This window comes from Centroberyx gerrardi, chromosome 13, assembly GCF_048128805.1.
Source record: "Centroberyx gerrardi isolate f3 chromosome 13, fCenGer3.hap1.cur.20231027, whole genome shotgun sequence".
NCBI lineage: Eukaryota > Metazoa > Chordata > Actinopteri > Beryciformes > Berycidae > Centroberyx > Centroberyx gerrardi.
The window spans coordinates 17,715,788-17,776,735 of record NC_136009.1 but is presented as its reverse complement, the minus strand read 5'-3'; the positions used below and the strand labels follow the sequence as shown (position 1 = coordinate 17,776,735).

Sequence of the window (60,948 nt, the reverse complement as noted above, 5' to 3'; positions counted from 1 at the left end):
CAGCTTTCACCCGACACAGCAAAATGTTACAGACAATGACAGGTTTATTATGCCCATTGGTATCTCACCACAACCCACGGATAAACATAAGGATGTCAACATCATGTCCCAAACACTGAGCGGGGGCCAATGTTTTCCCAGCGTTGATGTATAGTTTGCCAGGGGTTCACTCAGTATAACAGTTAGGTCAACAAAGGCCTGGCTTGCTCAACCATTTTCCCAGGCTCACCAAGTTCATTGGAATCTTCTTGCTTGGGACACAGGGATCAACCAACTGAGTCGCTGTTGTAGAGAGTAAGCCGCCATGCAATTCATTGTGCATGTGTTGTGAATTTGTGCTCAAGTATAAATCTGCATGTATGAAAACAATTGTACTGTAATGAAAAAAATGGCTTGTGTAGCTTATATTGGAGGTGAACAGGGCAGGAGCTGGTGCAACCACATATGTTTAGTAGAGCAGAAGAAACTATGAGACCGAGTAGAATTTGATGACATAAAACCAGAGAAATAAAAGGCCCAGAATACAATGGCAACTTTTAAAAAAGAAATGGTGCCTGTTTTTATTTCCTCAAAATAAAATAAAATAAAATAAATCAATATTTGGAATTGGCATCTACTGTAGCAAAAAAAGTAATTGGAATAATACAGTGTGCTTTATTAGAAAATATATATATGATATATATATATATATGAATATATATAATGATAGATATATGATGATATATAATGGCATGTTGGCATGTTGTATCATGGCAATAGTGTTTCCATAGAGCCTGGTGAATGAGGAGTGAAAAGACTTCAGTGCCATGTATGATGAGACCATACCTTGTGTACAAAAAGGCTTTAAAATATAAAGAAAAATGCTAAAATATGCTGTAGAAGACATTTTAAAAGAGAATTCAAAAAGGCCTTTACTGATTTACTGATTCAACAACACACTTGGCTTATATCCTTCCAAGGCTGAGCTAATCAACTAATTAGCGACACCTGCATGACTTTCCTCACGCTCTCAGTAGCACTGCATTATGGTGACATTTAAACCACAGAACACACAGAATTCAACAGAGCTTGTTCAATTAATAATTTTCAAATACAACCAAAAGTCGGTGTTTCTTGAAGGAGCGTCTGCTTCACGGAGAAAACAAACGAGCAGCCGTTGTTATCATGGTCAAGTCCTCTGAGTCCAAGCCAAGGTTGACATGAAGCAATGAAGGATATCCAAGGTAAACGATGGTGTGATGAACTTCACAAACAACACTCCCCCCCGGTGTCATCAAAGCTAAAAGGGGTCAAGCCTGCCTGAGCAAACTGGGTCGTGACATTCATAAATACTTACATCTGTACTACAGTAGACTTCAGTCAAGAAAACAAGAGAAATTCATTAGATTTGTGTGGATTTTTAAATTGATATTTGATTTTATAGATTTTTGGTCAGTTTAGATGTTTGTTTTATGTTTATTTTCCAGTCCATGTGACAAAATTGTGTATTTACAACACACACTTTCACTCACAACCCCAAATGACTTCCATACCTCTTATCTGTCCTCTATAGTCCCTGCACAGCTGATCTGAGTTACTACTTAATTAAGACAAAAGGCCTGTTGTGCAACTTGGCAGCATTCAAACAAGTATTTTTCAGTTTCTTTATTGGTCACAAAGGCAGCAATAAATAACCTGTCATCCAACTAAATGGACAATCAGCAGCAATATGTACGTTTTATTATCTAATGCTTTTAGTAATTTATGACTTTTTACTGTATACTGTACATTTAAGTAATTTACTGTTAAGTGGGTATGTCATGTTGTCTCTGATTCACATTTACACATGTAATGAATGGAAATGATGGAATAGAGGAAACAGCTGGAGACCATCCAGGAGGAGGAGGAGGAGACGGAGCTGCAAGATGACATGGAAGGAAACGAAAATGGAGAAGGAGAAGAGGAGGATTTCCAAATTGAAGTAGAAGCGGAGACAGAGGAGGCAGTGGGAGAAGATGAGGGTGAAGAAAAGTTGAGGGTGCTGAGACCCAGGCGCCTCTCTCGTTCCTTTGACCAGGGCGGCTCTTCTCAGCTGCAGTCTTCCTTCACCGACCAGGAAGAAATGGAGGAGAATCTCTCTGTGTCAGATCCAAGCTTCCACACAGCGGATCTAAGTGATGAAGCCTCCCCACCGGGTCAAACCCCTCCTGGGCAACTGAGGCTAGAGAATGGAGAGAGCCGCAGTAAGAGGCACCTGGGAATAAAGGTAAGTATTTTGTCTCGCGTTAACACTCATGACTCTTCACAATAGAAGGAAATGAGATATCCAGATTCCAAGTTCTTCCAGACCAGAGGAGGAAAACACAAGCAACTTCAACGACCGGTGCAGAAGAGGAGAAGCAAGGAACGGCAGAGGAAGGTGCCTCCGGCTGTGAGTGTCAATTAAAACGTATCGTCACTGTCGGGTGAAAACCTTGTATCTCCAAAATGTCAACTTTTCAGTAAATAAGGAATGCAGTCTTGTTTTTAAGCTTGATGACAATGCATTTTTTACATTATCCAATGGGTTTTGAGAGGGTTTCATAAGGCCAAGAATTCAGGGAATTTCCTCAATCCAGAAGAACCAAGTAACCCTTCAATTGAGTGAAAACGTGAAAATCTACAAAATTACAGCGATCTGTTTTAGCTTTAAGAAATATTGAATATACTGTAGTGTATGCCTTTTTGATTTTTCCTTCTCACCAATGTCACCAATATATTTCCAAGCAGGAGCCTCTCCCCCAGTGGTTGGTGGAGCTGATGTTCAACATTGAAGAGGCGACAACGCACGAGCTGGTGATTGAGTAAAACCCTACAGAGGCCTCGCAAAATGGCTGTGGAAACATGTTGGACTTACTAAGCATTGACCTAGTTGGTGTATACTGAATGTAGTGCAACCTCCTCACGACTCACTTGCCATGTTAATGATTGGCACTGGCAGAAAGTAAAGTACATAAAGAAAATCTGCAAGTCAGTGTTTATTTTATGTTTGCCATAAGTGAATAAACCTAGAAAAAAATAGCAGACATACGTTTTTGTATTATCTTCAATAAGTTGTATTTGTTCTTTCATTATCTACAGTACATCCTATACTTTCTACATGGGCATCATAACAAGTTTGATCTAATTTATGGTCACAGAGACTCAAATTCACACAAATATGTCCAGAAACATAGATGATAAAGCCACTGATGAAAGAAACCAGCTTGGCAATATCTGCAACTTCAAGCGCAATCAAATGTTATCAATATTGATTGTGATGGTGATGAAAGTATTGCTGCTGGTGATGGTAGTTTGGAAATGGGAGATGTGGGTGATGATAGATAAATATTCCTCTTCCTCATCCTTGTTCTCTGTTCTGCCCCATTTTCCCTATTTCCTCTCCTCTTCCTTCAGATCCACCTCCTAGTCTTGTATCCTACTCCTTTCTACTCCTCCTCCATCTTCTATTCAAATGTCTTACTCTTCCTTTTACAGTAAATCTTCCTTCTTTTCCATCCTCCTTTTCCTCACCCTGTCCCCCCACCCCTTCCCCATCCACTTATCCCCTCTCTCCTCTGTCCTTCTCCACCCCATCCTCCTTTTCTTCCTCTTCTTCTTCTCTATATTCATTAATATTACTAGGCTAACGCGAGCTTTAACCAACACTGACCTGTGGCTGCTCTTGTCAGCCTCAGCCTCAACCCTTTTCTTTTTCCCAGTCAGGGTTACAGTATGCGAATGCCAGTGTAAAATGGTATTTGAGGGGCCAAAGCAGTCTCTCTAATGATGTAAGGTCCCCTAAGCACATACACACACACACGGTGGCTAGTTAAGGGCAGAGGTGATCTTTGCTGGGAGTAACTTTTCTGCATCATTCTGTATGTTGGTGAACAGTCAAATTTATGATTGACTGTGCTTTATTGAAAGAGGATTCATTTTCATATTGTTTCAGTAACAAGGCTCCAGTCACATTTAGTTCCATATGTTGCACTTAGTCAATAATTGCTCTCTAATATATCTGTACCTATTGAACGATGGCCCAGAATGCCTTTTAGAGGCAGAGGGCTGAACTCAGACTCTCGTTCCCTGATGTAATCCCAAAGGCCAACAGTTTGAACATCAGACAAGTGTGACCTCGCAACAGGATGCAGTCATACCATGAATGTTGCTCTTGGCTGAATCCAAACAAGTGTTTTTTCAGCATGGTCACCTGGGGATACACAAGAGGTTAACAAAGGTTATATTATCAACAGAGGGTGCAATTTCACAAGTTTTTCATGACCTCTTCTGTAAATCGGACAAGTAAAATCTTTTTACATCTAGTGACAGGAGTGTGATGATTTCTATTTTCTTTGAAACTTCAAATACCACCCATAAGTCAATCACATATGCAAAGAGCACTCTGATAGTGAATCCACTCTGCACACTAAATATCTTACTGTATATCTTAATTATATATCAAATGCTTTCAGCTAAATTTCTACAATTACCTCACTTTGATTGAATTGAGCTTTGTATGGAACTCAGACAAAACAAAATCACAAATAAACATCAAAATCAGTCATATTTTCCAAACATTGCATTACATTCCCCAATACCTTGTTGGTATACATGCAAAATCCCAAAAGTCCCACATCATTTCTTATAAATAATACAGTATCATAATTTGTTTAATGAATACTGCATCCCTCTTGTGTAAGTGAGTGTGTGCATGAATGTGTATGTGATATCTGACAATGCAGGGCCTGGATAAAACTGTAGAGTAAAATCCTTTGGAATTTGGATCAATTGTGGTGTGGAAAATGACCAACCCAAACAATATTCACAGTTTACCTATGAAATAGACAGCGTTGGCACCAAAAGCCCATCTAAAGAGTAGGCATAAACTAATTATTCCACACATTAAGAACTGAGCTGACATGTTTATTCATAAAATACATACAAAACATAAAAATGGATGATATACACCTTCATGACTTTCAAATAAAATACTACATATCGAACATGGAGTCTGTAATACAGATACGCTGTATCAATTCCTCAAATGAGGAATGTGAGAAGAGAGCACACTTTGCTATTCTATTCAAGAATACTTCTTCATTCAAAAATGCCAATAAAGTTTTCCCAATTCATTCCGCCATGGTGAACGTACCTGCACTTTCACCATTCTCATTCACATTAACCACCTCTGCTTTTCTTGATTATTCTCATCATTCTCACATTTCTCATCATATAGAAAAGAGAGCACAAAGCTATCTATAATAAGTTATTATATAGGTACTTCTACTCTTCAATTTGAAAGGGTACAGTGTTAGTGGACATCGTACCTTTTGTGCTAAAAAAAACAACAACAAAAAAAAACAGTACAGTAAGGACCATCAAAGGTACATTTATACCATTTGTACCTTTAACCCTCCTATTATGTTTGGGGTCAATTTGACCCCATTCAACATTTAACGTCTCTAAAAACATGATTAACATAATTCTTTCAGCTTGATACTCGATGACTTTTCCTAATTTCAAGGGGAAAACTGGTAAACATAAAGTGTAACAAGATCATATGTTTTCAAGGTCCTGTACACATTTTGTATACAACAGTGTTGTTTGGGGTCATTTTGACCCCAAACACAAAAGCCTTATAAAACCAGCAGTTTTACAAAGCTCTTTGAAAGACTATTTTGGTGTTTTTTCCATTATTGACTAACTGCTATGTGTTACTTGCTGATGTTCTGAAGTGTAAACTTGGGTAACACTTTCAATTACAATAATTTTTTGTAGGTTTAAATTGTTGGGGTCAATTTGACCCCAAACATAAAAGATGTCTGTTTATTTTAACATAATAGGAGGGTTAAGATACTAAAATGTACCTGTAAGCCCTTACAGAAAAACCACATGAATTTCCCATGTTTTCCACATGTGATCACATGTGATTTTGCACATGTGAAATTCATGTGGTTTTTCTGTAAGGGAGGTGCCAATTTTACTGGTGGGATGAGTTGCTTGGGGTCACACAGAGGACAAAAGCATGAGTGGGGTTGGTGTGTGTAGTGCATATACGTGTGTAGAGGTATCTGGCATCTGCCAGAGATAGCTATGACAAATACTACACCAAGGAAACAACCAATTACTACAGGCTTTCTTCAGACAAACATGTTGTGATTCCAGTACGGGAATACATAATGTTAGGGTTATGCAACGCTGAAGGGGAATGATCTTGTTTGCTTGTTTGGCTGATAAGATGGACCTTCAACAAAGAGAGGGACAAATACGTTTTTACTGTCAAAATAGTGTCAAAGAATAGTCCATCAACATTACTTAATAGGTATATGGCTACAACAATCACATCACAGTTCATATAATCATCAGCCATTATCTTGTAGCCTTTAACTCCTTGAATTATCTTGTATTGCTTATAATAAATGTTATTCATTATTCATGACTTCGATATATTTCATACAGCAGGAGTATTTACGGGAATGTTTTCATAACCTCAAAGGATACAGTCATAGATTAGTCATTGAGTTGGCCAAAAACACTCCTAGTCAAGGCTTGTTGTTTTGATGTATCAAATCACTTCATGTTCCAGAGTCAATATTGACAGCGGTCCTTGTGAACCTGGATCTACGTACTTCAAGCAGGGTCATCCACCGATTACAGCAACTTGGTCAAAAATATTTAATATCTGTAGTCACTGTGTCAAACATTAACCCCTCTGGAGGCCAGACCGCTGTATAAATACAGCCGGTTCGGAGAAATCAGTTTAGAAGGAAAACTACAGTCATACCTATAGTTTGCAAGACTCAGTCCAAGAAGAAGCTGAAAAAGAACATCTTTACCTGAAGACTGGAGATGTCTGGATTATATGAGAAGCTGATGCTGGTGGCAGTAGTGGTGTCTCTGGCTGTCCTGGCTGGAGTGAGGTCTTCCCCAGTGGTGGGACCGGAGCCTATCCGCTGCGCCCCCTGCACACAGGAGAAACTGAACGAGTGTCCGGCCGTCCCGGCCGACTGCCAGCAGGTGCTGAGGGAGCCCGGCTGCGGCTGCTGCATGGCCTGCGCTCTGGAGAGGGGGGCGTCCTGTGGGGTGCACACGGCCCACTGCGCCGAGGGCCTCCGCTGCACCCCCAGGCCCGGAGAGGCCAGACCCCTCCACGCCCTGACCAGAGGACAGGGGGTCTGCACCGAGGACCAGGGCCAAGGTAGACCCATTGTTCCAAGGCTTTCCCTCTCCTCTGTCTTTTACCACTTGGTGTGGTGTCATCTCAGCTCATCTTTCTATTCTTCTATTGATCTTAGAATGTTTCACATAGAAGAGCAACAACATTGTAAATCTATAAGTGAAAAAACAAAACTTTTTTATTTTATGAACCATTTCTTCCACCTGTACAGAGGAAGCAGATGGAGTGCCTGACCACAGCTCCCTGCACTACCTCTTGGGGCTCAACTCCCCCTCCGAACCCCGAGACACTGCCGAGGCCCAGGAGAGTATCAAGGCCAAGGTCAACGCCATCCGCAACAAACTGGTAGAGCAGGAGCAGGTGAGGAAAAACATCAACCGGACTAAGTAATTTACCTCCCTTCCACAAGAGGGAGCACTTGGTTTTTAGGAAGAGCTGTTGAATTCTTAGGGCGATAACTGGGCTTAACCTGTCATTTATGAGTCTAATTTGGCATTATATTATATTGCAGAGTATATGGTGTATTCATTTATCTGTGGGTGTCCTTCTCACTGTTTGTCTTCCTTTCGCTTAGGGCCCCTGTCACACTGAACTGCATGAATCACTGGACAAGATCGCCAGCTCTCAGCAGAAACTAGGAGAGAAGTTCACCACCTTCTACCTCCCCAACTGTAATAAGAATGGCTTCTACAAGTCCAAGCAGGTGGGACACATTCTTCAAGGCTTTCACAATTGACACGGTCATTCATTTCACCTGCCGGGAGTTTTATACAAAGTCACCGGCTGATGTATTCATGCGGCTTCCTTTTTTTCTTCTTGCTTGTTTCCCCTCCAGTGTGAGTCATCTCTGGTTGGACCGCCCGCTCGCTGCTGGTGTGTCTCTCCCTGGAATGGGAAGAAGATCCCGGGTTCGAATGACCTCCCCGGGGACTCAGAGTGCCATCAGGAGCTTACTCACTGAAGGATGGACACTGTTATCACTCATAAACAAACACACACCCACACACACACAAACATACACAAACACACCAAAGCATAAAGACACAAACGAATAAGTAAATACATAATGCGTTGCTCACATTTAACCTAAACTTCAGGTAAATGTATATGCAAACCGACATGCATTCACCACATGAATTGACTTCCTTTTACAAACACACACAAGCACACACTCATTCACATAAACACACAACATAAAATATTATTTCAGAGGCGAAAATTTGCTCTCAATTTATTTACATGATGTATGTATCAAGACTTATTTATTCTAAACTTGTATATGCTTACTGGTATGAACCATTTGTAATTTTTAGATTCTTTATATGTTTGCCTATTTTTTTTATTGTAAATAGGGCAACACTGTATACATTTGTGTTTCTGACTAAATAACTCCATTGCTCAAGACCACAGGTCCGCAGCTCTGCCAAGCCCATTTCAGAGTCTTCAGGATCAGTTTTTTTTTTTTTTTTTTTTTTTTATTCATTCAAAACTGGAGCTGTGCACTGCACGAAACAACACAGCCGCTCATTCATTCAACATGTTGACATTGTCGGAATGTATCTCCATTGACGTTTCCTCAATGGGTATTGGGGGAAATACTTAAAGTGCCGCAAGTATGTGCACGGTGGCCAAGCACAAACATATCAGCGCTCATCCAAGCCGCTGTGAGGTTTGGGACGGGTTGCTCTGCATTTGTCTACCTCTACTGGTCTCTGCAGGTCCACAGGTTTAGCAGAGGAGCGCTGGGGCTCGTCTCCAGCTCTCCTCAGCTACACCTTCCTCACATTAGGGCTTTTTATTTGTCTAGAGGGGCTCTTGAGGTCTTTTTTTGGCCTACCCTACCAGAATGTCTGTATTTATTAGGATTCAGTGTTGTGTGTTCATGCTTTTATTTTATTTTTTTTGTTTTTTTTGTTGAGGTCATGTACAATGTGCCTACTTGTTTGTGACTGCTATTTGCCAAGAATGCTGCTATTTAATTATTGGTTTTGTTGAAACAATGTACATATTACTCTTCTAATTCTGTAGATGTGCTTTCAATAAAAATGTGATAACCTGATGATGGGATTGTGTTTAAATATGTGTCTCTCCACCAATAAATGCTCTCTCTCTCTCTCTCTCTCTCTCTCTCCCACACACTCACACACACACACAGAGCAAGAGAGAGTGAGATAGAGCGAGAGAAAATGAATACTTGGATCAGTTTATACTGCCTTTATTAATTAAAAATAGACCTCTGAGGGTTGCATTGTACATGCAAACAGCATATTTACCTAAACCAAGGCAAGTGTTGAAAATTATCACTGAAAACACCATAACCACTAAAAAGGTACACAGAGATCAGAGATAAGGGTTTGTGGCCTTTATCCCAGTAATCCAGCTTATGCAAACTGACAGAAAAACAACAATGACCACAGTATTGATTAAAGGCAATGTCCCTCTCTCTGTGGCTTGAGATCCAGCATAACAAGTTTATATGCACTGTAGTGTATGAGCTGCATTGAGTCATGTCCAACTCCTGAGGAGGTTCCTGAGGAGCACGAAGTAACTGGAATAAATGGTTGCTTAATTAATCCGCTTGTGTAGGATAAGAATTCACTGTAAGGCAACCAGGAAGGCACTGAACTGTACCATAGGGGCTCAACAGCCCTCATATGCTTACTCTGAAAGACATATTTACACATACATTTTATGTCTGTCTTACTAAAACTCATGACCACACACACAAATACATATTTTTTTATAACAAATGCATTCAGAATCACAAGCATACAAATATGATTACACATCACAAGCATGCACACGTGTGTAGTGCCACTTAATTGTGCGTAAATGAGCCCTCTCATCAACGTTTGTGACAAGTATAAAAGTCTCTGTACTCAAGTGTATAATAATCAGGGCAGGGCCTCCGAGATAAACTGTATCCTCTGCTCAGAGGCTGGCCAGGTTGGCCAGACATATAAAGCATATGAGGAATCCATCCAGGCGCTGTAAGGAAGAGAATGTGTCTGGGACAAGGAGACTTTTTCCTGGTAATCTCCCTCCGTTCCCCTTGCCTTGCCTCAGAAAAGGTCCCATGGGCAACAGATAGAAATAGCAGACATCCGTATATCAGCTGAGCCATCTCTTGACCTCTGTCCCAAAAATCCTCAATGTCTCCATTTGTTTACAATTCTTCTTGCTCTCACTCCCACCCTCCCTCCCTCCATCCTGCTCTGGTCCTATTGGCTCTCAGAGTTGTAGTACTGGGCGTCTCCTCGCTCCTTCCCATCAAAACCTGGCAAGGGCTGCCCGTATTTGTCCACACACCAGCAGAACCCTCGCTTTCTGCCTTTGGATGGACGGCACTGTAAAGGAAGGAAGGGACAAGGTGAAGAGAGAGAACAGAAAATGAGACAATGCAGCTAAATGCATGAGCCCCAGCTGAATATCCGGCATTACGGGCAACAGCCTACTTTACTCAATGAAGTAGAACAGTAATAGTTAAGAGGCATTAATGGTCAGATTGTGCTGAGTCGACGCAGCCTTGGCTATCCAACACGCTGTGGTATTTTGAGCTGCTTTTATGGTCTACCTCCTGTTACACACACATATAGAGACCTTAAAGGTAAACAGAAACCTGGTAAAATATTTGCTTAGTCCCGTTTGTGAACAACTGAGAACCAAGATCTATTTTCAGAAGCTGGTGGCCAGTACGAATCATCTGTTGCTGATTATACCCCACAGCTCCAAATTATGGGTACTACAAATGACTTACAGAGTCTGTGGAGCTACCCAAGGGCTGTTATTTTACTGCCAATTTTACTAAAGGTCAACCTCCACTCTAGTAAAACATGCAGCCATTCATTTGAAGGGCAAAAGCAACTGTGCTGCTGCTCCACAGAGGAGTCAGAGTTGATCAGGATGGAAGTCACCACTATTTAGTCCAATATCACAGGGGGTTTGACTGAGAGTCTGATCTGAGCTGCAGTAAGATTCTCTTGCCATTAGACCATAGTGGCTTAGGTGGTCTGGGACTTCATTTGAGGGGGGAATGACATTGTTTTTGCATAGAGTATTCAAAATGTATATACATTGAATTTTGTCCTTTTTACAGTATCTTACATCTTCATTGCATTTTATGAGGACAAAAAAACAACATGGGGTTTTTAAATTGCAGCTGCATGACAAAAACATCACAACTTGAAGTGTAGGGAAAAAAAACTAGTGCAGTAATTACATTTAAAAACTATTTAAAGCACAACTCAACTTGCTGAGAGAAATGAATCCCTTTGCAGTTCCCATCATGAATTCTGTACTGGCCACTGTATATTCTATATAGACATTTACTGTTAATAAGAAATGTTTTCACTCAAAATCATGCGAACCTCCAAAGTAAACTGACAGACATGAAACGTCTGCCACTCCCTCAGCGCCTGAGGGCTCCGCTCGGTACACTAGGTCCATTCTACATAAACAAAGACAATGAGCCTGGCGTTGAGACGCTGGTTATGAGATGATTGCAGGTCAAGGAGAACACTTCCATTAGGCAGGAGAGACTGCTATGTAATAAGAAAAGCTGCCTCGGTGATGCAGTGGCGCGGGAGCCCTAAGTGCCTCCATATGAATGCGTCAGAACCACTCATTTATTACAAACCGATCGTGGGTGGACCATGCGAGCGTGGGGACGGCTGCAGCTCTATTTCTGTGCCTGCTTCTCAAAAGTCCGGCAATTATGGGGCGAGCGCGTCGGGTGCCGGTGGCCACCTTGACGTCTGTCTCCCTGGGAGGGTTCCCGTTAAACGGCCATCGTCCCAGCCGTCAACCCCACTGGGGTTTGGCCCCTGTGGTTCCTGTCTCCAGAGCCAGCGGCTGGGGTCTACCTCACTGGTGTGGTGGTGCAATGATGAGGCTCTAATAACTACCAGTGGAGTACAGGAGGACAGCTACAAATCTGTAATTGGGCTGCTGGAGATCTAAATCTACACTGTTTGAGTCACTCTTCCTCAACATTGAATCTTCATTAATGTAGACTGTAAAAAGGAAGCACATCCAAAATAAATGGCGTTTTAGTGTTTTCTAAGTTGTAAACAAGTTACAAGTTTTTATATAGTAGGTTATTGCCATAATGTGTTTTCTGATACAGAGATCTGGATTATATCAACCAGCCTATCTCAAGTGACATTCCTCTGCAAGTGCAATATATTATTTTTCTGTTTTTTTACCTGCTTTTTCTTATAGAAGCCCTTTTTGTCACAGTTTGGTATGCGGAAACCTCTGGGGTTGAGAATGTCTGTGATCTTGAGGCTGCTGAGAATGCTCTCCATCTCTCTCCGACAGGGACCCTACAGATGAGGGAACACATACAAAGCGGTTATGTTCTCCAGCTCCAACTTCACAGCTCAAGAAATCCTAACACATCTGCTGCCATTAATACAACCCAGTGAATGTAGCGGTATAATTCGACATGAATTCTCTGTGGTCATTCATAATGATGCTAACTAAGCTGACTCAAGCTGCACCACACTGCTCTTCTGTAATACCTAAACAATGGTGGCTGCAATATGAAAGAGGTGACGAATGAGAAATGAATTCATCTGACCAACTTGTAGAGACTTATGAGTTTGCCAAAGCTGCTTAGGACTCTTAACACTTCACATAAAGGATGGGGGATATAGTGCATTCAAAGAGCTCCAAGAGAGAGCCAAAAGGCTTGTCCTCAAGTCCAAGTACTCCAGTCACTAATCAAAGCGGCCAGTCAAAGCCCATTACTAGTGTGCACTCACTTCTCTGGCCAAAGAGAAGATCAAAATAGCAGCAGGGCTTCCCAACAGGCACTCGCATAGGCCAATCCATCATTCGCTGGCTCTCAGTATACCCGGCACGCGGACGCCTTGTGGCCAAACAACCGCCTGACCCAGGTCAGCCGCAGGGCCACCGTACCCACTCGCTGCCATGCCATTCTATTGCTCGCGATGCCTGCCAGCCGTCAGCACCGCTACCCCAAACATTTCATCACCCGCAGGGGGAGAAAAACACCAAAACACAGAGGGAGAGGAGAAAAACATTCCCCAGTATGCTCTGAAGAGAGAAAAATATTGGTTGTGGTACTTACATACTCAGGCTCCTGTTTGGTCTCCAGAGAGAAGTTCTGTTGGTCTGTGATGAGTGGTCCCGGCAGCTCCTCCATTTTGAAGCTCTGGGCTCTCTTCTGCTGCTCCCGTCTCAGGACTTCTGCCTTGGCAGAGTGGAAAAAGGGATGAAGTGGGAGTCTCAGGGGTCCGGTGGGTCTGCGAGTGCTGTACGAGGCTTGAAGGCCCGGGCCGGTGGAATTTCGCTCCTCTTCCTGATTCTCAACATTCTCTGATAAAGTTTGAGGACAACATTTGTTTATTCGCAAAACAGTATGTTAAAATATATCTTCCATCAAGGGCGTGCTTTTATCTGCTGATTCGAATGTATCAGCATTTTATCAGGAAGCTGGAGGTCAGTTTGAGGGCCACACAGATTCCATTAAGAAGGCATTCCTGAGATGATGGGGAAATTATACCATACTAGCTATCTAGCATCATTTCAGCAGAAAAGTAATAGAATCTGTGAGGTGATTATCACTTAGAACATTTGATCCCAATTGTGTTTTAACCCTAAATCTTGAAATCCTGTAGCACTTTTCCTCTGCAGGCACAAGCTAAAGAGTTCTGAAGCTATAGATTCAATATCCTCCTAACCTGAAAATGAACATTTGGAGACTTTCAATATAGCATTTGCCAAATGCACTCAGGGAGGATCGGGACTATACATTGAGTGCACAAAAGGAAAAACACCTTTCTAATATTGAGTTGCACCCCCAATCCCCAACCCCCACCGCCAGCCCAGCCCCCACTCCTTTTGCACAATCCAGGTCTCATTTATCTCATAACTCCTTCTTTAACATGTCTTCCTCTGTTTATCTACACGTCTTACATCTTCTCCCTTCATGACTGAAGTGGGTTTAATGGGTGAAAGTGATTAAAGCTTTCACCTGGATTTATATGGTCAGTGAATTTTATGAAAATAAAATCAGGTGTTGCTAACATTTTGCACACTCTGAATGTACAACATATTAGTGACATCTTCCTGATATTGAGTTGCTCTTACACAATCCACATCTGAATTGTCTCAAAGCTTAAAAAATCCCTCTCTAACTTGTCTGCTTCTCTTGATCTAGGCTACATCCTTTGTGATTTGCATAGCTTTAATTAGGGAAATCAGTAATGACTTTTACCTGAATTCACCTCATCAGGGTAGACTACTTCGTGAAAAGTGTCCCTAATATGTTGCATATTCAATCTGCGTTAACGTGCTTATCCGCTTTAAGAGCCATAACAACCATAACAACATTCATTAAAAACTGCGATAGCCTGCTTTGCGCACAGGGCGCGCGGATTCAAGGTGCGTGCACAACGAAATTACCTGGTAGTTCATTGACTGGGGGTGTTGGTCCGGTAGTTAGTCTTTTGTTAGTAGCGTTTGCACAAATCCCACGTCCCTCCAGCAGCGCCTGCAGAGGTTTAGTTTCACCGGGCTGATGCTGACAGGTCAGTCCGGAGCCACATCTCCCCGTGTACACTCCGCACGGCTGGCCAAAGCTGAGCGCGCAAGTCATGCAGCAGCCGCAGCCCGGTTCGCGGACTCTCTCGGCGCAGTCCTTGGGTAAAGGTTTGCACAGAAGCCGCGCTCCTGCATCACATGGTTCGCATCTTATAACCGGCCCGACCGCACCTGATCTCCGCGTAAACGATGCCAGGACAAAAGTCATGCAAAGTGTGCGAAAACAGGCATCCATTATGGCATCTGCGAGCTTATGGTCTGGGAGTAAGTACACTGTCCTACTCTGGTGACTTTTCAGTAGGCAGCTTGTCTCATTCACATAAAGCCACCGAACAAAACATCTCAATATATAGACCCAGTGACTGTAGTCACACCCCCGAATAGCCTGTGGTCTACTGATGAATTGCCTAGACTCCGTTATTCCTTTAAAACCATTAGAATAACATGCTGCTCTTTCGTATAGATTTTTAAAAACTAATATTGCCTACTAGGAAAATAACACTGGAATAACATCGATATAGATATCTGCTCTGTAAGATTCATTTTCAAAATAAAAATTAATAAATAAATAAAAAATAATAATATTTTTTTGTATAGCCTAATATCTTTAGGGTGATAATTTGAAAAAAGTAGAAGTGATGGCGTTCAGTTGAGGTCTGGTTTGTTTCTGAACACATTTCATTTCATATGCAGCTGTTCTAGCCTATCAGACACAGTTTTAAGGAAATCATCATGCTACCCCGAGAGCCAGAAATATACATGGCGCAAAATCCACAGCAGAAATGGTTTAAATGTTTATCCCCTCTCAGTCTGAAAAGCCCACAAACAGGGCCGGGTCCAAGCATTGGCCATATAGGCGGCGCCATGAGCGAATCCATTCATAGGGGGCGCCAATAGTGTGTGTGTGTGTGTGTGTGTGTGTGTGTGTGTGTGTGTGTGTGTGTGAGAGAGAGAGAGAGAGAGAGAGAGAGAGAGAGTGTCAGGTATCTACAGCTTTCTTCAAGTTGGTGCAGCTTAAATGTAATTTTTCAATGATTCAGTGTTACCTGCAGTGTACTTAAGAGGCTTAAGTGTGCCTCATGTGCTACACAATGTGTGTTTTGTGTTTGTGTGTGTATGTGCTCGTGCATGTTATGTGTGTGTTTGTGTGTTTCGTTGCGTGTTCACGTATGTGTGTGCGTCTACTGATCTCTGGCCAAAGAAGCTGCATATGACCCTACATGACCTCTATATCGTATAAGCTCATAATCTTAGACCTCCAAGCCATACATAAGACGATTATTTCAAGCCTTGATACAATATAAGTAATGTAAGTGCACCCTTACAACAGATGAAATATTATTAAAAAAAATTGACAAATCCTAAAAATACAAACCTATACCTATACACCTCACTGACTATCATGACCTTACTTTCCTTTAGAAGATTGCACATGTTCCGCAGTCAGAAGGCAGCTTACATGCTGTACATCTCTTATCTCTTTCTGTACGTCTTATCTCCTCTTACTGCATGTGACCGTGACAACAACTTACTGTAGACACTTTATCTCCTCAGCTTCAAAAGGCTCTACAGGGTCAATATGAATCATTCACCTGACTCGCCGATATAATTTCGCTTCGCACTTCACATCACCTCATACTCACATGTCCCACTGCCTGAATGGACGGGTCTGTCCTCGCTTGCAGGGCTTGATAACGTGGTCTGACAGTTTAATGGAGGACACTGGAGGAAGGGCTGGGTTTTGTAAAATAGAGCAAAGGTGATCAAAGGGATGAGATTCTTATAAGCAGCCAGGTGAAATGACTTGGTAGACATTTTGAAACAAATTTAGATCATCATCATTTAGAACATCAATCTCATACCTAACTTGGAGTAAATCTGTTGGCCTACATACATCATTCAAAGTGGCCTACCCATATGGTGTTCAGCATGTTTGAGTCATGCGGAGAATGCACCTCATGCACCTCTGCCTCACACATACAGTAAAGCAGCGGTCTCTGAACTTGTTGTTAGGACGTGTGACATTGTTGGGCCTGTTCTGGTCGTTTGTTGTTACTGCTACAAAGCAGCCCTTAAAATAAGGACACATACCACACATGCAAGTGGGAAATTCCTAAGTAATTGCATCTATAGTGCTTTTAGGTCCACTATTAATTGGTTACAGATGAGAGAGGGAATACACCAGCACAAAATGTCCAAAATACCTCAAAAGAATAACAGCAGGAGAGGCGAGGTGTACAGTTCCTCTTTTGCGTTTGAAATTTCTTGGAAGCCAGTGTCAAATCAGTTGCCAACAAGCCCTGGCGTCCTGCCGCCTGTTAACAGACAGGTCTACAGCAGAGCAGTGCTCAGTGGAATGCCAAACATTTGTTTCATATGCTGAAAAAAGCCTGCTGATTTTCCTCCCTCTCCTCCGGTCGGAGCTCTTTGGAAGGGGGTCTCTCAGCCACCTGTGCATATTCGGCATAGCAGAGGAGAGCGTCGGGCACAGGGAGTAATGTACTGGAGGACTGGCTGCTGGAATGTTGTCCCGCAGCGCAGCCACTCAATAAAGAGGGAGTGTGAAGAATGTGCTTTTTCACACACAGGATATTACTGTACATGTGTTTAACATAACCTGCTGTCAAAGGCAACGCCGGCCAACCGCAACTGCTTGTCAAATCCTAATCCACGGCAATTTTCCACTGTTTAAAGACGATTTGGACGAACCAGACTGTAGCTTATTGTAGCCTGTTGCACTGAAGCTCTTAGCTAAATATAAACCCGCTACTGAATGACTCTGTCTCTGGAAGTCAGACATATTCTCAATTTCATCCTCAGTCTTGTTAAATTAGCCCAAAGAATCTTGTGCTGGGTAGTTCTGAGCAACATCGAGGGTAGCATTTATTCTAAATATTTCTTCAGCTCTCTTTTTTTAACTGGCTAGCATCGTTGCACTTAATTTTTTCAAGCAAATTACTTTAATACAGTAGTTGTATTTGTATCTCTATCCTTATATTCCTACTTTTACAATGCAGCTATGTCAACCTCAACTGTTAACCATATTTATGCTGATGTGATGTTAATGTTCCTACTTTTTTTTTCATTTTGGAAATGGAAATGCATACATCACGTTAAGTAAATCAAGTGGAAAGAGAAAACCATTTTATTTAAATGTGTCCTATACATTACTGAACTGATGGATGACCAACATGGCTCATTTGCAAGTCATTTGAGTGTGTTTGTTATGATAACTTAAATCCAACATAACTATCATAACACATTGCTCTCATTAGAAAGTAATTGTAGAATAATGTATTGCTCTGATTTATGCAATATGTAATAATGGTTCTTTCAGTATAGCTTCCCCAGCTCCGGCTGTGAGTGGGAGTGTGTGTGGGTGCAGTGTGGAGATGGAGGGGTATGGTGTTACTGTAGTGACAGTGAAAGGCACAAGAATCTGCAGCGAGGGCCAAAGCTCACAGATAGGAAAGCACATAGTTTAATCAGCTGGAGGTCCGACGAACGTGTCTGGGTTTACCCAGGAAAGGGAGGTGTGTGTGTGTGTGTGTGTGTGTGTGTGTGTGTGTGTGTGTGCTCATGCTTGTGTGTATGCCCCTCACTCTCAAACACCAACCATCCAACCTTCCATCGTACTTGGAATTTGGGATGATGGTGGGGGTGTAGTGTGTGTGTGTGTGTGTGTGGAGAGTGAATGTGGATACATGTGTAGGTGTGTATGGAGCAAGAGAGGAGGGGGTGGGACTGTCTAGGAGTGAGGCTGCCGAAGATCACATGGCAAGTCTGGTACGGTCACTGTTATTCTTTTTTCCCCCTTAGTCTCATGACTGTCTCTTTCATAATTGCCCCTGTCTGAGAGCTTTTCAAGCAGACCCTCATCACAGATGAATTGGATGCAAAGGTCTCTATTATGATTAATATGATCATCTTTTCCCTTTGATTCCGCTCTCACTGGCACTCGTACAGAGCTTCAACAATTATCCGATTATTAGACGCGGTTTGAATGGTGAACAAAATAAAGAGCCGAAAAGGGCAAAGGCCACCTTTCATCTAATTCCAGGGTCGGTTAATTCTTTTTTTGGAGTGGTCTGTTCGTGGAGCTGTCATGGTCCCCATTCCTGGAGGCTTGGCCCCCGGAGCAGTCCAAGGCTCTAATTAGGCCGGAGCGAAGTGGAAGACCGAGAGAGAGGAGCTCTCAGCACTCAGCCTGACGGATTGCAGAGTGCTCGGAAGTGGGCTGAGAGTGGCGCCGCTCACTTTGGGCACAGAATCCCCCCCAGACACTATTGCTTCCTACGTCTGTCTGTCTCTGTCTCACATGTAGGATTTGCATTAAGCATGTATTCAAACATGTATGCACATTCACACATGCAAAACACATTGATTCTCTCAACCTTTCTCTCTCTCTTTTCCTCTATCACTCTTTCATTGAGCTTTGTTATTCAAGAAATATACTAACTTAATCATATGGAAAGCTTGATTAAATATATGCAGTTAAAACAGCTTATAATTAGGGAGTACACATTTTTCACATCTGTTTTTTTTTTTTTTAGCTTTTTTCAATGCTTTAGACCTACGGAAATATTGTGTAAAAGGACTCATATATGCACCAGACAACAATACATGTAATTCATTCTCACACAATCATATATAATTTTCTCACTGACACCGACACATCATTACTCATGGTAAACAATGACAAAATTATAGCTGGTGGAGGAGGGAATAACCCTTGGCAGACACAGACCCTGCAATGCTCCATTTATTTTGGAAGTGATGGTGGTCTGCGGTTGCAAGATGCGGTTTGATGCCGATGTGGAGAGAAAAGGCAGAGAGTTATCACTGTTGGAAGTCCAGCAATCAATATAGAAAGTTATAATTGTCTCTGACAGGTTCCCCCAGCTTTGAAGATCAACTAACACAGCTGACTTTCTATAGCATCAGTATTATTAAGTGTTTGTGGAATTTGACATACAGGTAACTGCCAAAGGAGAGGAAACACTTGAGTAAATGAGGGCTACAAAGTACAGTGTGTGTCCATAAATAGATCCATGAGTTGCAGTAATTTGGCAATGGGGCAGTAAAGTCATCCAACTAGAGAGAGAGAGCCATTGTGAAAGCCATTCATTGAGGTGAATCAATGTTGTCAGGGATTTTCCTCTGTTACTGTTGAAAAGGCAGAGTAAATGGTTTTGACCACTGACAAGTTCCACTCAGGATACCAGTGAGTATACAAATGCATCTGTGCTTCTTTCTTCCTTACTCTCTCTCTCTCTCTCTCTCTCTCTCTCTCTCCCCAGCGTACTCTGTCTTTACACCTTCGCTCAAAGTCTCTTACAATGTTAACACATTCACATCACAAAGGCAGCACTTGACCTTGCTGCAGTTCTTTCCAGCTCAGCGGCCTGTTGAGGCTCTTCCAGAGCCACGGTCCGTGACGCTATCTGGGGCTGAAGAGAGTAATTGGGAGCCTGTGCGCTCTGTAACTTGCTACCCTCCGGTTAAAATGGGTCACCTTTACTTTTAGCACAGTCAAGTGTTACAGTTCAGCCAGGATGACTATACCGCCTCACTCTCACATGACAGCAATACATCAGAAACAGTTTGGGTTTCTCTGTTTATAGTATAGAAATATGCATGCATTTTGCCAAAGAGCTGGAAAGACTCTGTTTTTCTGATTCTGACTTTTATTGTTTCCTAACATTCAAGACATAAACATCCGTTGTAGTTATTTATTCATTAATGACAAATTTTCATCATGTCCCCTCATCTTCTTGACCTGAACTGAACTATCATCTTTGTTATAGCCAGTGGTACCCCAATATGAAAGTCCTCTGTTAATCCCACAATGCATTTTGAGGTTTCGGCGTCTGCTGAAAACCAAACAGGGGCCTCAAATTGTGCAGCCATCCCAAACTGAACTTTCTATTTTTGCTCTCCAACCTTTGTTCTGCCTCTAAGGAGAGATGGCCCTGCCCCTCTAATTAAGTGGCCGTAAATGTGGCAGAGCCGGGATGGTCAGAGAATTGAAAATGAGTTTTGTCTTTGATAAACAGAGCCTTTCACCTCAGCATTATCCCCGACACTTCACTGGAGACTGCTGCGGAGTGAAACTTGAATGGTTTCGCCAGGCAACTGCCAGAAGTGACTGCTGTAAACCTGTGAATTTTATTGGCAGGCTTGTGTTTGTTGAAACGACATACTCTATGTGACAGGCTTAATCAGTGTCCGTTACGGGTCCCTGCTTGGGTCAGGAATGTCAACACAATGGCAGTTATTATATCCCAGAAGCTCATCAGTGGCTGCCATGTTTATATTTAGATTTGGAAGACAGGCCTAGTTCTGCACATGCTTTGAGGCACATGCTCCTGTCATTAATCAGCTATACGTAATAGTAAATACTAAAGTATATCAAACAAGCTTGATGGGAAATTATTTCAGTATCCAGTTACATAGCTCTCTCTCTCTCTGTCTCACACACTGTTATTACCTGTGTGAAATATTGTCCCTCTTGACAGATTCCTCTGTAGTCTAATGCTGCTGCTTGCTTCTCTGGACTTTCCCCAGCCTCTTTTATTTCTAGGCCACTCCACAGTAAATAACAGAGGAAGATGGGCTGTGGGCTCTCTGCAGTCGCCACACCTGGGCCTTCGCTTCCTTCCTGCCCTCCCCGGGAATTCTTCACTTTCACCACCTGCAGAGGGACAGTAGTGGGGAGGAGGGACCGGTCTACCCCATTACCCCCCTCCTCCCCCTTTCCCCTCTGCAATTTTATTCCCTCTCAACACCATTGGCCCAGTCAAAGACCGACCTGTCCGGGCCTGCGTCAAGGTAAGAGCCTCTTTTTTTACTGCACTTCAAAAATTAGACAGTGGACACGTGTGTGTGTGTGTGTGGTATCTGTGCATATATGTGTGTGTAAGAGAGAGGGAGAGAGAAAGACACACAGAGAGAAAGAGAGAGAGAGAGAGAGAGAGAGAGAGAGACAGAGAGAGAGAGAGAGCTTGTGTGTCAGTGCTAGCTATTCTGTCATACAGGCTCACACAAGTAGTACACCTTTATAAACTATGCGGTGGTGGGCCACTTAAGTCCATTACCATCACTTTTCCACTCTTTAGCTATTGCTACCAAAGTTAATTTAGACTGGGGAAACAGCCACGTCACAAAACCGCTCCACTTGACTCCAGACTCCAGGTTGCAGGAGTTCAGGAGTTTGCTGAAGTTTTGTGTTGCTAGTGTCCTCTGCTGGCTGAAAGTTGAACTGAAACTATTACATTCTCCATGGTGGAGATGTTTCAAAACAGGGTGACTCTTCATAGAACCCCAAGGAAGTAGTGTCATGATTTTCTTACCCCTCTCAAATCATTTTTTGTTTTGTAAGCTTAGTTAATATTGGCAGACATTGACGGTAGAAACCTGTCTGTAACAACCAAACTACATGATACTGGGTGAAGTGTAATCTCGCCTTTCAAGTCTTATCTTCTAAGTGTTGTGGCTGATCTTCACGGACCTGTGCATAGTGTTTATATGTTTCAGTAATGTGCTTAATAAATTGACAGGTGAAGTAACTTTTCCCTTTTGTTTATTTACAGAACACATCAAACATTGCATTCCAATATACAAATGAACTGTTCATGTAGCGTGTTATAGACAGAGGCACAATATAATGTATTACTCTTATAAGTATAAGATAGTATATAGGTGTGAGGTACAGATAGTAGGTCATGAAAATGATAACAACATAACAAATGTGTACATAATCAATGTAAGCATATCAACAAAGCTTTATTGTGGTTGGTCCCTCTCTAGGTAACATAGTTGCCCGACACAAAGTTAAAGCACAAGGGAATGAATATTTTCATGGTCATCATCTCATACACAATGTTTGCAAGTTGACAACTGGGGGAAATAAACCACTATCTTTGTCCCAGAGCAAGTGTATTGTATATGTCATTGACAGATGACTTACTGGGTCCGAAATTTATTAGCGCAATTCAAAACTGAGCGCTTTTCTTTCTTGTAAGAACTTGTAAAGAACTACTGCATTTACAGCATTTGTTCTATCAACATAGAGGCCTCTATCGTTTTTTTTTTAAAATGCAAATTAAATGTACAAAATGATGTATAGTGATATATTTTTGACACTGAGACATTGCAATGCAGTTAGTGGCAATACGCTCCCACAAGGAGGACAATACAAAACACTAATTTGGCAGCGGTGAGAGGAATGCCACTCGCATTGTTTTCTACACAAAGTACTGATGCGTTTTTAACCAACTCATGTCAACTCAATATATATTAGGGTTTACTTAAAAATATTTTTTCTATGGTTTTATTCATTTCAACACACTCACACATTTCATGATAGCTTTCAAAGTGGTCATATTCACATACATCATAACAGAATAGAAGAAAATTATTTAACATAAATGGGTCATGGAGACACATGGGTTCAGAGAGGCCAAATACATAATGCACATGTATGCGATGGATTAAAAAAATAAAATTTTACATTGCATAGATAAAGTAAGGATAATCCTGCAGCATGTATACTTACAGATGTAGCCATTCCAGAAGTCCCACCTTTTACATGTGGGCTGCTTTCGCGCTTTTGTTTAAACTTCACAAGAAATTGTCTCAATCCTGCTCCACTAATGTAGGATAGATGCAGCATTGAGGAGCTTCTACAATGGTTACCACTTTACACAATGTTAATAGCTTGAATAGAGTTTGTTTTGGTTAAATATTACAAAAGACACAGTCTTACATGCAACACTACTGGGTTTTCTTAATTTATCCACAAATAGCTGCGTGGATTAGAAAACCAGCCATTGTACTATGGATACAAGATATGTTGAGAAGGAATATTTTAAACTGTAGTAACATAAGACACTACAGTTGTAAAACAGTAGCAAAAGATTACATGTCTCTCTTTATGATTTTGTTAGTTGGCTTCCTTACAGTTCATTTAGAGGAAAAGGTTTCTTCACTCAGAATGGGAGTTCATCCTGTTGAAAGATGTCACTGAATGTCCTGGAGCTGGTCAGTGTAGTGTCATCATTACAAACATACTTAAACTTTTGAAGAACTCCATTGTTCCTCTCCAGTCCTTGAGTCTGCTTAACTCCTGTTTCAGTCAGTTCAGTCCAAGGCAGGCCTACTTACTCTTCTGAGAGCCAATCATCACCTTGGAGACAAAGTTGACAATGGCACTAGCTGGCTGCTCAGGGTCGTGCTCGGCGAACAGGTGACATACATTGTCCATGGCACTGCCGGTTTTCCTTGCCACAAAGCCAAAGATCCTGCAAAGGTGGAGGAAACTACTTAACGACACTGTCATCCATCTCAAACAGACCAAATATGTGCTTTATGTAATAACCATCAAATAAATAAAGCTATTGCTGTTCTGGTTGTACCTATGTAAGAATAACTTACTTTGCCGAGGGGCAGCCATCTTTTCTCCACCTATGATGGGAGGAAAAGGAGCATAAAACAATGTTACTAGTTTGTTAGAGCTTGTCGATTACTTACTTTGTACCTGAATATTTACAATCAATACTGAGGAAGTTGATTTTCTTGTGGATTGAGCAATCATGGGCAAGTTTGTTGATATTCCTTGCTTGTGTTTCCTGCCATTGTTTGAATCAAGTTATCTATGAAACATTTTGTCATACCACACTCTCTTGGAGTGTAATAGGCTGGGCTAACTATAGCCATGACCTGCAGCCTGAAAATCCTTAAATGGCATGTGTCAAAATGTTAAATCTGTATTACTCACTTTCTATCTTGAGGGTCCAATGCACAGTATATGACTGTGTTGACAGCGTAATGCCTCCTGAAGAAGAGTCTAAAAAAAGAGAAGGGGGAGGGTTGGTTATTGTGTTAAGTGGGTCTTTGTATGTGTGTGCACACGTGTACAGTGCATGTGTGTGTGGTACTCACTTCCTCTGGTTGTCGGTGAGGGTGATTCCCTGGGAGGAGACCTTGAAGTGGACCACCGTGGAGGTGGGACGGGGCTCGGAGCTCAGAGTCATGCTGGTGGCTTTCTGCACCGCCTGGATGCCTGTGAGAGACTCCATCTCCACCGAGCCCAGGTACCACACATTACAGGCTGCCGGAGCAGACGGAGACTCAAATTAAACTTCAAATTAAACTCCAATTAAACTCAGACTCACTTTAATCACTAGGTGCAATAACTGTACAGCAATTTGTCTTGGTGACTTTGAGCAGAGACATATTGAAAATTTCCAGAGTTTCATAGTACAGCACATGGAACAAGGACAACAGGACCTTATGAACACACGAAAGAAAGTAGACTATATACCGTGTCACTATACATGTATACATCCTGAATACAATATATAACAACATAGACATTCAACATTAAATATTCAAAGGATGATCATCTCAGAATTGTGTGTGCTCTTCTATTTTAGTACATATCAGTTATTAGATTTTGAGGCCCTTCAACCATCACCAAAGGTATAATCAAATTCCACCCATGGAGTGTGTCCTTGTTTGCCTACAGTGCAATCATTGCTCAGTCTTCATGGCTATTCATAGCGAGTGATCTTAGATGTCTGATTACCTGCTCCCTGTTTGAGGAGCTCAGCAGCAGAGTTGGTGACTGATTGCGAGGTATTCTCCACAACATCCTCAAGGGGATCTGAGAACATGGAAAACAAAAAATACATCGGCAAGATTCTTCAGTGAACAGCGTCACTGCTACATTAAGAAATACAATGACTTCATAGACAGACAGACAAACAGATAGACAGATAGATAGATAGATAATATTTGTGACCATCATTCATTTTTTCCTTATCATTCTGGTTTCTTTATGATTTGACTTTAAGCCTTTGACTAAACAGCCTCGTAAACCTAAATAATGATCAGTCTCTTATCTGACCACAAGTTTCCCCAAGTGCTACCTTCTCTTAAATTAGTGTCATTTTACCATTTCTGTGTGTGTGTGTGTGTGTGTGTGTGTGTGTGTGTGTGAGAACTCTCACCTCTGTCAGGTATAATAAGTTTGCATGGAAGGGCCAAGGGGGTGATTGAATGCTGGCAGACCAATGCAGTTAAGCTTCCTGTAAACCAAACACACATCAAACCAGTTCCAGTTAATCTGTCATGTCATGCTGCAGATGAAGTTACTGAACAGCAGCCACTTGCACAATGCACCAGTGACCAGGAGAGGGCAGTATTGTGCACGGCCTCTTGATCTGTGGTGTAGGGCAGCCTTATAACCAGAGGGTGTCACTGTTGTAAACCAACGGTACAGCAGAGTGGACACTCACCGAAGTAGGGCTCATTGGGGCAACCCTTCAACCGCACTCCTTTCTGTGTACACTCGATCAGGAAGTGGCGTACTAATTCATTGGATAGATCTCCTCCTGTCAGAAACAAAGAGAATAAAAGGAAAATAGATATGAGAGGTCATTTATTCCTCACAATAGCACCAGTCTGCTTTCTGTCCGAGCAAATGTGTCCTCTATCTGACACCCCTTATTTAGTCTGACCTAAATAGCAGTTCCAAGCATACGCCTCAGTCTAACAAGTAATTTCCCAGCCTCCAAGAGTTACATAAAACATATTAAATCGCCACATACAATCGCTCCAGAGATTAATGGGATTATGATTCAACAGAAGCGCCTCCGAGGGGGCAGGAGCAGAGTCTATGTGAGGAATGTCTTGACACAAAGGCTCAGAGAGAGGCCCTCTCCTTAAGGTGGGTTGGGTTTCACACTGTTAAGGAGCCACAATGCCCTAAGCTGAGAGTGTGGAGAAGGACCGTGTCATGATGTCACCACAGGTGCCACTGGACTGCAAAGGGGTGAAGGCAGACAAAAGGACAGGTGTGAGGGGGAAACTGGAAGGGTTGTGCGCTGCGGTGGACTGGCGCTGGGGAAGGGTACGAGGGCAGAGGTAGCCCTTACCACGTGTTGTTTTTGGTGAGAAATGTATCTTAACTTGTTTCTAATATACAGTATGTTGAGAAGGATTTAATGTCCTTGGGCCCTTTTCTGAAGTAGAGAAATTGATGTGAGAAACTTCAATCAGTGAGTCTTTGTTTTCACATTGAAACAAGGCCAGAGAATGCTGGCTGGGAGCATTTGGCCAGTTCCTCTTGAAGTCCCTCGCACTTTGTTTTGGTTCCAAGAAGAGCTCCCCCGTATTTCATAATGAACACGCTAAACAAACAAACCAGGAAATAAATTAACGTAGCAGCATGATTTTGACTCCCTTTGATATAGCATCTACATCAGGCGAAGTTATGTGGGGCAGGGACCTTCCCTGGAGAAGGCCCAGGGATCAATGCAGGCTTATAGACCCAGCACATCCATTGTTAAGAGGTGAAACATTAGCTGCACATCTAAGACTACCTGGCAATAGGGGTCTGTTTGGCTATATCATGGTAGTGCCCAGGAGAGAGACCCAGAGCAAGGAGCTCTCACACACAAACAGAGGCAGAACTCTCAGGTTCCAGCCATGGAGGTGAGTACAGAGGACTGTAACTGTAGAGGGCTTTGTGTGTGGTTGTGTGATGTGTGATTCACAGGATGTCCCTTCAGTTGGTCCAATCCCTAATATTTCCACTATCATACAGAGCTCTTGGGAACAAGGCATAATTCACACAGGAACAATTTCCTAGCTCTAAGATATGCAGACAGTCAGGCTCCTTTCTCTTTCTTTCTCTTTCATTTATTGCAATGCAGACCCAATAAGTATATCATGTCAATTAAAATTTCAGCTTGGAAGAAGTTCTACTTTTCGTGCACATCTACTGTACCTTTCTTAGTCTGCTGGAGGACCGAGGGTGGCGGCGTTGCCACCTTCATGGCCAGCCCATAGGCCCCTCTAAAGGAGTGGCTGTCCCGCACGATGAAGCAGCCAGGCTCCTTGTCCTTCAGGACTGAAATGGCTGAGTGAAGAGAAACACAATGACATAATGAGTGTGAGGTTGCCATATAGTTTGGCAAACAGTTTCAGTTATTTTATTACATTGAAACAAAAGACAGTAATTGGAAGCCTACCTTGATCCCTTGAGATATCTGGCTTGTACCAGAATTTTGATGTGTCTTGCACAAATTTTACAGTCACCTGTTTGCTGACCAGTACATCTGGAAAACACATATAATGATTAGTCAGTGTACCAAGCACCACTGTAGCAGTATTCATTCATGTGTGGTAAATCAAGCCATGTGATACTCATGAGGCCATTAGCTGCAGAATACACAGGATGGATTGATAGCTGACTCAGGACTGCTAGCTTACCTGGTAATGGCGAGGCTGTGCCTGGCATCTGAGCTGAGAGGTCAGGCAAGACGTTGGGGAAGGGAATACTGAGGGAGCTCCCGCTGTGGGGGCTTGAGAAGCCACTGAGGGCTGGAGAGGCTGTTCCCAGGGAATGCTCCCCATCTGACGCCCTCTTCTTCTCGGGCAGGAGTGGGGGCAGGAGTGGGGGCTGCACCTGGAGCGGCTGTGACTGACTCTGTCCATCCATGGAGGTCAGAAGATCCCTGTCCATGTTTCCATTTCCCAGGAGAGAGGAGGTGGAGGGTGCGCAGTCTGTGCCATAGCCCAGGCCTGAGTCCTCTTGCTCATCAAAGCTCTGAGCAGGACTGTGGCTGAGAGCGTAGCGGGCCACGTGGCTTCGCTGGCTGCTTCGGGGAGAGCTGTGGGCGTTGGGGGCAGGGTGAGGGTGGGGATGGGCCAGGGGCGGAGAGTGGTGGCCATAGTCCAGTGACATGGTGTGTTGGGCTGGTTGTCTGGCAGTGGGGTAGCTGCTCAGGGAGGTGTGGCGGCTCAGGATGGCATGCTCTGGCCAGGGCTGGCCCATCAGTGGTCTTGAGGTGAGAGGAAAAACAAAGGTGAAGGATTATAAAAGTATGATAAATATGCAGCAAAACTGCATCAACTAGCAATTAGCCAATAAGCCGTCATGTGTAAAAGTGTACAAATATCTTCAAAGGGACACAGAAAGACTTTTCACTGGATGGACCTCTACCTATCTGTCCGCTGGAGGGTCCCACCGATGGAGGTGGAGCGTGTGGCGCTTAGCAACCTGTGGCAGCTGAGGGAAGAGTCTGGCAAGCCATCATCTGGTAGTCCAACATGACCAATCATCTCTGAGTATCCCTGGGGCTCTGCGTGAGAGCAAGAGAGTAAATAAGACATGATGCCTCAAACATAATCACATCCACAATCAGGGTGGAAGATTCTGTTCCTCGTCAAGGTAGAGCTATTTTTTTTTATTTCATATAAATAAGAAACTAAATATGGGTATAGGAAAAATATGGGTATAGGAGAATTAAAGAGAGAAATGAACTTCTAAAAGCTAAACTAAGCAAAACTAAACTCTGTAAGACCTAAGATGACATGATATGAAAGAATGGTCACAAGGTATGGAGAAATCCCCTCAGGGAAGAGCACTGGATTTTTTCCAGTAACACATCAATCAACATTGGAATTAAAATGAAAATCGCGTCTGCTGCCTCGACCTCAGCCATTGATCTGTAAGAAGCAGATCACCACATTACCCCTGCCATAAACCACCGAGTCAACAAATCAGACTCAACTGCAGCTAGAAATTAAAAGCCCTCTGACATAATTATCTAAAAGCTTTTCTTTAATCAATCATAGCCTGGAGCCATTGACAGCAAGCTGCCCCCAACTTGAAAGCACATGTTTCCATATAGGTCTACTGCCAGATTTTCTATGGGTTACTTTTATGGGAATGAGAGGTGCAAAGCTGACAAGAACTGGTTTCTTTTTGTCCCCATTTCCCCTCTGTGTACACAGAGACACTTTCATGGAGGAAGAAAAGTGTTTTTGTGCCATGCTTCCTGACCCACGGTAACCATGGAGATGTGGCAGCAGTGAATGAAGTGATTCTTGCCTGGGTGTCTGAACTGGTGAGCACAGTAGGGGCACAGATCAACTCCGAGGCGCTGCCACTCTTACACCGCTTAGACATAGATCGCTATAGAAACAGGCCAATGAGGGGTCAGATTGACATCAAGGTCAGATCTGTAATGAGATCGTCCCTCTGTATGTGGGTAACCTCTGACATTGGCACTCCAGTGCCTCTCCAGTGACCCTCAGTCACAACAGTGCTCAGAAACCATGCCAACTACAACAGAGCAAACATTATTAAGGCTCTGGGTCTCCATTCAAGGGGGGGGACAGGCTCTAAACTGATTTAATTATCTAGTAGATAGTTCTTTGATAAAGAGCGAGTAAACAATGAATACTTAAAAGTTTTGACATGAAAGTCCACAAATGGCAGTGCTACAAAGTGCTGTAAAAACACAACTCTCCCCATCGCTGAGAACAATGCCGTACCCAGGGTGTGTTCCACCGCAGAGAAACACCACAGCAAAAGCATCCACACAAAAAGAAACAAAAACTGCTCAGTTTTAATCCGAAGAACATCACTATTATGTCTAAAAAAGTTTTCTTTTCGGGATGTAAACCACGCAGACATTCTCCAAAAACCAAACATGGGAAGCCGAGACTGGTTAGGAATCTCCCTGCGCAGGCATTCATGAGGCGTCTTTGTTTCCTGCCTCTTCCTCAAAACCGCTAAAATTCCACAAACAACAATGTAAGCTCTATTAGTTAAAGCAAGGGGGACCTGAAATAACTCTATACTGGTGAGATAGCGAATCCTAACACGCAGACATTGGCAAGTTGTGCTGGGCAGCCATGAAAGGAAAACTTTTAGCTCTTTGTGAGTCCCTGGCAATTACGTCCTGCTCGCTGCATGTCTTTTTTGTCACTCATTCACTATCTTTAATTGGGAGAGAAAAAAAAATAACTAGAGTGGGTGAATAGAAGAATGGAGGGAAGCTTGAGTAAGGGTTTGCACAAAGAAAACAGACTTAATTTGTGCTTTTTTCCTTCACAGAGCACTTTGTTCATTATTTGACTTCCCACAATGAGGTGCCTCAATTCCAAAAGCTTATTCAGAAGGTCAGGCGACCCATATTTTGGGTTCACAATGGAATGACATTTCTGTTATTTCAATATATACTGTCAATTTCAATGGAGAATAGGATTTTTTTTAGTATTGTTCCGTTTTCTAATGTCTATTCTGAGAGCCTGCTGTTAAATTCATAATAATTAAGACTATTTACTTCACCCTAAATGAAGAATTATATATTAAAGCTATATGTGATGCTCGGTTTTCTCAAACTAGTCTATTCAGTTTGTAAATAAAGGAGATATGACCCTACCATGTTCTGTTCTGTAGCCTCCATAAGACTGCATGCTAGGAGATGGAGTTTGCCTGAGGTGAGTGAATTCCGACATATTTTTCACTGGAAAACAAAAGCAAATGAGGATCAAGTTAAAAAATCATGGCAGACAAAAAAACATTACATTTGAGCACAACAAAGCCAGTCACAAATACATGTTAAATCATAAGAAATGTGTATTTACAATGACAGAGTGAAACATAGTTACCATAAGGTGTAGGGGGAGAGATGGGGAAGGCAGGAGTGGGCGGAGTCATGTCACTCCCAGCCTCAACCCCGCTGTCCACGTCTGGGCCCTGCGCCCTGTAGTCAACACTGTCACTCCTGTACAACATGCCATGCTGTGACAAACACACACACACACACAAATATGGTAAAACCATGCATGTGAGCATCCGCGCAGAATAGGATGTCATACATCAACAAACATGAAGTACAAGTATGAACACACCAGCATGCACTGATAAAAGTGTAATGCATGTAGCGGTGGGAAAAACCACACACACACACACACACACACTCACACATTGTATTTACCTGGGGCTGTGGCACACAGGGGGAGTATGTCCGTGGGCCCCTGTACTCCTCGGTCCCAGCCCACCCTGAGCTACAGAAGCCTGGGCGATCTGTGACGTCACTTCCTTGGTGACTCAGACTCAGACTCCGCATGCCGTCTCCCCGCACCTCGCTGGGCTGGACAGCTGGATACACACAGATGGACAGGAGTGACAAGCAGGTCATTCAGTGCCAGCAGAGTTACAAACATCACTGATTTCAAAGAAACAAAGTCAATAACCAAGTTAAGTCAATAAAAAAAACCCCCACTAAAAATAAAAACAACAGTGATTCCACTTATCAGCCAGCTCATAACAGATAAGTCTGGTGCTTTTCATTCAGAAAAATGGGGGATTATCACTGCAGCACGTTTCAACGCTACTGTCTGCATCTTCATCCTAGTCAAGGTGCAATAGTGTTGAAATGTTAGTCTGTTTGCTCTGGAATAAAGGCATACATTGACCTATGTGCTCCAGTGATCATATTCACTTCAAATCAAAAAACAACTGAGGTATAAACATGTTGATGTGAAGTGGGGTGGCTACTTTCATGGCTGCTTTCTGTACAAAGGTTGGGGGTTGATGCTTCAATTTTGTCAATCCAGCAAGTCAATTTTTTTTTTTTTTTCTGCCTGGACTCATTCGAGCAGTATTTGACCCCGGAGCTGGTGCCTGCACTGCTGTTAATGTTTTGAGAGGACAGCTGAGGAATGCCAAGGGGGTTAGCTGGGGGTTGGTCAATGTTGTGACAATGTGTGGCTACTCCGGAGAGTGCTGCCACTCAGCACCAGGGTGTTAATTTGAGCCCTCCCAGAGAGCACTGCCCTCTCAGCCCTGAAGAATGCTAATGGTGCAGAAGTGCTAATGCTGGGGATCATTACACACACACATTGTCTGGTGCAATGGATGGATGGCAAAACTGTTTGTGTCTGTGTTTCTGCATGCATGCATCAGAGCGATGCGAGTTTTTCCTCTTATATACACCAGTCTGCAGAACTGTGTTTACGTGTGTGTGTGTGTTTGTCCCTGAGCTAGTGGGTGCATGCCTTTTGTCTGCTTGTTGGTGGGAGGTGTGAGAGGTGTGAGAAGGAGTCATGGGGACTTGAGCTCATTGAGGAGGCATGGCTCTGAATGGCTCTGTCATTATCATGCGACAGAGACAAACTCTCATTCTCTCTAATGACTCTCACTGCCATCACTTCTGTCACCCCACCTCTCTCTAATATAACCTCAGGAGGAATCTTAGATCGGGACATACATTTAATTTAACATAGTAAAAAACACAATAATTCATCAAAGCAATAACTCTGATATCAACAGAAAAAAAGGGTTGTGGATGTATTTTCTTGGTTTCAGCTCTGAAGTTTACCATGTATGACTCGAAGAAGTAAAGGATGTAGCAATATATGCACAACGCTAAGGATGTTTTGTATGGTGTGTTAATGTTGCAGTATTTATGGACACTGGAGCTGCCCAGACTTTTCTGACATTTGCCACTGGAGCTATCTCAAAAAAGTGTTACTGCCCTCTGGAACCCTTGTGGGGAAAAAATGATTTTGTGGAGGGCCAAATTTGGCCTGCAGGCCTTATTTTAGCCAGCCCCAGTGGAGCTCATCCTCCATCTCCCTGTGTTTTTCTCCTCACTCCCTCAGTTGCTGTATGTCAGCCCAGCTCTCAGATCCTTGGCACAACATGAATACACTAACCTTTCTCCTCCCCCATCTCATCCATTTCTTCACCTGCCAAATGCACTGATGGATGTTAAAAAGCATTCAAACCACCATAAGAGAGTCACTGATTTGAATCAGACTGGGTAAAATAAAAGAATAAAATCAAGAGTTTGACAAAATTGTGAATAAAGAGCCACCTAACTTGACATGAAGGAATTCAAATGATATATTTGGCATCACATTGCCTAGGTGCAATGACATAAGAAAACAAGCAAGAAAGCATGATTGGTCTAATGACTTGGATATTAGATACAAACTTTGACTAGAAAGCAGTACCAGCTGCCACAATAAATCTATCCAAATTTGAAATTCTCCAGACAAATTTACTTTGAATAGTCATGATGTATCATCCATAAAATTAAAATAATTTAAGCAGCCTCACTATCGCATAAATCACTTTTGGTACTTTAAATCTGAACAGCATCTAGGTACATCCAGCTGGACATAATGAATCTCAGACATGATCCCTATCACCAGTGCAAACTGATAACACCATATGTCGAAAACAGACAAGCTATTGCTTCGTACAGATTATCAGCACTTGTTTCTTGGAATGGCACTCCTGTGTAGTTGATATGCACAGACAGGTACGCCTTTGGAATCGAATGGAAAACTCTTTGCCTCGGGGCACACTTGTTCCTCTCCTGAAAATTCCTCAGCCCTCCCCATTTTGTGCCCTCTGGCAAGCACAGGTATGTATTGGTGTGATTCACACACACCTAACAGCCAGACGGCTTTCTCTGTCTTCTCTGCTTCACTAGGCTCCAGGTAAAAAAAAACAAAATGGAGTGCCATTGCACCTATCAACTGACTATCATTGAGTCAACATTACCAAACTTGATAGCCTGTAACTATAGACTTTGCCAAGTTTGAGGAAAAAAAATACGGGATGGGAAAAAGATAGCCATCAAAATGACTTAATCTGTAAAAAAAACCTTGACAGGAATAAGGTTATCTTAATCACCAAAAGGGCTTGTAGGGGCAACAAACTGAATTGAGTTAATGGAATTTCTAATCCAGCAACTTCTGTGAAAGCTTATGGCAAGTTGCTAGAAGGAGACACACAGTTACTGAAAGGCAGTGGACATTCTTTAAATTCTTTTGCAGTGTTTCAACATCACGGTGTGTGTCCTTGAACAAGGTCTTGGTATCAGTTTGAACATGAGCCATGTGGAAATAACTTTGGTGGACGTCTAGATACACATTATGTCAAAGTAATGTTGGGTCCATCTGCACAATAACCCTAACAACAAAAGGAAAATGAAAAACAAGCAATCAAATATAATGATCACATGGTATTGATGAGAACTGTAATTTCCAAATCACAAAAGACTTAATCTTTTGGTTTTCCGGACAGCGTCCTAAGCAATACATTCGGTTAATGAGCTAAATCCTTGTCCTGAAATTGCACATTGAAAAAAAAATATTTCTGAATAGTCAAAGAGAACAAATCCTGAGAATCAGAAATCTATTATTTTTCCACTAGAACACAGATGAAAGTGTAATGTTGTGCAGTAACCATGTGACAATAAGGAAGGAAGCATCAGTGAGAGATGACTCACACTAAAAGGAAGAAAAGGCGTGTGTGTGTGACATAATGTTTAAAACATCTTCTAAAAACAACAGCTTTTCTATTTACTCACTGATGCAAAAGTGGCATCAGTTAGAAAATCCATAGGAAAGAGGACTGTAACGACTTTCATTATGTAAGCGGTATATCTGTATTCCTCAGTACACAATCTCTACAGTCAAACTGTGAGACACAGCGGTGTTCAGAGAGGCCGATGACAGCTGCTCTCCCTCTGTTCATGTACCGCACTGATCCCCTAGTCAGATAGCTGTACACAGACAAGTCTCGACGGCGCTTTTACCTCAGAAACATGCTGAAAACATCTGAAAACCTGGCAACAACCCTGCTATTTCTGCTCCACTAACACTCGCCAGGTGGGAGAGGGAGCAAAGGTGTGCTTTGTGAAGTTAACTCTGTAGTGAGGGAGGAGAGGAGTTGATGCTGGAAGCAGTCAGAGAGGAGCTACAGAGCACAGTGTTAAAATATACCTAGCATATTGATAAATGTAGTTTTATTATGGGAAAAGTATATCTTTTACGATGTTTAGTGGGAAATCAACTTATCTGGCCTCATACTATTGTCACTACCACTTCTACAGCCTTTTCACCACCACATTGCATAGCATTAGATCACATGAACTCACCACCAACTACACTTCCAGACAACATCACACCACACCACACCATCACCACCACACCCAGACTGTCTGACGATCTTACCTGTCTGCTGTGTGTTTTGCAGGGTGGTTGCATTGTTATCGTTGAGTCTGTGATTGATGCCGTTGGCGCATTTGGTGGCTGAGCCATTCACATGTGCCCCGCCGTTCCTCTTAATGGAGCTGGAGCGGGTCGAAACCGGCACAAATGTGGGATCCAGGTCCATGATCAGCTGGTTGAGCTGGTCAATGGAGTTGTCAATGTCCACCGTCAGAGATTTGAACTCCTCATCCCGTTTGTTGTTATTGTTATTGTTTATCGTTGGCTGTTCACTGTGAGTCACTGCTTTTCTCAGGGCTTCATTCGTGTCCCTGGTAGGAGCCTGTGGTTCAGTGGGCAGGCCTGCTTTAGGTGGGCTGCTCCCTTGCTTGTTCCCTGGGTACCTCTCTGTGTCGTTTCCGTCGTCGGGCATGTAGGCGAACTGTTGTGCAGCTACCATCTGCTGCTGGCGAACCCAGGAGTGTGTGGAATAGCTTCCCTGTCTATAAACATGCTGCTTGGGCACAGAAGCGCTGCTGGGAGTAGAGGAGGCCACAGAGTTGCTCTGGGGTCCCAGATAGCCCCTCGTAGCCTCAGCATAGCCTCTCCCATACTCCTCCATGTGGGCAGGGGCAGGGTGCTGGAGGTGGTGCTGGCTTTGGGGCAGCTGATGCTCCTCTCCTCCAGGACTCCCAAAGCCATCTGAGAGCAGGGAGTTCTGGCTGCTCTTGTGGCAGGAGGACGACAAGGTCCCGAGGCTGTCCACGCTGTGCAGATCATGACCAGTCATGACCTCATCATCCAAGATGTCCGTTTCCCTCTCCCTGGGACGGGGGTCTCCGTTGATGTGCACTTGGGCAGGGACTATACGCTGGATGCCCACCCTGGGGCCTTGATCAGCCATCTCCTCCAGGCAGGGGTCCTCAAGACCAAAGCCACTCAGGAGGCGCTTCAGCTGGGCCTTTTCCTGCCGGCTGGGACCCTGGTTGGGCCTGGTGGTAGTGGTGGTGGTGGTGGTGGTGGTGGTGGTGGTGTTGGTGTTGGTGGTTGTAGGTGTGGGTCTGTCTGCCCACAGAGAAGTGCTAGACAGGCCTGAGTCACTGCTGGCAGAGAGGGCGTGATCACTGTGGTCAGGACTGGAGGTGGTGGAGGTTGTGTGGGCCCCTCGGCCCAGCGTGGCCGCTCCTCCGTTGGGGCTCCTCTTGTTAGCTGCTTTGTCCTGGTTTAGGCCCTGAGAACGTGGCACTGCAAAGAGAAGAAATGCAGCGCTTCATACGGTCAGCTGGTATGGGCACGCATACACACATAGACACGCACACACAAACACCATGAACTCACGCAGACAAACACAAACAAACAGTACAAAACCACAGACAACACAACACTACGTTCACACGCACAGATAGGTTATCCCACAAACAAGACTCCATCATACAGAATGAGTTACTGACAAACCTCCAGACATATAATCACACCTCCACTGACAAAGACAACAGTTCAGACATTTCACAACAGACATTTCAGATTAGACTTGCAGTAACTAGGAAATAGACACATTCACAGAGGAAACCATGTTATGAACTGAATTGAGACATTGAGAAATATATGCTGGTGCCATCAGTACATTTCTTATACAACTGGAAAGCTAAATGTTTTCCATACTTTTGTAAGCCATCTAATTAGTCATTTTGTGATCTGAAATGCAAAAAACAACAACCAAAAACTAACATGAAGCAAAATCAACCAAATCCAAACCAACCTAACCCTAACCCTAACCCACTCCCATCAATATTCTAATCCAACCTATTTCAAGCAATTACATTACAAGTCATCTTGCCATAACAGCCTCTATCTCTCCCCCCCGGGCCACCAGGTGAACTGGCAAGGTGGCAGCAGACAAAAGGTGTTCCTCGTGCTCAGGTTATATAAGAGGTGTGGAGATCCATCTGTACGCTGCTCTGAAAGTTAGTAGGCTGTGGGTCTTCCGAGTCTGACCTCTGCATTCCTCACCCTGCTGTGATTAAGCCACCCCGCTCCCTCCGCCTGCCCCTTGACCCCCAGCATATGTCCAAACAACCTCCTTAATCCTCCAAAGCAAAATAAAAATCACAGAGGTCAGGCATTTGCAAGCAGTCAAATCCATCACTGCCCCAAAGACTTCAAAAACCATGAAAACAAGTTCTACTTTGCGAGACTTACACAAAACAAGGGTTCAGTATAAATTCCAAGTGCATGCGAAGAGTGTTGCCAAGTAAGTAATGCTGCTGTTTGACTGTCACTCTCCCTCTACCTCAACAAAGAGAGCTGGAACATGATTCCTATGCTTCTCCCTCAGTCTACCGCGTTAAGTAAGTACTTGCCTTTCAGTCAAACCATGACTGGAGGATCTGAATACCAGACACGCATGATAAAAGCTCCCCTCCTCCTCTCCAAAAGCTCCTGTGTTGGTTGCCCCCCGCTCACACAAACACACGACTGGCTGGTGGAACTCACATAAAGCCTCGTACCGCCTTGGCTGAGGCCTCCGAGTGTGGCCCATGCAGGTCAGATCCGCCGGGAGTACGCCAACAAATCCCTCTTACAACATTCCTCCTGGCAAGGTGCTAACACTTCTTAAGACAGATGTCTTCCCTTCTCCATGTCCCTCCCTCTCTCTCCCTCTCTCTCTCACTCATGTCCCTGTCATCCTCCTGCCCCTCTCCTTTCTCTCCCCTCCCCCTCACTCACTCCCCCTCAAGGCCCCCGTCTGTCTCCTTGACGAAAAAATGCAGTCAGCCACAGCTCTTACCTTCCCCTTCACTGCCAGGTAAGTGCACAAGACAATCCCCGTCTCCAGCAAAGCAAAAGTTGAGGAGGAGAAGGGGCCATGCAGACACACAAGGAAGCACATGGCTTTTAACCAGGAGATAATGGTCAGGGTCAAATCAAGCCAACAGAGTTCGAATGAGTTGGCCGCGCTTTCTTTCTCCCTCAGCGCTGAGAAGGTGAGAGTGTTTGCACTCCACACAAGGGGGGACCTTGAGTTCTCCAAATAAGGGCAGAGGAATGTAAACAAGTGGGGCGGGGCTTAGGAGTGGAGGCGGGTCGGAGAGAAGCTGTAACCCGACCTCTTGCCCTGCATCAGGGGACTACCCCACCAGGGAGAGAGGGGAAAAAAGAGGGAAAGAAAGAGAGAGAGGGTGCCTGAGAGAGGATCAGAGGATGAAAACAACATTCCTGCAGCTCCAGACTCTTTCACACTGTAAAAAGACACTTTTTAATTAGAGCAATCCTGCCTTCTACTTGGAGCTCTGGGCAATTTTTTATGAAAAGCGGCGGCCAGGTTGTTTTTCTCTCGCTCTTGTGTGTCACGAAATTACATGCCTGCCATCCTCGTGTACAATACCAGCATGAAACAGATGTGCCCTAAACTCAATTATGGGGTTCAACAATTGTTTCAAAAACTGTTTTGCCTATCGAAGCCCATGAATGGTTAACCGAGCATGTTTTCATCCAGTGAACTTGACAAACTCAGTCATACCAAAACCTCCCATTTATATCTAGCCTTCATCAAACATCTTTTGGTTGTTGTGGTATGGTCAATCCCAGAATAATCTCCCAATAACAGTGCAGAGAGTGACACAATCTGAGCCGCTCTTGTAGCACAGGAGGAGGTCTGGTTATGTTTGACTGTGCAATTACCCTGCCGTTTCCATCCCATCTCAGTTACTACCATCCCAACACCTCTCATATGCCAGAGCCGTGAGTCAGAAGCTTAATGATGATCATCATCCTCATTTTCCCTCAGCCCTGGCTTCCATGTGTGCTTCCGCTGTGCAGCAGTCAGCCCTCTGGGAAACATTCCCTAATAATCCAACAGGCAATTTGTACATGGGTTTGCTATGATTCACTGGAAGCACAGAGAGGAAATCACTATGAAGGGAAAGCTGCTCTATGGGACGGGCATACGATCAATAAATATGAATGAACAGACTCTAGAGAGGCTACTCAATGAGATCTAAGACATTACATATTTTTTTAGATGAGCAAGAACCATTGCACATTTCTCATTTCATCACTTTTCATCAACCATTCATCGTTCCTACTGTAAGCTGTAAGCTAAACAAAGACAATGAGCTGGTTCTAACAGTAAACACAAAACACAGCCTTTCCCAAGACCAGTGTTCCCAAATTCAACCCCTTAATTCACACATGGGGATAAACACACAGTTGGATTGGGGATTTGCGGAAAAGCCATTGAAGTAAATGAGGTTTTCTTTTCACAACCTTAGCACTGCAGTGGCAAGCGTTTTTTTTTTAGACTTCCTCCTTCTGACCAGCCTCTGAGTGACAGCTTCTCAGAGGGAAACTGGGGCTGCCAGAGGACTGGTAAGTAGATGCAGAATTCCAAGTGAGCTCCCTGTCTTCCCTCTCAGATCTAGTGTTTACATGAGAAAACAAGGCTGTAAATATCCCACATGAATGCCTTGGAATTAAAGCAAAAGAAAAAAAATCGCTTTTTTCTTGATGTCTTTGTTTTCCTTTGATGAATTCTTAATTTTAAGTGTTTGCTCTTTCATTACATGCCCAGAGATGTGCATAAAAATCTATATTGATGTGTTGGGGTATTTTAAATGAAAAAAAAAAAAATGCAACTCATTTTTGTTATGAGTTAGCTGAAGTTAGCTTATAAAAACACTCACTGAAGACTGGGAATGGGTGGATCTATGTTTTAATGCCACCACCACGTCGCTCTATTCTGGGAGGTTGTTGTGAATTCTGTGGTTGAGTGGAGAGATTTGGGAGAGCAACAACCGCAGCTAGGATTGGGACGCCCCGACAGGGTGGCTCTGAGTGTGTGTGTGTGGGTCTGTCTGTGTGTGTGTGTGCGTGTGTGAATGTGTGCAAGCGCTAGTGAGAGTGTGTATGCGTGTGTGTGGGATGGTTAAAGCATGCCCATTCATTTGATGAAACAACAAAACAGAAATCTCTTGAGAACTAAATGCTCTCTCTCTGAACCCAGTATTCCCTATATACAACATCACTCACAACACCGCTTGCCATAATAATCATAGAGCAACATAAGGAGTTTCTCTACAGGCTTCTTAGACCAAGCTAAATGCTGTCGGCCATTTCCTTTCCTCACCATAGTAAAAGTCTTGTTTCCATAGGGCCTGTGCAAGTCCCACTCATGAGTAATAACTCCCTTTAGCTAAGATTGCCACATAAACCAAGCTAGTGATGAGTGTGTGTGCATGTTAATGCAATCACACAGCAGTCCCTCAATAACATGGAGCAAGGTTGGCCACAGCAATGGACAGGACCTGTCACACTCTGTTAATGCCCTGAGAGAGAAAGACAGTGTGAGAGAGAGAGTTTGTGTATGTACTGTGTGTGTGTGTGTGTGTGTGTGTGTGTGTGAGAGAGAGAGAGAGAGAGAGAGAGAGAGAGAGCATTGGAGGCAGGAAAAAGACAGCCATAGAGAGAGAGAGAGAAGCAAACTACATTTAATGCCTGCCTAATACCCTATGGGCCTCCCTCCATTCATAAAACAGACACTGACAAACTCAGATAGGGTCTGATTCATTAGGCAGACCTTGGCATTGCTATAGAGATTTAGTGAGTCATGTAGTGAGTAATGTATGGTAGCCAGTACCTTCCCCGTCACAGATGTTCTGGTAGGAGTCCCATCGGGTTAGAGGATCTGCTGTGTTGTAGTCCACAATAACATCTGCTCCATTTTGCCACCTGTCTGCGCCTGGACCCAACAAAAACATGATTGAGATATCAAGTTGTTTTTGGAAATTTTACAAAATACTGTTGGTCATTTTTTTATTGTAGCTTCTGGAATGACTGGAGAGATTGGAAATTAGGGTTTGCAGGATATGAATTTTTGAAGAACTGAAGCTGTTCATAGTCAATATTTTGTGCCGATATTCAATATCTATAAATTTCACCAATTTCATGCCAAAAAAGTCCCCAAAAATTACAAGGATTCAGTTTTGCCCCATATTTTTTATTCTTGGCAGGGTGGAAAAGCCTCTGAAACAGCATTTAGAGACTGTCATTAGACTGTCACTTAAACTCTCCAATTAAACCCATACTAATGAAATTCTTAGGTGGGTTAGCTCCATAAAGCAGGATGAGCCAGGTTTCATTTCAGGTTTTACAGACTGCCACCCCTGAAGCTGTTGAGCCAAATCATATCCTTACCTCCATCATATTGGCGGGGGACAGCACTGACTGGCCAATATCCGATTTTTATTAAAAAGGCAATATCGGCTCAATAGATCGGCAAACCCATAATATTGGTCTAAGCCTAGCAGAAATATTTTCATCATGCCATTGGGAGTTATTTTATTTTAGGTATTTTAGGAATTGTGTTTGACAGATGCACACATACCATACATATATAATACATATATCTCACACACATGCACACATACACAGACAAACACCCAAATCCACATACACACACATACACACAACACACAGTTTCCCTCCTATGGGGCTCTGAGGCAGCACATGCTGTGCTGCTTTACCTCTCTGTCAGCACACACTTCACACTACATTTCCCCTCTGCAGCATTCCACATCCTCCTCTCAGCAGGGGGCAGAGGGGGAAGGAACGGTGCGAAGGAAGAACACCGGGGGGAGAAAGCACCGTGTCTGGTTTTCAAACTACCTCTCTCTGTAAAAACTTTCGAAAAAGGTGAGGAGTTAAGAAAATACCTGGGATCTTCTCTGGGCCCTCTGAGAACACCAGCTCCACTTTCCCGTAATCCGGAAATCTTGGATCTGGAATGTCAACACACAGGAATGCCGTGAGTGTGGCCATTCACAACTGCAGGGCTGAATGGTGCTGCCTGTGACGAGGATTCTCTCAGTAAACCATAATACATTACATGTTTGGGAAAAAAGATTATTGGTCTCAAACTGCCAAGTCTAAATTAAGTCCAGACTGAGCCATGCAATGCTGTGTGGAGCAGAGTAGTTGCTGTAAACTGGAGGCACGTTGAGACCTGTTCTCAGGGTTTTTCCAGGTCTACCTTTGTTGGCAGTCTCCATGTCCTCTTTTTCGAACATCAGGTTGTAGCCCTGCACTGCTCCCGTGTGGAACTGCAGCCGGAAAATTACTTCACGCTCTGAAGTAATTTCACTCTTGTGATAGCACTTAACCTATAAAACATATTTGCTATTACTATTACATTAACTACAGTGAGTATTTCAATGAGTATTCATGTCAGAAAGTATGAATAGGCAGCATAAACTGTATATTTTCCTACCATGATGTCCCCTTTTAGCAGCTGGGCAGGCTCTAGTGTGATGCATATTCTGTCTCTGTGGCCTGGACCAATGTGACTGAGACAAAACAAGAAACCAGAGTTTATCTACCAGCAGTCAATCACAGTAAGTCGGCCAGTTGCAACCAATCACAGTCAATTACAGAAAGCCATAACTCAGAAAGGCTCAGAATTAGCGTGAAATGAAGTTAAATGGAAAATTGCTTTCATGTATTCCAATAATCTTTGAGGCAAACAATGATGTTGAAATGATGTTAGTTTAAACTACTTACTAGACTCCAGAGGAATACACTGCTTGCATTCCCTGGTAGACCTTGAGGTATGGGCGACACACTGAAAGAGAGATATAAATGCTCAAATGAGTTTGTTACATCATTGTACAATGCTGTTAAATGCATTGAAGTGTCACCTCACATAAATCTGCCTAAACCTCTTGTGGAAAGACGGCATGTTCTTAGAATATAATGAAACATGACCCAATATTATTGCTTTGTCTATGAGATTTTCTCAAAGGACGAATAACACGGCCTCAACTATTGCCTCTCATGTACAAGATATCCCAAGAGATCTTCTCAGATTGTACCGTTCACAGCTAACTGGTGATAAGATTCTGTTGTGAGAAAGAGATTTCAGTTGACGAAGACCTTTGCTGCTTCAGTGAAATGAGTGAAAACACCAGTTTATATGGAAACATGGGTGTGGATTCCCCTGGGTTTACTGGGTAGCCATAAAGTAGCTCTTCTCCACAGTTCTGTTTATGTAAGTGTCTGTATCTGCGTGTGTGTGTGTGTGTGCATGTGTGTGTTAGAAAGAGCTAGACAGACAGAGAGAAAGATATAAGGTGCCAGAAACGCTTTACGACCATACGATACAGATAAGCCTACATCTTGTTTATTGCTACGACTCTGATGTGGTTTTGTCTGGATTTTTATACTCTCATGGTACCAGTTGCTGTGTTTTCATTGGAGTTGTAGCTGTGTCATTTATAGTGGTAAACAATATGAGTTTAACCTCCAGTGGCGTCTAAGTTTGGTATCCCGTGAAGAATGATGCAGTGCAGGAACAAGGGGGAGGCGTTGATCTTCATTGATCCGCTCAGAAGACTGTTGAGGATCCAAACATACCTGACATGAAAGCACAGAGGTGGATGTAAACAAAATGCAGGCGTAACCCCAAGGCACAGGACAAAACATGGTGATATGGGCCCTTCATGTGACCAAGGATCATAGCTGTTCTTTAATTAATAGGGTCCTCTGTGCTCAACTGGCCATGCTGTCACACCTGATTTACAACATGGAGGGCAGAAACTTGCAGGCAATATCCCTTGAACAACATATCTAAAATAATATAACCTTCAAGTGAAAATTCAGTCTAGTACAGTTCCAACTCCTCCTTGTGCGATGCACTGGCCCACAGATCAGCATTGATCCCTCAGTGATAGATTTCAGAAACACTTGGGGCTAGGAAAGCTTGGAGAAACTTGAAAAAAACAAAATTGGAGAAACCCATTGTGCAATTCTGGCCACCGTATTCTGCATAAAAAGGCCTCAGTGTGAGTCACGTTGATTCACAGCGATGCACGGGGATAAGATTACACCAGGTCACCATGGGATCCCATTCCCGTTACTATTACGAAACAAAGACTGGTCTATCGGCTGGCTTTTTCAGTGGAAAATAGACAAAACAGCACCAAGACACGCAAAGTCTTTTGTATTGGTTCAGGTGTGTCTGGGACATGAATGTGGGTGGATGGCAGCATGGGGTCAGGACACAAAAGGGTCCAGCGCAGACAACAACACACTAGTCAAAAAACATAAATAGACACAGTTTGGAACTTCATTTGGCTACAATATAGAAGGGTGTGCTTATGTTTAGGGTCTTACCGTTTCTGGGAAGGTGTCATCAGAGCTGAGACCTTATCATCGTAGTACTTCCTCATTGCAAAGCGGTCCAACGCCTGATCAGCACTTTGAGAGATGCAGAGAAACACATTAAGCACTTCAGGTAATTATGACTCAGCGGAGAGATTACGAGACTCTCTGCTCCTCTATAATTGAATGCAGTTACCCCTAACATAAATTAGGACAACGCAGACACACGCTGACACTGACACACACACACACACACACATGCACACACATGCACAGTGGACAAGAGGGAAAGTAACCAGAGAGACAAGGGATTCCAGCAGAGAGGAAGACAATGCCAGCCTTAAGTAAACACGGAGGGGGAGAGGAGGACAGAGAGAGGCCGGAGTGTGTACACAGCACTGCTATTCGGACAGCACTAAAACCAACAGCCGCTGGAGCCTTTTCACCCGAGGTCTCTCTCTCTCTCTCTTGTTGTCTCTCTTTCTCTCTCTCTCCCCCCTTCTATTTCATTGTAAATCTATCTCATTGTTTCTCTATCTCTTCCTCTACGTCTTTTTGCCCTCTGTCTTTCACATTCACCTTAACAAACCCTGACCCAACCCTGAGTTTAGTCTTCCTCAGTGGGACACAGACCCCAGGGGAAGCTGAGATTGGCCAGCCTTGGCTGATGTGTGCTCATACCACAATGGCTGTGGGCTGTGTGCTGAAAAGATCTACATAGTCGCATAACGCCCAGCCAAAACAACCAGACACACACAGCGCTTTCCAACACTCTACTACAAACTACTGTCTATCCAAATGTTTGCTGCTCTTCTTGATTTTAGGGATTAGTAAATCTGCAGCTGCTCTGACTTTGTTTGACTGGCAAAGGCTAGAAAATTAGATCTGTTTTTTCTTAGATCAGTAGATTTAGTGAAAGTGATATTGTGGCCACAAGCTATTACTGTATCTAACATGCTTCTAGGTTGATTCATGTAATTCTGTACGGGGTGATTCATAGCTTAAATTGTGTGGTTTTCCTTTGAATTTGAAAGCAACTGAACTTGTTTGACTCACTTTCTGACTCACCTTGACCCCAAATTAAAGGGGGCAAATAATTCAGTCGTGGTTAAGCAATGACATTGCTTGTGGTCGACAGAATGAGTCTTTAAGAAAAGCTGTGGGTTGTTGTTGATATCGTTTGCTGCCAAGTGAGCACACTCATATTACCACAAATCTTCACTGAATGCAAATTTAACCATGACATTCATGGTAACATGTCAAAAATGTGATACATAGTAGTGGTTACCTGGCTGATATATCGGTGAAATGCACGAAGGATGAGATGACCACACCAATTCGACCCTTGCCGCCCTGAAGAAAAAGAGAGGGCAGGTGATGATTCACTCTGCATGCAGCATTTGTGGTTCAGCTCTGTTTTTACAAAACAGTACTTTATAAATGTGTAATAACACTGTAATTACTATGATGTTGAATATGGTATACAGTAATTGCTATTGCAAATGGTAATATTGGAATACAGCTGACATGTTTGATTTAAACAAGAGACTGTTTAAAGCATGGCGCAGCACAACCTGTAGATGCTCACCCTACAGTGTATGACCGCCACATGTAGAGGGTCAGCGTTCAGCCAGCTCTCCATGGCCTTGCAGATAGTACAGATCTTATCCAGAGGGGGGGCATGCAGGTCCGGCCAGCCTGTGTCCAGGGTCTGAAAACACACCACACACTCAGACATTGTGAACAGGCACAGTGTCTGTCTACACCTCTGTCCCCAGAACATGCACTTTTGGTCAATATTATATTGTTTACTGTAATTGATCAAAGAGGATGCACTGAAATCTATGTTGCCACAGAAATGTACTGATTTTTGTTCTTTTCCACTTTGATGCATATTGATATCCTCATCCTGCTACCGTTTTATTAATTTGTGCTGATTTGATACAGGTGACATTCACATAAACTTACCCTGGGGTTCATTTTAGAGAGATCATGTCTTTTCTCTGACAGGTTGATAATCTAAAGAAAAAATACAACACAGTCAGTGAATACACACAAATATGATTACTTCTCAATCCCAAAACAAACTTCTACTGTACCACATAGACGAACAGATATATTTCTGCCAAGCACTGATTCATTAACTAGCATGAGTGAAAGATGAGCTGAAGATGATCCACTAGGAGATCAATGCTTTGTCAGCATCAGCCCTGACGTCAATACTGTTTGCACTGTGACTAGCACATCTGCTACTTCCTACAGCACAATCTGCTTTCAAGGTGAGACAGTGTGCAACACATGGACAAGCACTGACCAGATAATTGTCTGCATGTTTGGACTTGAGCATTCGAGTGACATCCTTCAGGTTGTGTGCGTAGATCTCCTCGGAGCATCCCCGGGGGAAGGACACAGCAATGATACGCTCCGTGATATATGTCAGGTCGAGTTCATATCCCTCCTCCATCTTGAAACGGACTTCTATAAGAGTAGAAACACAGGTAGCTCAGACCCTTCAATTCCCTCGCACTATTCCCAGTTGATGCGAGTGACTTCATTCATGTCAATATTTGATGGTCAAAGTCCTCAGCTTTTGTGTCCAAGTTCCCCGCAGATATCTTTAGAGTGTGACCTCAATTCCAGATTGTATGACACAGAGGGTTTCTTGTTTACACAGCAACAGTCTGTCTGCAGTCCCAACAGTGTGTCGCAGAAATATAGTACTGGGGGAAACAAAAGAATATGTTAAGGGCTCTTTAACATGTTTGAGATGATTGCCATTTATCTCTACTGCAAAGAGAGATACAGTGGTATCAAAAGATTGTAGTGAATCAAAGCAAACTATAAAGTCCCCACACTAATTCTCCCACGGTGTATTTATTAACACCTACACTGCTGTAACATTTCAAGCGCACAGGCTCTTCATCAGACTCTGCTCTGCTCTTCAACTGTTCTTTGTCCAGCACCTGTGACTGAGGATTGGGATGTGCGTGTTTTCTGTGTTTCTCTCCATCAAACGATTGGAGACCAGCAATCTAGTTACCACACTGAAACTGTCAGAGCAACAATGACAAAGACAAAAACAACTTTCAAAGAATTCCGGCTGAAACCAGTTATCCGCAGCGCAGCGTGCTGTAAATCCCTGAGAGATGGCGTGTCCCTGTGACCTCGTGGCCATGAACTTCCTGCATTGGTGGACTGGGAAGAGGCTGCACCCCCAACACACCCACACATACACACACACACACACACACATCCCTTATCTAGTCATCTCTGATCTGGCCTCCCTGTTGCTCTGTCTTGCTTGTCAGCTGGAGAGCAGGGAAGAGCCCCAACAAACTGTTGCCTGCCGGCCATTGCAAACACTGTGCTAATCAAAGTAAAAGCTACAGGAAATACAGTTTCTCTTGATTTATGATGTGAAGGCTGTGTTTGACTATCCTAGTTTTAGAATTAGCCAGGATTAGGCTGCATGTCAATTACTTTTTAAAAGATGATTGTTTTAGGCTCTTGTGCAGCATGTGTAAAATAAAGATCTATTTTGGTTGATAAATAGCTACCTCACATTGAAATTTCACACACACACACACATTCCAAATTCTCCCAAAGGCATCACCATCCTTCTCAAGTCGCCCTGATTGTTTGTTGTGATTAAATGCTGGCCAATCCACAGTGGAGAATGTGTCCGTCAATTAAGTCTGAAGTGACTGCAGGCTACAGCTCAACACTTTGAAGGACTCCAGAGTGGGAGCCATAAACCAGGGGCCATGTAGCCGGGGCTTAAACCAACCCTCAGAGCGGAATGAAAGAGGCTGTGTGTGTGAGGAGGTCATCACTGGGGGAAATGGGCTGGGTGTATGTGAGTCTGTGTGTGTGTGTGTGTGTGGGAGGAGGTGGGAGTAGGGGGGGAGAGGTCATCAGAGACTGTTGGAACTAATGGCGGGGTTAGTCTATTTCCCCTGAGACTTGGAGGAAAAACTGTCGACTAATGGGAAATTAATGAACAGGTCGGCCAATACTTAAGGCCTCTGTTTCTCCGGGGTAGAGGCATGGGAGGAAGCCTGAGTAATGTTTTGGAAGTGTCAAAGCACTGTGCTAGATAGAGATAGGTAGGGTGTCTAACCAACACTTAACCTCTGAGTGACCCAGAGGCGAGAGGGAATGTTAGTGAAACAGTATATTGAATTGTGCTGCAAAGATCTGCCTTAAATAATTTATGAAATCAGCCATTAACAAACTATAGCAAAAGATTCATTATAAACAAAACAAAGCTTTAAAAAAACAAAACAATATGACATATTACTGTTCAAATCAACTCAAATAAAAGCCATGAAGACCCACAAAGCCCAATATACCCAATAATATAATTTTATCCAATTTAAAATAGGAATACACCAATATATCGGCAGGTTATCAATCAGATATCAGCTTTACAAAACCAATATCAGTATCATGAGTCTGACATTATCTGGCAAATTGTAGAACTGGCATTTTTGTGAGCTTTTCTGTATTAAGTCTGTCACTTAATACAACGGTCAAATTAACAACAGAATAAAATTAACATGGTATTTTGTTTAAAAAGCACTTGGGCATGTCTGAAAAGCTTAACCTGTTTTGCACCTGCATTTGTACTTACAAAAATACAGATCAGTATTGGCTATCGGTATCGGCCTAAAAAAAAAAAAAACATATCGTGCATCCCTAATTTAAAATGTTAACTTTTGGCTCATCATTAATTTCACATGAATCATTCAGATGCACTGCGGCCCTGCAGCACATCCTTTCCCACTAAGACCTATCAATTCTGTCTCTCATCACTCAAGCAAACACGAGCGACTTGCCCCAGCACGCACTGAACATAATTGGTCTTTAATTTGCACTGACTGCTTTTGTTCCTGGTTCGAGGCACAGCATTAGTCCACAAAGGCGGAATAAGCAGTGCCAGGGATCTCAAATCCCGAGCCCACCCATGGCACTGTGAGAGTGAGGCTGGCACAGGAGAGGGCAGGCAGAGCGATTCGAGAAAATGGGATGTCAGATCTACTGTGAACAAGCTTCAACAGGTTTACTGGGTCAGGATGTTGGGGGATTAGGGTGTGTCTGGCTCCCCCAGCTCAACCCCTGCAGGTAAGAGCTAGACTAGGCTGCGTGGGTGCTGTCAGCCACGTTCACACACGCATGACCATCACTTGGGACACTTTCCAGCAGCTCCAAATGCCTTTCTTTCAATTACCCCGAACAACGCTGAAAATAAATCCATCCAACATTCCATGAGGGAGTGATAAAAAGGTGAGGAAGAAAGGCATATAAAAGTGCTGGGATGCAGCCTGGTTCTCTTTTAGGAGCCACACCCTTCACCTGGCCTACACTGTATGGAATCTTCCATTTTGTACAAACAGTGAACCACAACATGAAAGAACAGAGACTAATGTAATAGGACATAAATAGCAGCAAGAACAAGTCCACCATGCAGAAATCAGCGTTAGTCAGCCCCTAAGAGTTAAAGCATGGCCTAATCATGTGAATGGTGACCTCATGGTTGTTTTCATTTTTGAGCCCACTGTGGTGACAACAGTTGGCAACAACCTTGCATACTTGTCTGTCACAAATAATAAAACTCTCCCAAACCTAGGGTTGAGCCACAGCAACTGAATCCATTTACGTAAAAGTTTGTTTGTATGTTATTAGGCTGGTTGCTACATGTCTACAGGCTCCCATGGTTACATTTTCCATTCGAGACTTCGGTGTGGTTATCATCATGCAGACTCTGTTTTTGTGTTATGTGTGCAAACGAGCAGGAGAAATATAGGGAAAGAGGGGGGGTCTTAGTCAAGAAGTAAGGGAAAAAAGAAAAAGCCCATGAATAAGCTTAACGTAAGGGAAGCACATAATCTTTTAAAGACAGTGTCTAAACAATGAGATGGGGATACGGTAATGGCTCTCTGCTGCAGTAAGATCTAAGTGCTCACTGCAGTGTAGCCATCTTTTAACTTTATTATCTTTTCATTACTTATTATCATTTCTATGTCCTGATGTACTGTGCGAGCGCACGCTAAGCAGGAATTTAAGCTTTCAGAGCCAATACACACTATAATAAAGCGCACAGGAGCAGAACTTTCAGGACAAACAGGTTGCAAAATCGGAAGAGTTTCAAGGTTTGTCAAAATCAATGAGAGAAACTAAAAGGTCCACATTTCCACAAAGGTTATGCTGGCACACATATGAAAGCAATCAAGGAATCCCTTCCCCCATTCCGACTCAAAAATCAAACTGAAACGCTTTTGTTGGCTCACTCCAGTTTATGATTGACAGGTTGTGGCAACAGCATCTATTTTGGGGCTACTTGAATATTTTTTATGGGTCCATTAAACTGAAATTATGTGCCTGTGGTGAAAAAAAGAGTGCATCAAAATTCATCATTGTAAGGCGAAAAAACACTTTCCCAAACAGCGCCAAACCCCCCTGTCACAGCTCAACGCAAACTTTATCTGGTCTGTAGTTTAAGGGTAAGAGCATACCCAATTTGTATTTCGAAAAACCAAAAATTGGACTACTGCTAGGTCTAGAAATATCATTCCAGTTCTATGGGGGGTGGGAGGGGTGGCGGGTGATATGGCCCATCCAACCCAGCATGTGAGAGTTGGCCCCGCTCTGGACCTAGATGCAAAAAAGCAGCCATGTGTAGCCTGCTGTCTCCCTGGGAGTCTCTGGGCGCCGTTCAGTCACAAGAACAGATTAATGATCTTCTAAGCTGTTTGTCTTCAACCCTGAGTAACACCTAAAGTGCCATAAATGCTTCAGGAAGTCTGGCTGCCTATGGGGGGGGAGTGGAATGTTTTTTCAAGAACCTTTTGCATTTTTTACTATATTTACACTATGTAGCACATGAAAAGTAGAATAATTCATGCATGTTTCATCCATCCATCAGATGAAGGGGCTTTTACAACCAGGACACATTTCCTCCTTGTCCTTTGATTGAAGCTCTTCCTACTATTTTCCCTGCTATGGCTTAGCAGAGGCTGTAGGCTCCAGTAGGTATTTAGCATTCAGATCTAATTGCCATCTAATAACCCTGATACCATCAATTTCACTGTTCCAAACCGCCTTGCATTCATACTTGGCATGAATTTAAGAGAGCATGGCTCGTACGGCGGGATAACATCTCCACACTGACATAACAGGCCGGTCGAAGGGCCTGGAGAGAGACAAGGCCACAGTCTGTTCTGTCTTTTTATGTTCTATATGTTTACGCTGTGGCTTTGACGCCCATTCAACGCCGAAGAACTGAAATAAACAAAACCAAGAAATCTATTGAAAAAAGCCGCGGAAGGGGGGGTGGGTATTTTTAGCCAGTTTATTTAGTAATCCTGGAACTCCAACGTATATTTGTCCCTCATTTTCATGAGATATTTTGAAGGGAATAAAAAACGAGAACCCTGGCTCTGAGTGAATCTGTACACCCACCAGGCTCCTAAAGTACTCCCTAATTACCGTTTTCTATCCCAAGGTCATAGCGGAATGCGTTCCAAAATGGATTACGCTTCCACTCTCACTCTCTCATTCTCCCTATCCCTCTTTTTCTTTCTCCTCTTTCTAACCTCTTTCGCTCCTTCTTTCTTTCTCTCCCTGTGCCTCTCTTGCCCCTTTATTTCTTTCATTCTCCGTCCCTCTCCTAGTCTCCTTCTCTCAGTTTAATGGTTTACACATGTCAGCCGAGTGGCTGCAACACTGCGACAAAGTGAAATGCCCCGGTGCTCTGTGCCATGCTGCTCCGGGTTAGATCAGAGTGTTCTGCTTACAGTACACAACCCCAGCCCTTTGCCAACCCACCTGTCCAAACCACACTATCAGGATCCCCATTCATCTGTCGCTCAGCCAGCCCTTTGTAATTGCCGCCTGTTATCAGGGAAGAAGTGAGAAGTTAAAGACAAAAACGGACACTTTGGTTTTCTGACGTTGCTTAACAACTGTTAGACACACATTTGTTTACCCTTGAGGGACAGATATCGTTCATACGACTCAAAATAGAACCAGCAAGAAAAGCTGTAATTGCCAGTTCAAAAAGGTTTCTCCTATCTCGCTGGGTCTGTAATTAAGGCTTATCTTAAAAGAGTTTAGCCTGCAAAATGTTCGTCACAACCCGCATGGTTTGTGTTGCTTGAAAGAAAGGTGTACAGGAGGGTGTAAATGCAGGTGTGTGTCTGATTTCAAACTCGAAGCAGAGAAAGGGAGGGACTGAGATTCAGGTAACGAGGGTTGTAGCTGCTGTGATGCAAGGACGCTTGTACGTGTCATCAACAATGGCTGCCTGAGAAGCACAGCCCTAAGGCCGCAAATACCATGCAGCAGCTGTAGCTCAAAGAAAAAAAGACAAATTCTCTTTCTCTGTTTCTCTCCATCATTCTCTCTCCACCAGCAGGGCAGACCAAACAGTCAACAAAGGACAAAAAAGGTTTGTTTCTTTTGGAGTTCTATGGGCTTGCTTTACTGAGCAAAAGGCTTCCACAAGAATGGCCCCATATGTTTCACATTATAAGGGTCTCCAGTGCACCAGAGCCCAAAACAGCAAGGAGTCCCGCATTATATTCATAACAAAAGACAAGGAAGATATTTAAGCTAAAAAGATTCTTCCTCATTAAGAGGTCAGACCAAGCTTTAATAAGGAGTTCATGAACAACACTCTTTCATTCACACATTCAAAAAAAAAAAAAAAATCACAAGCTCAATGCTTGTTCAGTTTGAATGACTCCCTTCTCTGTCTTCAGAGTCCTGCTAGGTCTTAGAGTGCTGGAACACACACACACACACACACACACACACACACACACATGCACACGCATACACACACCCCTGGCTTTAGTTGGACTCAGAGCCAAGGTAAATACAGTGAGAGCAGTGCCCTGTTTTGCAGTTTGAATAAATGATCAAACTCAATGAGATATAGCTGAGCAACAGGCTAAAGAGGAAAAAGGCTGAAAACTTCTCCAGACTGTATGGAACCCTAATCCTGCTTTGAAGTACTGACCAGCCCAACTTTAAAACCCTCCCTGCTAATGAATGACCGTAGAAAAGTTCAGACACCGTGCCTTACCTTTTCAAATTGAAAGCGAGGACTTTGATTCTTCTTTTTCCACTGATTCCCTTTGTCAATCAGTGCTGAAAGAGAGAGAGGGAGGTAAAGTCCTGAGTCAAAGAGCACTCAGCCCGTCACACAGGCTTAGTGAAGGCTGAGAGGCTCATTTTCCTCTGCTGGAATGCGCTCTCGGGCTGATCAGAGGCACTTCTGTGAGCTCACTTTGTCCCAGCTGCCCCTGATGCTCTACCGGGCCGTTGCTGCGGCTGCTGGTGCTAAAATGGAAGCCCTTGCTCTGTTCCTGAACTGCTGCTGCTCAGCCCCCCAACACACTTCCTCCAGTCGAGGCTGCCGCTGCAGCCGCCACAAGTCCTGGCATGGGATAGTCCTCCCACTGTGCCGCTGGGGCTGCCTCCCTTGATCCCTCCCCTCTTTTCCGCTCTCTGTGGCCTCCTCCCTCTACCTCTCTCCCCTGCTCTCTCTCTCTCTCTCACACACACAGACACAAACACAGACTTCAGCTTCCTCTACCCCCCTCCCCTCCCCCCAGCAACTTAGACACACTAGGGGTGGCACATTATTCTAAAAAATTCAGCTTTGACTATGATAATGACAACAAGAAAGCTGCTTTTGGTTTAGTAACCTAGTTTAGTGCATAATATCATATTATGGATACTTAAGAATAATTTGAAGGACCACAGTGAAAATACTTTCATCATTTGGTTTGTCATCAGAATAAAGACTTTGTTTTTACTTTCAATTCATGTACTGTAAGCAACAGATTATAGCAGTCTACATGGTTCCCACACTCACTTGAACATCAAATTCAAAAACTTTTCACTATCTTGTTTGGTGAAATCCAGGGACTCAAAATTGGCATGCTGTGGGGTGAGACATGACATTGGTCAAAATTAGACATAATGGAGGCCTCATTTTACTCATGATCTTGTAAACTCAATAGCTCATGGTGAAGTCCTTCATTTTAAAACTGCTCTTGTATGAATACAAATCTCCATCAGATGGTTTTCCTCAGGATGTGAACTGTTGATCTTAGGACATAGAGAGGAATGATGAATTTGGTGCTACATTTTAATAAAAAAAAAAGAATTACTTTCAAGGCCATCCACTCATTTTCAAAAACACTTGAGGTCTTATTTTATTTTTTCAAATCCACAAGCTTTCAAGGATTTTCAAAGACCGTGGGAACATATTCCAGTGCAAATGAGCAGGCACAAAACACAGAGCCGTGTGACTTATGGTCATTGTATACAAGTACATGACCTAAAACTAAGAGTGAGTAAACATGTAATATGAGCGTGACAACACATTGTACGACCTGCTCATTTGTAAACGTCTCTGTAACTTTCCCCACAGGGTTTTCACTACAATTCCTTGACCGTGTGCCCTATATTGTGTGGCGGCGTGATTGTACATTGATAAGCAGTGATGACCTCTAGCATCCTGTACGGGCAGAGAACAGTAGAGTTAGGTTACATAACTCCATAGATACACTGTGGAAAAGAGTGACTTGCTTAATCATTCACTCAGTCCAAACCTTGCCATTGTTCTAAGACTGACCGCTCCTTGTGCTCACTATTAAATACATTATTTGCTATATTAGCATACCCTCATCTCAGGCTGAAAGTCTTGCCAACGGTGTCTGACCACGACGTGAGACTATCTTCGTGACTATATACGCATTTGTAGTTGATACTCAAGTTTGTTTAGATACATCATAGAACTAGTTGCAAATGATACTGCAATCTCTTCAGATATATGTAGCCTATGTAAATATAACAGGTCGGTTATATGTTGGTGGTGAAATAGAAATATCATAATTACCTTTCAGTCTTCGTTATGCTAATATTACTGCCAAACAGCACCATTTTCAATGGTAAAATCTTTGGAAAAAAACAAATGTTTCTCTTCCTCTGGTAAAATATGCTAGATAGTGGGCAGCCTCTTCCTCTACTCCAGACAGGCCATTGAATGATATTATCATGGCAATTAGCGCCATCTATAGGTAACAATGGACATTTCTTTTTGATACAAAAACTGGGTGTTATGTGCAGTTTTCCCTCCTGTGCACTGTGAGTGAGCTGTTAGTCTTTAATGCCCAGTAGATTTCCAGCGGAAAAAAAGCCCCACCTGATGTCATTAATAAAACTTTATTTATTTTCCATCACTTGTGAAGAACATTTTCTTGGTGGCAAGGCATTTTCATAATGGATCATTGCTTTGTTATGTCAGTATTTTAAGCCAGTCTTCAGCATTTGCAATTAACAAAAAAAGATGTCCTTCTAAGAATTACTACAAAACATCAGCCAAATTGCAATCAACTGAGAAATACAAAACGGTATAATGGGTTCTGAGGGCATGTTTGAAGATAAGGTCAACAAGCACCCTTAAAATAAAATGATACATTCTAAAAAAAAAACAATCTTACAATGATCTACGAAAATGAATTAAATTCAGCATTTATGCATTACAACAGCAGGAATTATATTCTGCATAAAAAGTTGAATATTGAAACACCAAATCACCAAAATTGAAAACAAGCAAAGCAGTTAAATGAATTCAGAATTAATAAGAAAACTTAATAAATTCAAAATTGCTACCTGACCTTTATTCCCAACAGCAGGTAGCTAGAAAGCCTATGAGATAAGCAAATCTTTGAAAAATATACTCATATTGCATAGGAACTACTAGTAACAACCAGCTAGCCTAGTTCCATTCTTTCTCTATGCTTTGTATTCAGTGAGTGTCGGCACTGTAGGTGTTACTGCTGGAAGAGAAGCTATAGCTGTAAGTAGAAGAGTAATCCACGCTGCCTCTACGGGATCCACTCCTGGAGCTGGCCCGAGAGCCAGCCCTGGACCCAGAGCGAGAGCCTGGGTTAGAGACATTGTAAGGGCTGCTGATTCCCTTGGTGGACATAGAGGAAGCCTGCAGCATCTTCATACCATTACTTTCCTCCACCATGCAGCTATCCATGGCTTCCTTGTATGAGATCTTCAGTTTAGTCTTGGGACAGGTCAGGTTCTTCTGGTGGTTCCGAACATCCTGAAGCTTCTGGGCCCCTCGGCCATCTAGCCAACCCTTGCGGATGGCCTCTTCGATGGTGGTGCGATGCCCGGTGCCAGGCTCTAGCAGACCCCCTGTCAGGTACTGAAACTCCAAAAATCTCTGGCCAGCCTCATAAGGCAGCCATTTCTCCTTCATTGCCTCTGCTGCTGACATCTTTCTCTTAGTCTTCACATCCTCAAAACCCATATAGGCTTTCTGGGCAGGTTTCAGCTTAGAGGCCATGTCCTCGTCAATGATGCTCTGATGGACGGCATCCTGCAGAGACAGTCTCTCGCCACTGGCAGGGTTGATAATGCCCCCTGTGCATGCCTGGGCCTCCAGCATCCTCTGTGCTGTAATAGTATCAACTATGCCTCTTCGGAGCCCCTCTGGAATAGTTATCTTCTCCAATGTCTCTGTGTCAAAGATGGCTGCCACAGGGCTCTGGTCATCAAACATCTCAGGTGGAGAGAGGGTGATAGAAATGCTGTTGAAGCGTTTACGAACGGTAGGAGAGGATGGGGCTGCCTGGGTGGGGCTGCTACAGGTGACCATATCATCAACATTGCTGGCTGTAATGGTCATCTCAGTGCTGCTGGCTCTGCTGGTAATGAGGTCAGCAAACTGGGTCAGGGTTAGTGTTCCAGCACGGTACTGGTCCAAAGATTTTTGGTCAATCATACCACGGTCCAGGGAGTCCTGGATGTCATACTGAGTTCCTGTTTTCCTATCCACCACCACCAAGCGTGTAGAGCCATCTGACCCCTTGACGGTTATTTCCTCCCACTCGCACTCCTGCTCTGACAAGTCCAGGAAGGTGTCATAGTCAATTAGCTCTCGGTGATAGGCCTCCCTCACCGACATCTCCAGCCCAGTGTCTGGGTCAACAATCACCACCCGCCTCTTGCGAAGGACATTGGTCCGGCTCTCCTGAGACTTCTGGGGCTTTGTCTTGTCTTTCAGTGGCAGGAGCACTAGGCCTGTTCTGGGATCTTTGATGCACCTATCCTTCAGTTGAAGATATGTCAGGTTCTCCTTGGTGTTTGGGTCAAAGAAGCCTTTAGTGTCATCTCCTTCATAAGTTAGGATCTCATTCATCTCCTCATCAAAATAGCCCCTATTATAGGCAACATCCACATCAATACGGTGGCTCTCTTTGGGGTCAATTATCCCACCACTGGCAATTTGGGCCTCCAACAAACGGATCCCATGGCCTTTCTCAATTAAATCTTTCTCAATGGCCTGGAAAAGGGAGATGGTCTTTCCAGTGGATGGGTCTCTGTATCCAGTAACTGCTTTCTCTGCAGACAGCAGCTTATTCTTAAACTCTTTACCTACCAGGCCTCTCTTTGCAGCCTCCTCCACTGTCAGGAAGACATTGTTGACTGGGTCAATCATGAAGCCAGAGGCAGCTTGGGCCTCAAGGAGCTCCAGCGTGGTTCCTCTCATGAGCAGACCATCCTTCATTGCCTGATAGAAGGGCATGGTTCGGTCATTGGCCTCATCATAGATCCCTGCAATACAGTTTGAGCCATACAGATAGGTCTTGAGCTTGTCTTCAATATCTTTGCTAGTGAGCTTGCCCTGGTTGAGCTTCTGCAAGTCAGTTTCATCCAGCAGTTTGGCATCGACTAGCTCTGTAATGGAGACTTCACCACGGAGGCCCTTTACTGTCATGGGCTTTTCTGGGCCAGGGAGCAGGAGCAGGCCAGATACAGGTTCCATTGTACATTTCAACTTAAGGTCACTATAGCTTATCTTCTCCCCTGTCACTGGATCCAGGTAACAGGTGGGTTTCTTGTTCAAAGCCCTGTAGAGCTCCTCATCTATAAGGTTGCGGTCCAAGGCCAGATCTTTGGGCAGGAACACACTCAGAACAGGGTCCAAGATTCCTCCAACAGACTCCTGGGCCTGGAGCAAGCGGATGGTTGTCTCCTTGTCTATGCGACCCTGTTTCAGAGCCTGACCCACAGACAACACTTTGCCAGTGTATGGATCTTTAAAGCCTGTGCTAGCTGCTTCAGCCATCACCAAGGTGTCTCTGTCTTCTGTGTCTACAATTCCCCTGGAACAGGCAGTATCCACAGGCATCTTCTCATTGAATGCGGGGTCCACAATATAGCCTGTTGCAGCTTGGGCTTCCAGCAGCATGAGGGCGCTTTCTGGGCTGAGGAGGTCCTTGTTTTTGGCTTCAGTGAATGGCATTTTGGCCAGGGAACCTCTTGTCATGCCAGCAATGATGCCAGTACCCTTTAGACTAAGCTGGATGTCTACAGTAACCTCCTCCACTGTCTTCTTTCCCTTTAGGAGCTGGTCTAGGGTGTTTTTACTGATTATACCACAGTCACACAGCTGGTGGGCTGTTACTTTACGGCGCACCCCATCAAATAACAGCTTGGAAGGATCTACCGTTGGGATCTTCTCCTCTGTCTGGCTCTGCCTGCTCATTGTGTCAGGTCTCTGCTGCAACCTCTTTATCTCTCTCTCTAGGGCATCTCTCTTGAGAGCCAGGTCTGACACCTCCGTCTCAGAGCTCAGCAGTCGGCTCTTGTACCTCTCCTCAACACTCCTCAACTCCCTCATGAGCCTCTCCACCTCACTCTTCAGGGAGCTCCTTTCTCGATCACCCTTGTCCCTGTCTGAGTCACATTGCCTCATCTGGCTCTCTTTCAGCTCATATTGGCTCTTCATGTAGGTGAAATCCTTGCGGATGGCATTGTTCTCATCCTGCAGGCGCTGTTTGTTGCGTAGCTCAGACTCTAGTGAGAGCTTGAGGCGGGTGAGCTCCTCTTCTAGGCGTTGCTGGCGGTTCTTGTCCTGCTCCAACAGTTTGAGCTTGGTCAGTATGCTGTCCTTCTCCAGCAGCAGCTCACTGTATTGGCTTTGGGACTCGTGCACCATCATGGATGTCTGGGGAGACATAAGAAAACACATTCTTACATCTAAACAAAAATACCAACATTCGATGTAAAAAGCAAAAAGCCACACAAATTGTAACAAATTAATCTGATGAATGCAGATGTGTTTCTGCTTAGCAGCGTGTTTTAAGAGCTTACTAATTCATGAAATTGTCAACAATATTTACATAATTTAATTTGCAATGTCACAAACCACTGCTTCTCTTCCTTAAATAATGTTGTGATGACTAGCAAAGTCTTCCAGGAATATCCCTCAGTTGTTAATATTGTTATATTGTTGGAATCCATTGATATGTAAAGACACATATCATCCATATGTACATATGTATGTGATATATGTACATCATGTTGATTCAAATCAGTTAGTATATAAGTTTAATTTAGTTACAATATGTGTGCGGTGAATGAAATGCATACTGTTATTAAAAGAGTGCAAGCAATTTAATCATCTCATGCAAAACCCTTAAAATAAAGGTCACTTAATGAACATTGTCATCTAAAATCATAAGATAATTCCATGATTTCACTCTATTCCATTCATGCAAAGGCAGCAAAAATGTGGAATTAGTTGCATTATGCGGAGCTGATCCCTCAGAGCAATCAAAAATACCTCAATGGATTGCTTTTGGATTTTGTCTATTTCCGACTTAAGCTTTTCTCTCTCCTTGGTCAGGTCACTGATGAGAGCCTGGAGTTCCAATGTCCTCTTGCCACTGCTCTGGAGTTGGACATGCAAGGCTGAGATCTGAGATGCACTCTCTCCATCCACACTGTCCCTGCTCAGCTTCAGCTCATCTCTCTCCTGCCTAATTGCCCTCAGCTCCTCTTCCAGCCTCAATCTCTCCTTTGTCAGGTTCTGTGTCAGACTCTTCAGCTTCTCAATCTCTACAGTGTTTTCATTAAGTAGGCGGCTCTTCTCCTCAATGGTCTTATACAGGCTCTCGTTACGGAGGTTAACCTCACGGACCCGGGCCTGTTCCTGCATGAGCTGTTGTTTCAGTGTCTTCAGCTCGGTTGTCACCTGGGACAATTGCTCCATGGTGACCTTATGGTCCCTCAGGCTCTTGTCCAGGGCCTCTTGGAGGGCCCTGAGGTCCTGCTCATACTTCCTCCCAGAGGTGGAAACCTCTGCCTGCATAGCCTTCAGGGTGTTAATGGTGCTCGTGTGCTCTCTGCAGGTATGT

The 60,948-nt window shown here is 43.4% G+C and overlaps 4 protein-coding genes across 7 annotated transcripts in view; 1 reads left to right on the top strand and 3 right to left on the bottom strand.

Annotated features, from left to right (window-relative positions):
- The first annotated feature begins 6,849 nt into the window (after positions 1–6,849).
- On the top strand, positions 6,850–8,138 carry LOC139925584 (insulin-like growth factor-binding protein 1). Its single transcript, XM_071917022.2, has 4 exons — positions 6,850–7,198; positions 7,389–7,537; positions 7,752–7,880; positions 8,013–8,138. The coding sequence occupies exons 1-4, from the start codon at positions 6,850–6,852 to the stop codon at positions 8,136–8,138; spliced, it is 753 nt and encodes a 250-aa protein (XP_071773123.2).
- A 2,249-nt stretch (positions 8,139–10,387) lies between these two features.
- Positions 10,388–15,016, bottom strand: LOC139925586 (insulin-like growth factor-binding protein 3). Its single transcript, XM_078287748.1, has 4 exons — positions 14,601–15,016; positions 13,272–13,517; positions 12,382–12,501; positions 10,388–10,524 (listed from the first exon to the last, which is right to left on the bottom strand). The coding sequence occupies exons 1-4, from the start codon at positions 14,979–14,981 to the stop codon at positions 10,399–10,401; spliced, it is 873 nt and encodes a 290-aa protein (XP_078143874.1). The 5' UTR covers positions 14,982–15,016; the 3' UTR covers positions 10,388–10,398.
- Positions 15,017–22,323: 7,307 nt separating this feature from the next.
- On the bottom strand, positions 22,324–53,958 carry LOC139925578 (tensin-3-like). 2 transcript variants are annotated; one of them, XM_071917014.2, is made up of 27 exons: positions 53,799–53,958; positions 47,025–47,188; positions 46,679–46,729; positions 46,299–46,421; positions 45,999–46,063; positions 44,723–44,806; positions 43,851–43,963; positions 43,112–43,172; positions 42,822–42,897; positions 42,585–42,714; positions 42,268–42,333; positions 41,193–41,294; positions 35,582–36,802; positions 31,546–31,709; positions 31,217–31,349; positions 30,988–31,071; positions 28,758–28,896; positions 28,025–28,596; positions 27,784–27,870; positions 27,540–27,671; positions 26,047–26,142; positions 25,759–25,836; positions 25,335–25,412; positions 24,689–24,857; positions 24,525–24,593; positions 24,182–24,211; positions 22,324–24,048 (listed from the first exon to the last, which is right to left on the bottom strand). In XM_071917014.2, exons 2-27 carry the CDS (start codon positions 47,172–47,174, stop codon positions 23,904–23,906), a joined length of 4,218 nt encoding a protein of 1,405 aa, XP_071773115.2. In that variant the 5' UTR covers positions 47,175–47,188; positions 53,799–53,958; the 3' UTR covers positions 22,324–23,903. The 2 variants fall into 2 exon arrangements, 1 of the variants encoding a protein (XP_071773115.2); XR_011785276.2 differs by lacking the exons at positions 22,324–24,048; positions 24,182–24,211; positions 24,525–24,593; positions 24,689–24,857; positions 25,335–25,412 and having other exon boundaries at positions 26,047–26,136; positions 27,535–27,671.
- A 1,974-nt stretch (positions 53,959–55,932) lies between these two features.
- The window catches only part of dspa (desmoplakin a), an 18,059-nt gene continuing 13,043 nt past the window's right edge, over positions 55,933–60,948 (bottom strand). For 2 of the 3 annotated variants that reach the window (XM_078287749.1, XM_071917037.2), the window contains 2 exons: positions 60,375–60,948; positions 55,933–59,756 (listed from right to left, as the gene is read on the bottom strand). The exon at positions 60,375–60,948 is cut by the window's right edge and continues 1,241 nt beyond it. In XM_078287749.1, the coding sequence (XP_078143875.1) occupies positions 56,535–59,756; positions 60,375–60,948 (3,796 nt within the window). In that variant the 3' untranslated portion in view covers positions 55,933–56,534. The remainder of the gene's footprint in view (positions 59,757–60,374) is intronic. The other variant, XM_071917039.2, reaches the window with a different exon arrangement.

Coding starts and splice junctions, on each gene's coding strand:
- LOC139925584 (XM_071917022.2), top strand. CDS start 6,850: ATGTCTGGATTATATGAGAAGCTGATGCTGGTGGCAGTAGTGGTGTCT. Junction 7,199..7,388: donor CACCGAGGACCAGGGCCAAG/GTAGACCCATTG, acceptor CCACCTGTACAG/AGGAAGCAGATGGAGTGCCT. Junction 7,881..8,012: donor GCTTCTACAAGTCCAAGCAG/GTGGGACACATT, acceptor TTTCCCCTCCAG/TGTGAGTCATCTCTGGTTGG.
- LOC139925578 (XM_071917014.2), bottom strand. CDS start 47,174: ATGGAGGAGGGATATGAACTCGACCTGACATATATCACGGAGCGTATC. Junction 36,803..41,192: donor GAACATCTGTGACGGGGAAG/GTACTGGCTACC, acceptor TTCTCTTTGCAG/TGCCACGTTCTCAGGGCCTA. Junction 25,837..26,046: donor CCCCAATGAGCCCTACTTCG/GTGAGTGTCCAC, acceptor TTTGGTTTACAG/GAAGCTTAACTGCATTGGTC.
- LOC139925586 (XM_078287748.1), bottom strand. CDS start 14,981: ATGGATGCCTGTTTTCGCACACTTTGCATGACTTTTGTCCTGGCATCG. Junction 13,518..14,600: donor ATGAACTACCAGGTAATTTC/GTTGTGCACGCA, acceptor ACTTTATCAGAG/AATGTTGAGAATCAGGAAGA. Junction 10,525..12,381: donor GCTTCTATAAGAAAAAGCAG/GTAAAAAAACAG, acceptor CTTCCTTTACAG/TGCCGTCCATCCAAAGGCAG.